The sequence below is a fragment of the Brassica rapa genome, chromosome A05 (assembly GCF_000309985.2).
Source record: "Brassica rapa cultivar Chiifu-401-42 chromosome A05, CAAS_Brap_v3.01, whole genome shotgun sequence".
Classification (NCBI taxonomy): domain Eukaryota; kingdom Viridiplantae; phylum Streptophyta; class Magnoliopsida; order Brassicales; family Brassicaceae; genus Brassica; species Brassica rapa.
In genome coordinates this window covers 14961717-15033805 of record NC_024799.2, presented here as the reverse complement: position 1 = coordinate 15033805, position 72089 = coordinate 14961717, and the positions used below count along the sequence as shown (strand labels likewise).

Genomic DNA, 72089 nt, shown 5'->3' with positions numbered 1-72089 from the left:
GTAAACGTGTTGTCATCGATCATGGAAGATGTAACAATGTCGATCGATATCGACTTGTTCTCGTCGGTCGATCTCATGGCAATCGTTTACTCGGATCCCTATTCTAAACAGCTAACTGACGTTGATATGAATGTCGACCAACACAGTTAAATGGCGATCGATACTCTTGATGCTCTATCGATCAACACAATTAAGTGGCAATCGATCGATGCTAGTAATGCTCTGTCGATCGATGTTAGCTAGCCATTGTCGATTTCTATGGAAACTCGTCTTCCTCGGATCTTTTCCTTGTACCTAACATAAATAAAATACTAACACTGGGTTTCCTCCAACTCAACGCTTATTTTCACTCACTAGCTTGACTTCTGGAGATCTGATTCAGTCCGGATGAGAATGAGAACTTGCTCCAAATCAAGTCTCAATGTCTACTCTTTGAAGCTTTATCATTCTTGTGTGAAAGCCTCCTCCATAGACCCTTCTCCTTTGTCTATCATCTCAACAATAAGGAGTGCTCTAAGTTTTGCATATGGATGTGAAAAGCAATTGCTGCGCACTCTTGATTTTCTGATACTATCTGAGAAGTAAGGAGTCAATGGTAATTGAGAACCTCCTTTGGTTCGTTTCCGCTTCTTCCAATTTCTCCCCTTCTTTCCCACAGGCTTGTGTAATCTCACTCTGGACTTCCTGGCATCATCTGAGAAGTGAGGAATCAATGATATCTGAGAACCTTCATTGATTCTCTTTTTCTTCTTCCAGTTCCTCCACTTCTTTCCCCCACACTTGTCAGAATACGTGGTGGTATCTCCATAAAAAATATTTCCGCACAATTCATACTCATTCTGCTCTGATTCGTGTCTGGTGTCGATCGATGGTATCTGATCGGTATCGATCGATGATGAAGTGTTAGTGTCGATCAATTCTGATTTGCTGATGTCGCTCGATGGTGCTCCTGCTGGGCCTTCATCTACTTCATCTGTAAATCGCAGCCCTCTCTGAGAAGCTTCTACATGATGTTGATCATTCAATACCTCAATGTAAGAACTCAGATACACAACTTTATCTGGTGGGATAAGAGATTCAACTTCAAACACCGCACATGGAACCATAATCTTCACAGGATCATGCATCCTCTTAACTCTTTTGCAAATCCCAACAGCTTCTTCTGCGCATATAGGTGGTCTTAGATGTTCGGGGACATCAATGTGTGATGTCTTAGACATGTGCATTATCTCCTCAATCGGTCCTGGTTCAATTGGGTATCCAAATAGTTCATCCAACCATGAGTATCGATCGATACAATTGGGCGGGTGTCGATCGATGCAGTCGGGTGTATGTAGATTCATGATGTGTGACGACTGTCGATCGATGGCATAGGGTGGGTGTTGATCGATTACGCAGGGAGTGTATCGATCGATCTCATCAGGTTGATGTCGATCGATGTCGTCAGCCTTTGGTGAAATTTTCAGACCTCGTCCCGAAGTGTGCTGATCATCAAACTTCTGCTTCGGGTTCTGGTCTAAATCCCCAAGCCATTCCTCCAGGTCCAAGAAGTCTTCCATAGTTACTTCTTCACTCGAATCCAAATCTCCAAGCTGTTGTCCATCCTCTAACTCCAAGAATTCTTCTAGTTCCAAGAAATCTTCCATGGTGATTTCTTTTTCTACTTTTTGGTTAGGATAACAACTTGATACATCGATGCTCTTCAGTGTCGAGTCTGCAATGTCATGAGGACAACTCGATTTTTTCAGGGATTTTGAGTGGTATCGATCGACAACAAAAGTTTGTGTCGATCGATGTTTGAAGGCTGGGGTCGATCGATGTTGAAAAGCTGGTATCGATCGATGTTACGGTTGGGATATCGATCGATGTTGAGGTCGTGTCACTAATATCAGCTAGTTCTACTGTTCTCAGCTTTCCAGACTCATGTTGCTCATCATCCTCTACCATATATTCCAGCATAGACCTTATCTCAATCTCTAGATTTACTACAGCATCATAGAGAAATTTGTTGAGGAAGGCGTATCTGATGTCATTCCAGGTAGTGAGAGATCCTGGTGGTAGCTTCTTCAACCAATGAGCTGCATCCCCAGCAAGAGAGTATGGAAATAGTTTGCAAAAGTAGTAGTCTTCAGAGACTCCATTGCATTTAATGGTCGAGGCTAGATCTACAAATGTCTCCAGGTGGCTAGTGGGATCTTCATGAGGAAAATCATGGAAAGAATGCTGACCCACAAGAGAGATATAAGCAGGGTGCAGCTCAAGGACAGTATTCTGAAGTGCTGAACGACGCAATGCAAACCTTTTAGCATAGGCGTCCTCAGGACTGTTATAGTCTCTAATTGCCTTCGGTCGTCTAGTCCTAGCATACACAGTGGTAGCATCAGGGATTGTAGAAGGTATCGATCGATGACAAATATCTGTACCGATCATTTTTGAAGTTAGGATATCGATCGATTCTGAGTTACTACTGTCGATCGATGCTGAAGTCGGATCTTTTGTATCAGCTTCTTCTACTTTGCTCTGCTCTCCTGATACATGATATTCATCATCCTCAACTGTATCATGGTTGACCGTCTTTTCTCTGTTCAGTTCGTCCTTCTGCTTACTCTCATCTGCATGGCGAACCTAAATGTTTGGCTGCTTGACATGAGTTGTCAGTTTTCCAATATCTCCATTCTGCTCGCTATAGGCAAAATCCATAATCTGACTAATACTAATCTGACTAAAGACTAGTGATTATTCTTTTCTCGTGATCGTCAATCATCTTGTCCACCATGTAATCAAACCTTATACTTCGAGTTGCTACAGCTTCGCTAAAAAATTTACCTAGGAAGGCGCCTTTGATGTCTGATATACCTTGGATTTGACCCATTTTTATCCATGGTATATTAGTATTTTACTATATATATATCTATGTTTTCTACTCTTCTAGGAATGTTTTCAGGTTCAGGTGCATTTCAGAGTAAAGCTATGACTTTGGAGCATTTTGGAGCATAAAGGATATTTCACCTGAGCTGACCACTTAGAGGTCGACGAGAGGAAGAATAATCGATCGATGCGCATCAGTGATGACGATCGATATCAGGAAATGCCTCTACAAATGAAGATTAATATCGATCGATGTACACAAGTACCATCGATCGATGTCGAGACACCAGACGCAACATTTTGGATTCAGCAGACTTAAAAACCAAGGCAAAGCTAAATTACCAAAATGCCCTGACGAGTTTTTAACCTAGTAGAATATATACTGCCTAAGTTTTTGACGGCAGGGAGAGCTTTTTACTTTCTAGACCCAGTTTTGTTACAAGTTTCATTTGGGAGAGAAGATCACTTGTGATTGGAACTCCTTGTTTCTATTTCTTTTCATCTATTCTATGAGTTTCTATTTATCTATTGATATGAATTGCTTTGCTATGTCTGAGTAGTTCAACTGTTAGATCCAGGGTTCAGATAGGTTTGTGGGATTAGCTCCAAACTATAGATCTGCCTTGTTTTGATATTCATAATAGATTTGTATTCATTGCTTGTTTTAGCCTTGCTAACTAGAACTTGATCATAGGATTGCATATTCAAGCACCCTTGTTATCCCATCCTCACATCTATCTATCATATTAGGATTGCTAGAGAGGGCTAACCGCCAATTTAGAATCTTAGTAGGGCATTTCATACTCGCGCATAGGCCTGGCTAGAACCCGTCGACCGATGTCCTCAACTGACAATCGATCGATGTTGGCAAAGGTGTATCGGTCGACGTCTTAATAGACTATCGATCGACACTCTCTTGTGTCTGCATCTAACCGGTGAAACACAAGATCTAGTCTGTTAACCAGTGGTACATGCGACAGCTGATCACTGAGTTAAGAGAATGAGCTCTAATATATCATGCATGCAACAGTTAGGCATTTATAGGTATTATAATCTCCAACACCTGAATAGTGGCCCTGCATCTAATATCATTTCCAACCTAGTTACATTTATTATTTACTCGCTTGTTACTATTGCTATTTCATTTAAAACATTTACAATCTTTACAATTAATAAACACTAGATTTAATTGTTTCCTAGCTCCTTGTGGATTCGATCCCTAAGTACTACATCTGAACCTCTTTTGATGAGAGTAACACTCCTTAGAGTAATTTGAGTGGTATCAAATTTGGCGCCGTTGCCGGGGAGCTTTGATCGCCATTAGATTTAGTTTTATTAATTCTTATTCTTTTCTTTACCCCTTTTCTAATAATCTTTTTCTTGTCTTTTCAGGTGCATGCCCAGCGGTACAAGAAGCGACAAGGAGAAAGACTTGCTGTTCTCAGACGATCCTGCTTATTTGGAACGCACCATCCGTAGAGGTCAACGTTCCACATCGCTCGACGCAACCACTTCGTCGTGGATCGATATGCACAACCAACCGTCGACCGACACCACACCATCATCGTCGATCGATCCCAATCGTTCGACAACGATCGATACTACACCGCGTACGTCGATCGATACCGTATCGTCAAAAATGGTAAACATTATTATTCTAACTCAGGATGAGAACGGAAACCTGTATGACCAGGCCGGTCATCTGCATAATGCAACAGGTCAGAAAATAGATGCTCAGGGAACTGTAATCCCTGATGCTGATGCTACAGGAGCTGCTCAACCTGTAGATGAGGACGCTCGATCGAAACCACTGGCCGACTACAATCGCCCAGATGAGTACTATTCCAACAGATCAGCTATTCGACTTCCGGAGATCCAGAAGCAGAATTTTGAGCTGAAGCCTCAATACTACACTCTCGTGTCGCAGATACCCTACTCTGGGTTACCGCACGAGCATCCTATGGACCATTTGGAACGGTTCGAGGATCTAATCGCTGCCATTCGGATGGAAGGAGTCGCCGAGGATTACCTGCTGTGCAAGCTCTTAAGATATACGCTGAATGGAGAAGCAATGCACTGGCTTATGCAGCAACCCACAGGATCTTTAACATCCTAGAGCGACATCAAGAATGCTTTCTTACGAAACTTCTTCGATGAGGCGCGCGCTGAAGAACTTCGGAACAAAATTTCCACATTCTCGCAGAAGGCTGGAGAGTCCTTCAAAGATGCGGGGATTAGATTTAGGTTCTTCCAGCGAGACTGTCCACACCACGGATTTAACGAAGTGCAGCTGCTAAGCACTTTCTTCCGAGGTCTCGCCTTACAGTATCTAATGGCCCTTGATACGGCGAGTGAAGGAAACTTCACTACTCGGAATCCGTTGGAAGCTGTGAGACTTATCGAAAACCTTGCTAACAGCAGCAGCACCAAAAACACTGACTCTGAATGGAAGAAGTCTGTAGCCTCTATCGAGAAGGAACAGATGGACGAAGTAAGAGCTAAGTTAGATGTGGTGCACGAGCTTCTTAGGAAGCAAGTCTGTTCAGCTGAAGGATAAGTAGCAGATACAGAAGGAGAAGAAGATGTGAACTACATCGGAGGTACCGGATTCCAAAAATTTGGAAACCAGGGCGGAAACAGAAACTTCTTTGGAAATGGCCAAAGAAGTAACCAAAATTCACAATTTCAAAAACCCTTCAACAACAGCAAGAGCTACTCAAACTCATACTACCAAAATCCACCACCCCAGACTCAGGAAAGCAAGATCGAAGAGATGCTTGATCGAGTACTGTTGGGACAACAACAAATCACTGTGGATTTCAACGGTAAGATAGACTCCGCCTACAACAATCTGAACACCAAAATTGAGACCTTAGTGACTCAGGTGAGAAAACTTGAATCCCAATTAATTCAGACGGGCGAGACAATAAAAAGGCAAGAAGCTTTCGCTAGAGAGATAGGAGCCGACAAAGGAAAACACCACGTAAATGCCATCATAGATGATGATTTCTGGCAAGTGGTGAGAAATGAAAAGCTTGAGGAAGGAGATTTCGAAATCGAAAACTCCATGAGTCTCGGCGGATCCCAATGGTGTCGACCGATGTCGATAAACTCGCATCGATCGGCAGACCATGATGAAGATCGATGGACGGATTACTCCAGTCATCTATCGATGTCATCTGCCAAATCGACTGAATGCAATGCGGTTAGTATTCTAACTCATGAAGAATTCGCAGCTAAGCATCCTCACCCACCCTCCCCTTTCTATGAAAAAATCGATCGATCGGTTGAGCCAACCATCGATCGACAGAGTGAGTCCGACGTCGATCATCAAAACACACCTCCCATCGATCGACAGGCACCTCTGACATACCGAGTGCGGTTACCCTGAATCGATAATGATTACATCAACGCACTCAGACCACCACCTAAACCATAAGCAAACCCACCCGAACCAAAACCCAACCCTTTAAATAGTTCACCAGAATCAGTTTAAGAAGAACAAGAATCTGAAGGGAGAAGGTTAAGGAAAAGAAGGGAGAAGATTCCTAAAAACCTTAAGAGGGAAGCTAACGATAAGGAGATGGATGGTTTCACTAAACGAGTCCTCAGAATCCCAATCGAAAAACCTTTTGATGAAGCGTACTTCACACACCGGTTGTGGATGTTCTTCAGAGAAACAAAGGTAACTAAAAAGGACATTAGGAGAATGTTTCATCAAGTCAGAGGGAAGATGAAACACAGGATCACATTGATGAAGAAGAGTGATCCTGGGAAGTTTGCAATACAATGCATAGTCAAGGATGTTGAATTTCCCCATTCGATGTGTGACACAGGAGCATCAGTTAGTATCCTCCATAGGATCATGGAAGACCAGCTTGGTTTGACCATTGAACCCTCAACGGAATCCTTCACCTTCGTGGATCTTTCAGAGAAATGATCAGGAGGTATTATAAGAGATCTGGAGGTACTGATTGGTAATGCCCTTGTCCCTGTAGATTTTCATGTCCTAGACATTGAGCTTAACTGGAACTCTTCACTTCTGCTTGGAAGATCTTTCCTAGCTACAGTAGGAGCCGTATGTGACATGAACAAAAACAAATTGTGTCTAACGCTCATAGACCCAAACATCCACTACGACCCCATCCGACCTAAGAGAAAGGTAATTAATTCTGTGGATTATGGGAAAGAACTTGGCTTCATTGGCGCATGCCATTGTGGAGCAGGGTATGAATCGGAGTACAAAACAGAGTACTCGGAATCGATCGACACCCCAACCTTTCCATCGATCGATTCCAATGTGTCAACGGTGACCGATAACCGCAACAACACGTCACTCGACGTAATACACCCAGTTGACCATTTCGCTTCACCTAGTCATTGTTACCAACACTTTTCCTTCCAACCTCCAAGCAAGAGAGGACATGATGATTATTCCATAGGAAGTTGGGCAGATAGTGGTTTCCATGAAAGTTTTGCAGTTGACACTGTAATTACTTCACCTAATGAGGAACATACGGAGGAATACGATGAGGATTATTGGAAAGAACGTGCAATAGAAATATCTTTTCAAGATGAAAGACTTGAAACACATAAGTAAAATTGCTTCATTTGCTTTTCAATTCCATTAACTCTTCTTTTTCATAATTCATATGCGTAAATTTCTTCTTTGAAGGGAACACCTTGAACCTGTCAACCTTTTAATTTTTTGAACTTCAGTTGAGGCTTGTTTGTTTTGTATATATACGTCATAGCAAGGATCTTCATCATAGTAGCTATAAGACATGAAATATTTATAGATCTCGCCATCAAGATCTTCCTCACGAGAACAAAACGGATTAGCTTGTTGATCATGATTTGGCATTTTTGTTGCACTTCTCATGAACCCATTCATGATTAAAAGCAATCAATGGCTCTTTTCCCATAGAATCACGTTGTAAAGTATTCTTCTCAAAACCCACTAATGCATAACCTTTCTTTTGATTGATGTTGCCAATGACTTGGAGATGAGCATTATCCTGTCCTAGGGACACGGCAACACTAGATGTTAGATTTATGTGAGTATTAATACCTGTTCTTTTAACACTGAAGCGGGAACACACTGTTTAGCCGTCGAGAAGGAACACCTCTCGGCTCTGATACCAGCCTGGCGCAGCATACAAACTAGATAATCAGCTCAACCAAGAGATTTGATAATCCTCCTTGGGACCTGCTTCGCTCAATCAAGGGATTCAAAGAATCGCTTGAGACCGGTTTCCTATTTTGATGAATTGAATCAAATCAAGAACAAGGGTTTCAGAGAAGCCTCTCTTTTATTAAAATATATCAAAAGCTGCCTCATAATAAAAGAATACAAAGAGTATAAATAAGACTTCTATCTAGGGTTTTCCTTGACATAAAATAAAAGGAAAATAACAGTTATATAGATATAAAAAATATTAAAAATAAACCAAAGACTAATCAGAATGTTTCGTTTCCTGCTGTCCAAGCATGATGACGCTGCATCACATAACCCTTGGTAAGATGTGATACCACTCAAATTACCCTAAGGAGTGTTACTATCATCAAAAGAGGTTCAGATGTAGTACTTAGGGATCGAATCCACAAGGAGCTAGGGAACAATTAAATCTAGTGTTTATTAATTCTAAAGGTTGTAATGTTTTAAATGAAATAGCAATAGTAACTAGCGAGTAAATGATAAATGTAACTTAGGTTGGAAATGATATTAGATGCAGGGCCACTATTCAGGTGTTGGAGATTATAATTCCTATAGATGCCTAACTGTTGCATCCATGATATATTAGAGCTCATTCGCTTAACTCAGTGATCAGCTGTCGCATGTACCACTGGTTAACAGACTAGATCTTGTGTCTCACCGGTTAGATGCAGACACAAGAGAGTGTCGATTGATAGTCTATTAAGACGTCGACCGATACACCTTTGCCAACATCGATCGATTGTCAGTTGAGGACATCGATCGACGGGTTCTAGACAGGCCTATGCGCGAGTATGAAAATGCTCTACTAAGATTCTAAATTGGCGGTTAGCCCTCTCTAGCAATCCTAATATGATAGATAGATGTCAGGATGGGATAACAAGGATGCTTGAATATGCGATCCTATGATCAAGTTCTAGTTAGCTAGGCTAAAACAAGCAATGAATACAAATCTATCATGAATATCACAACAAGGCAGATCTACAGTTTGGGCTAATCCCACAAACCTATCTGAACCTTGGATCTAACAGTTGAACTACTCAGACATAGCAAAGCAATTCATATCAATAGATAAATAGAAACTCATAGAATAGATGATAAGAAAATGAAACAAGGAGTTCCAATCACAAGTGATCTTCTCTCCAAATGAAACTTGTAACAAAACTAGGTCTAGAAAAGAAAAGCTCTCCCTGCCGTCAAAACACTTGCAGTATATATTCTACTAGGTTAAAAAACTCGTCAGGGCATTTTGGTTATTTAGCTTGGTCTTGGTTTTTAAGTCTGCTGAATCCAAAATGTCGCGTCTGGTGTCTCGACATCGAACGATGGTACTTGTGTACATCGATCGATATTAATCTTCATCTGTCGAGGCATTTCCTGATATCGATCGTCACCACTTATGCGCATCGATCGATTATTCTTCCTCTCGTTGACCTCTAAGTGGTCAGCTCGGGTGAAATGTCCTTTATGCTCCAAAATGCTCTAAAGTCATAGCTTTACTCCGAAATGCACCTGAACCTGAAAACATACCTAGAAGAATAGAAAACATAGATATATATATATAGTAAAATAATAATGTACCATGGATAAAAATGGGTCAAATTCAAGGTATATCAACTCCCCCAGACTTACCATTTTGCTTGTCCTCAAGCAAAACATACAGGCAGTCTCTCTGAAAGAGGTTTGAAAATATTTGGGAACTTAAGATTTTAAAAACATAGAAATCTTTCCTCAACAATTTTGCAACCACATTTAAAAAGTCCTAATCACAAAAGCACACTATGCAATATCCTAGCTTAGCAACCATTTCTAACATAACACAACTCATCAATTCACGTCTGACATCCCCTCTACTGATTTCATTTCTTAGCATAAATATAAAGTGAATGCTTTACCTTGGGAGTATCGATCACATGATGCAAGGATTTCAGACAGGTATCTGGAGCTGCAGGTAAAAGTTAGTTCCTAGTTTCTCTCTCTCTAAATTTCTCTCTTGAGTCAAAGTCTGCTTCCATTGCAGGATCAGTGACCAAGATTGGACAGGCTTCCATGAATCAAAACTTAATGGTGGTTGCCACCAAATTCTGTTCACTTCTTTTTGACCTATATCCAAGAGTTCTTTGCGAAAGCGAGCCTTGAAGATTGCCGCCCCCAAGTCCCGTTTCGAACTCTTTTATTTGAGTCTTTATGAATCAAGCCTCCATGGTTTTAGCCACCAAGTCCTATTCAGACTCATCCTAATTAAAAAATAGATCTTACTTACTTTTTTTTTTTAAATAGAAACTCTATAACTAATCTAGGGTCGAAATCTAGAGAGAGAAAATGTGATAAATAATCTAAACCAGGTGTTACCTTCCAGACCTATCTGAAGAATCCGATCCCATGTATACCAAGCCCCAAGACAAGCGGTTATGTCAGGTTTAGTGTTGAAAATCAGCTTTGGTTACTTCATACGGTTCAAGGCAAGTGTGTAATTGATAGGTTGATCTGCTTTAGCATCTTTAGTGCTATCTGCAATCAGTAAATCTAAAACGGTGCTAAAGATTGGTTAGATATTCATGTTTAAATCAATATAGGATTATAGTCCCTATTTTTTATAGCTAAGCATAATTTATTTGAAATTCCTTTTTACGTAAGAATAAAATTAATTGTATCAGTAAATCTCCCCCCAGACTTAAATTACACTGTCCCAGTGTAACTCAGCCGGAGTTATGATGAAAAGTGTATGATGTACGAAATGTAACAAGTAGGTAAGATACATCTGACCGGATTAAATATCGATCGATGTGTAAGTGGTACATCGATCGTCGTGTGGTTGCCTATGTCGAACGATGTCGACGTCTCGTCGTCGGTCGATATTCAAGTCCTCCTACTTGGTTCTCCTAAATCTGAAAGAGATAAAACGAAAGAAATCAAATGCTAGCTAATAAAATCGAAGTAAACTACCTAATAGTGGGTTGCCTCCCACTCAGCGCTTGGTTATAGTCATTTAGCTTGACTGTGGTGGTGATTGGCTATTGGGTGGAGAAGCAGCTGCTTGTTGGAAAGCAAGCATCCACGTCATCTCTGCGCATTCTGGACCAAGATGCAATGAAACTTCTTGTGGCCTCATCATTTCTTGTCCATTTGTCATCCATCTTCCCAAGTACATTGGAGATGTTCTGTAGCCTTTCTTGAATGTTGTCAATGCTGACCTGGTGCAAGCCTATGTTGTCATAGGCGTATGCTGAAAGATCTGTCAGTTCCTTTTGCATTGACTCTACTGTCTTGTGTATCAGCTGCTCGCCGATTGGTATAGACTCGGCGTCGATCGATGCGATTATGTGTTTGTTGGTCGATCTCGGTGAGTTGCCGTCGATCGATTTCGCTTTTGTCCTGTCGCTTGATGTTGATATCTGGTGTTGAGCTGCGAGTTGCCTCTGAATGGCTTTGACTTCTTTCTGTAGCCATTCTGTGTGGTTGTCTAGTCCACTGATTTTGTTGTCGAATGGAAAGTAGATGTCATCGCAGCGTTTGTCAAGTCGTTCCTCCATGGTGTCTAGAGCAGTGTAGATCTTGGATGTGATCTTGTCAACCTCTGCTGCTGTGTAAGGAAGTAACTCCACAGGTTTCTTGCCATCGATCCAGGGTCCTCGTAGCCTGTCGATCGATGCTGATGTTACCTGCAAAAAACTTTGATTAGTAATGTTCTCAATATCCTTTTGGGCATCAAGTAATTGACTAGACAATTTGTTTAAATCTATCATGACTGGTGATATAAAACAGTCATGCATATCCTCGTAAGTCCTCAGCCTCTCATTCATTGCTGAGACTTTGGCGTCGAGCGATGTGAAGGTGCACATGTCGATCGATGTGGCTGGATGTTGGTCCTTCTTGCGAATGGTGTCCGGATCTTGCTGTAGTAGCTCGATTTTAGTGCTTAGCCAGTCTACGTTGTTGTTGAGAGGGCAGTAAACGTCGTTTATCCTCGTGTCGATGTATGAGACTTCCCATTCATCCCTGTGTTGTGTTGAACATCGCGGTTCTGCAAGGATCTGAGCTGTAGGAAGACTGACGTCTATCGATGTTGCACGTGGTGCGTCGATCGATGCTGAGGTCGTAGCTTCCTTCTCAAGTTGCTGAAGTAAACTTTCAATTTCTGTCCTCATTTCTGCCATACATCTGAAAAGCTCATTGTAGCCTCTATCCGAAGGCTGATGTGTGTCATCCACCAATATTTTGAGCTCCTCTCCCAGTTTCTCCTGAGCTCCACAAATACCAAACACCATTTCATCGATTTCTTCTTTGGTGTAGAGTTCTGGTGTCAGTCTTGTGAGTGTGAAGGAAGTGGCATGTTCTGGAAGACAGATGTGGCTCTCCTCAAAAAGAGATGCTCTTTCCAGTATTTTCCTGATGTTTTCCTTTGTGACAGGTATCATCTCACCAGCTGCGCTTCATTGCATCTTGGTCCAGTATGTGCAAAGATAACATGGATGCTTGTTTTCCAACAAGCCACTGTTTCTCCACCAACTAGCCAATCACTACCACAGTCAAGCTAAATGACTATAACCAAGCGCTGAGTGGGAGGCAACCCACTATTAGGTATTTTATTTAGGTTTTATTAGCTAGCATTTATTTACTTTCGTTTTATTTCTTTCAGATTTAGGAGACCCAAGTAAGAGGACATTAATATCGACCGCCGACGAGACGTCAACATCGCTCGACATAGACAAACACACGAGGATCGATGTAACATGTTCCCATCGATCGATATCTAATCCGGTCAGATGTATCTTCCTCACTTGTTACATTTCGTACCTATGACTTATTCCATCGTAACTCCGGCTGAGTTACACTGGGACAGTGTAATTTAAGTCTGGTGGGAGATTTACTGATATAATTTATTTTATTCTTATATAAAAAGGAATTTTAATAAATTATGCTTAACTATTGAAAATAGGGACTATAATCTTATATCGATTTAAACTTGAATATCCAACCAATCTTTAGCACCATTTTAGATTTACTGATTGCAGATACCACTGTAGATGCTAAAGCAGATCAACCTATCAACTACACACTTGCCTTGAACGTATGAAGTAACCGAAGCTGATTCCCTACACTAAACCTGACATAACCGCTTGTCTTGGGGCTTGGTATACATGGGATCGGATTCTTATGACAGGTATGGAAGGTAACACCTTGTGTAGAATATTTATCACATTTTCTCTCTCTAAATTTTGACCCTAGAATAGTTAGTGATTTACATATAAAAAAAAAGAAGATCTATTGTACTTAGGATGAGTCTGAACAGGACTTGGTGGCTAAAACCATTAAGGCTTGATTCATAAAGACTCCAATATAAGAATTCGAAACGGGACTTGGAGGCGGCAATATTCAAGGCTCGCTTTCACAAAGAATTCTTGGATATAGGTCAAAAAGAAGTGAACAGAGCTTGGTGGCAACCACCATTAAGTTTTGATTCATGGAAGCCTGTCCAATCTTGGTCACTGATCCTGCAATGGAAGCAGACTTTGACTCAAGTGAGAAAATTAGAGAGAGAGAAATTATGAACTAACTTTTACCTGCAGCTCCAGATACTTGTCTAAAATCCTTGCATCCTATGATCGATACTCCCAAGGTAAAGCATTCACTTTATATTTATGCTAAGAAATGAAGTCAGTAGAGGGGATGTCAGACGTGAATTGCTGAGTTGTGTTATGTTAGAATTGGTTGCTAAGCTTGGATATTGCATAGTGTGCTTCTGTGATTAGGACTTTTTAGATGTGGTTGCAAAAATTGTTGAGGAAAGGATTTCTATGGTTTAAAATCTGTAAGTCCCTAATATTTTCAAACCTCTTTCAGAGAGACTGCCTGTATGTTTTGCTTGAGGACAAGTAGAAGGGTAAGTCTGGGGGAGTTGATATACCTTGGATTTGACCCGTTTTCATCCATGGTATATAGGTGTTTTACTATATATATATATATATATATATATCTATGTTTTCTACTCTTCTAGGTATATTTTCAGGTTCAGGTGCATTTTGGAGTAAAGCTATGACTTTGGAGCATTTTGGAGCTTAAAAGACATTTCACCCGAGCTGACTATGTAGAGGTCGACGAGAGGAAGCACAATCGATCGATGCACATCCAGTGCTGTCGATCGACACCATGAGATACCTCGACAAATGAAGATTAATATCGATCGATGTACACAAGTACCATCGATCGATGTCGAGACATTGGACATGCGACATTTTGGAACCAGTGGACTTAAAGCCCAAGGCCAAGCCAATTTACGAAAATGCCCTGACGAGTTTTTAACCTAGTAGATTATATACCGCCTTAATGTTTTTACGGCAGAGAGAGCTTTTTGTTACAGTTTCACTTTGGGAGAGAGAGAGAGTTTTGGAGAGAAGATCACTTGTGATTGAAAGTCCTTGTTTTCAATTCCTTTTCATCTATACTATGAATTTCCATTTCTTCATTGTCATGAATTGGTTTGCTATGTCTGAGTAGTTCATTTATTAGATCCAGGGTTCAGATAGGTTTGTGGGATTAGCCCCAAACTATAGATATGCCTTGTTGTGATATTCATGATAGATTTGTATTCATTGCTTGTTTTAGCCTTGCTAACTAGAACTTGATCATAGGATTGCATACTCAATCACCCTTGTTATCCCATCCTGACATCTATCTATCATATTAGGACTGCTAGAGAGCGCTAACCGCCAATTTAGTATCTTAATAGGGCATATCATACTCGCGCATAGGCCTGGCTAGAACCCGTCGATCGATGTCCTCAATTGACTATCGGTCGACGTAGGTAAAGGTGTATCGGTCGATGTCCCTATAGGACCATCGGTCGACACTCTCTCATTGTCAACATACTAACCGTTGAGACACGAGATCTAGCTTGTTAACCAGTGAAACATGCGACAGCTGATCACTGAGTTAAGCGGTTGATTTCTAACATATCATGCATGCAACAAATAGGCATCTATAGATATTATAATCTCCAACACCTAAATAGTGGCCCTGCATCTAATATCATTTCCAACCAAGTTACATTTACTATTTACTTCGCTTGTTACTATTGCTATTTCATTTAAACATTTACAACTCTTAGAATTAATAAACAATAGATTTAATTGTTCCCTAGCTCCTTGTGGATTCGATCCCTAAGTACTACATATGAACCTCTTTTGATGAGAGTAACACTCCTTAGGGTAATTTGATTGGTATCAAATTTGGCGCTGTTGCCGGGGAGCTTTGATCGCCATTAGATTTAGTTTTATTGATTCTTATTCTCTTCTCTACCCCCTTTCTAACATAATCTTTTTCTTGTCTTTTCAGACGCATGCCCAGCGGTACCAGAAGCAACAAGGAGAAAGACTTGTTGTTCTCAGACGATCCTGCTCATTTGGAATGCACCATCCGTAGAGGTCAACGTTCCACATCGCTCGACGCAACAACTTCGTCCTCGAACGATACTCACAACCAACCGTCGACCGACACCAAACCTTCATCGTCGATCGATTCTAATCGTTCGACAACGATCGATATTACACCGCGTACGTCGATCGATACTGTGTCATCAAAAATGGTAAACTTTATTATTCTAACACATGACGAGAACGGAAACCTGTATGACCAGGACGGTCATCTGCGTAATGCAACAGGTCAGAAAATAGACGCTCAGGGGACTGTAATCCCTGATGCTGATACTACAAGAGCTGCTCAACCTTTAGACGAGGACGCTCGATCGAAACCACTGGCCGACTACAATCGCCCAGATGAGTACTATTCCAACAGATCAGCTATTCGACTTCCGGAGATGCAGAAGCAGAATTTCGAACTGAAACTTCAATACTACACTCTCGTGTCGCAGATACCCTACTTTGGGTTACCGCACGAGCATCCTATGGACCATCTAGAACGGTTCGAGGATATAATCGCTGCTATTCGGATGGAAGGAGTCCCCGAAGATTTCCTGCTGTGCAAGCTCTTCAGATACACGCTGAATGGAGAAGCGGTGCACTGGCTTAGGCAGCTACCCACAGGATCCTTAACATCCTGGGCCGACATCAAAAATGCTTTCTTACGAAACTTCTTCGATGAGGCGCGCACTGAAGAACTTCGAAACAAAATTTCCACATTCTCGCAGAAGGCTGGAGAGTCCTTCAAAGATGCGTGGATTAGATTTAGGTTCTTCCAGCGAGACTGTCCACACCACGGATTTAACGAAGTGCAGCTGCTAAGCACTTTCTTCCGAGGTCTCGCCTTACAGTATCAAATGGCTCTTGATACGGAGAGTGAATGAAACTTCACTACTCGGAATCCGTTAGAAGCTGTGAGACTTATCGAAAACCTTGCTAACAGCAGCAGCACCAAGAACACTGACTCTAAACGGAAGAAGTCTGTAGCCTATATCGGGAAGGAACAGATGGACGAAGTAAGAGCTAAGTTAGATGTGGTTCACGAGTTTCTTAGGAAGCAAGTTTGTTTAGCTGAAGGAGAAGTAGCAGATACGGAAGGAGAAGAAAATGTGAACTACATCGGAGGTACCGGATTCCAGAAATTTGGAAACCAGGGCGGAAACAGAAACTTCTTTGGAAATGTTTAAAGAAGTAACCAGAGTTCACAATTTCAAAAACCCTTCAACAACAGCAAAAGCTACTCGAACTCCTACTACCAGAATCCACCATCCCAAACTCAGGAAAGCAAGATCGAAGAAATGCTTGATCGAGTACTGTTGGGACAACAACAAATCACCGTGGATTTCAACGGTAAAATAGACTCCGGCTACAACAATCTGAACACCAAAATCGAGACCTTAGGGACTCAGGTGAGAAAACTTGAAACGCAAGTGATTCAGACAGGCGAAACTATAAAGAGGCAAGAAGCTTTCGCTAGAGAGGCAGAAGCTGACAAGGGAAAACACCACGTAAATGTCATCATAGATGATGATTTCTGGCAAGTGGTAAAACATGAAAAGCTCGAGAGAGAAGACTTTGAAATCGAAAGCTCCATGAGTCTCGGTGGATCCCAATGGTGTCGACCGATGTCGATGAAATTGTATCGATCGACAGACCATGACGAAGATCGATGGACGGATAACTCTAGTCATCGATCGACGTCGTCCGCTAAATCGACTGAATGCAATGCAGTTCGAATTATAACTCATGAGGAATTCGCAGCTAAGCATCCTCACCCACCCTCCCCTTTCTATGATAAAATCGATCGATCGGTTGAGCCAACCATCGATCGACAGAGTGAGTCCAACGTCGATCGTCACAACACACCTCCCATCGATCGATAGGCACCTCTGACATACCGAGTGCGGTTACCCTCAATCAATAATGATTATATCAATGCACTCAAACCACCACCGAAACCATTAGCTAACGCACCCAAACCAAAACCCAACCCTTTAAATAGTTCACCAGAACCAGTTCAAGAAGATCAGGAAACTGAAGGGAGAAGGTTAAAGAAAAGAAATGAGAAAATTCCTAAGAACCTTTTAGAGGGAATCTAACGATAAGGAGATGGATGGTTTCACTAAAAGAGTCCTCAGAATCCCAATCGAAAAAGCTTTTGATGAAGCTTACTTCACACACCGGTTGTGGATGTTCTTCAGAGAAACAAAAGTAACTGAGGAGGACGTTAGGAGAATGTTTCATCAAGTCAGAGAGAAGATGAGACAAAGGATCACATTGACGAAGAAGAGTGATCCTGGGAAGTTTGCAATACCATGCGTAGTCAACGGTGTTGAATTTCCCCATTCAATGTGTGACACAGGAGCATCAGTTAGTATCCTCCCTAGGATCATGGCAGACCAGCTTGGTTTGACCATTGAACCTTCAACAGAATCCTTCACCTTCGTGGATCTTTCAGAGAAACGATCAGGAGGTATCATAAGAGATCTGGAGGTACAGATTGGTAATGCCTTTGTCGCTGATAGACCCCAACATCCACTACGACCCTATCCAACCTAAGAGAAAGGTTATTAATTATGTGGATTACGGGAAAGAACTTGGCTTCATTGGTGCATGCCATTGTGGAGCAGAGTACTCGGAATCGATCGACACCCCAACTTTTCCATCGATCGATTCCAATGAGTCAACGGTGACCGATGACCGCAACAACACGTCGCTCGACGTAAAGCAATCGGTTGATCATTCTGCTATACCAAATCATTGTTACCCAGACTTTGCCTTCCAACCTCCAAGCAAGAGAGTATGTGATGATTATTCCATAGGCAGTTGGGCAGACAGTGGTTTGCATGAAAGTTTTGCAGTTGACACTGTACTTACTTCACCTAACGAGGAGCATACAGAGGCATACGATGAGGATTATTGGAAGGAACGTGCAATAGAAATATCTTTGCAGGATGAAAGATTTGAAACACATAAGTTCACCAACACGTTTCCAACATCGCTCGACGATGTGCACTCCACATCGGTCGATACCCACCCTCGTCCAGCAAAACAACCGCTCACACCGATCGACACCCATACAGGTACATCGATCGATATTTGCGCCGCAGCGAAAATCAAGGAGCAGGAGAATATTCCCTCTCCAACTAGGTTTATAGATACCTATTTAAAACGTGTTGCACCCCTGAAACCACCTCCACACACCAGAACAGACACACAAGCAGAAAAGATGAACACTCTTCTGTCTACATCAACAGGAAAATCCATGAAGAGCAATCATCTCAAGAACACAAGTTCTGCAGAAATTATTCTGCCCTCGATCGATGCATTTGTATCAACATCGATCGATACTACTCTTAAACCTAATCTTTCTATTTCTAAATTGAATGATAATGCAAACATTGATTACGGTTTCTAACACCTGATGAATTTGGTATTTTCAGGGACCCAAATGGCAACGCACGTGCAATAGATGGAAGGATCTTACAAGTGTCCAGAGAGGACATAGCAGTTATCCTTCAAGTGGCCAATGGACCTGACAACCTATTCTCACAGCAACGTGGCACTCCAGACGTTATTCACACCGATCCAAACAAACACTTAGGAGTCGCCGCAACAGAAATCAACCCAGATCTATCACGCCAACCAAAAGGCCAAGCATCGATCAACGGGACAACTCAGACATCGATCGACAGGGTAACACCAACGTCGATCGATAAGGATGACCCGACGTCGATCGATAGATGTTACGAATTTGGACACTGCGCTTTTGACATATACGGAGCCAGAAAGTTCACTAGGGAACGAATGGACGAATATGAAGTCTATAGAGATGAGTGTGGACATGCACGAGGCGTAGCTGGTGAGATGATACCTGTCACAAAGGACGACATCAGGAAATTACTGGAAAGAGCATCTCGTTTTGAAGAGAGCCACATCTGTCATCCAGAACACGCCACTTCCTTCACACTCACAAGACTGGCACCAGAACTCTACACCAAAGATGAAATCAACGAGATGGTGACTGGTATTTGTGGAGCTCAGGAAAAACTGGGAGAGGAGCTCAAATCATTGGTAGAAGATACACATCAACCTTTAGATAGAGGCTACAATGAGCTTTTCAGAAGTATGGTAGAAATGAGAACAAAAATTGAGAGCTTACGACAGCAACTTGAGAAGGAAGCCACGACCTCAGCATCGATCGACGCACCACATGCACCATCGATCGACGTCAGTCTTCCGACAGCCCAGATCCCTGCAGAACCGCAATGTTCAGCAGAACACAAGGATGAATGGGAAGTCTCATACATCAACACGAGGATAAAAGACGTGTACTACCCTCTCAACAACAACGTGGACTGGTTGAACACTAAAATCGAGCTACTACAGCAAGATCTGGACACCATTCGCAAGAAGGACCAAACACCAGCCACATCGATCGATGTGTGTACCATCACATCGCTCGACGTTAAGATCTCAGCCATGGATAATAGGCTACAGACTTACGAAATCATGCATGACCGCTTCGTATCACCAGTCATGCTAGATTTAAACAAATTGTCTAGTCAAATACTTCATGCCCAAAGGGATATTGATGAAATTACTAATCAAAATTTCTTGCACGCAAACTCATTTTCGATCGACAGGCTACGATGGCCATGGATCGATGGCAAGAATTCTGTGGAGTTACTTCCCTACACAGCAGCAGAGGTTGACAAGATCACTTCCAAGATCTACACTGCTATAGACACCATGGAAGAACGACTTGACAAACGTTGCGATGACATCTACTTTCCATTCGACAACAGAATCAGTGGACTAGACAGCCACGCAGAATGGCTACAGAAAGAAGTCAAAGCCATTCAAAGGCAACTCGCAGCCCAACACCAGATATCAGCATCGATCGACAGGAAGCGAGCGAAATCGCTCGATGGTAAGTCGCCGAGATAGACCGACGAACACATAATCGCATCGATTGACGCCGAGTCTACACCAGCCGGCGAGCAGCTGATACACAAAACAATAAAGTCAATGCACGAGGAACTGACAGAACTTTCAGCATACGCCTATAACAACATAGGCTGGCACCAGGTCAGCATTGACAACGTTCAAGATAGGCTACAGAACATCTCCAATGTACTTGAGAAGATGGATGACAAATGGACAAGAAATGATGAGGCCATAAAAAGTTTCATTGCATCTTGGTCCAGTATGTGCAGAGATGACGTGGACGCTTGTTTTCCGACAAGCAGCTGTTTCTCCACCAAATAGTCAATCACTACCACAGTTAAGCTAAATGACTATAACCAAGCGCTGAATGGGAGGCAACCCACTATTAGGTATTTTATTTTGGTTTTATTAGCTAGCATTTTTTTTCTTTCGTTTTATTTCTTTCAGATTTAGGAGACCCAAGTAGGAGGACCTTAATATCGACCGCCGACGAAACGTCGACATCGCTTGACATAGACAACCACACGATGATCGATGTAACATTTTTCCATCGATCGATATCTAATCCGGTCAGATGTATCTTCCTTACTTGTTACATTTCATACCTATGAATTATTCCATCGTAACTCTGGCTGAGTTACACTGGGACAGTGTAGTTTAAGTCTGGGGGGAGATTTACTGATATAATATATTTTATTCTTATATAAAAAGAATTTTAATAAATTATGCTTAGCTATTGAAAATAGGGACTATAATCTTATATTGATTTAAACTTGAATATCCAACCAATCTTTAGAACCATTTTAGATTTACTGATTGCAGATAGTACTATAGATGGTAAAGCAGATCAACCTATCAACTACACACTTGCTTTGACCGTATGAAGTAACCAAAGCTGATTTCCAACACCAAACCTGACATAACCGCTTGTCTTGGGGCTTGGTATACATGGGATCGGATTCTTCAGACAGGTCTGGAAGGTAACGCCTTGTGTAGATTATTTATCACATTTTCTCTCTCTAAATTTCGACCCTAGAATAGTTAGAGAATTTCCACTAAAAATATATATATATATATAAAATAAGATCTATTGTTTACTTAGGATGAGTCTGAACAGGACTTGGTAGTTAAAACCATTAGCTTGATTCATAAAGACTCCAATAAAAGAGTTCGAAACGGGACTTGGAGGCGGCAATCTTCAAGGCTCGCTTTTACAAAGAATTCTTGGATATAGGTCAAAAAGAAGTGAACAGAGCTTGGTGGCAACCACCATTAAGTTTTGATTCATGGAAGCCTGTCCAATCTTGGTCACTGATCCTGCAATGGAAGCATACTTTGACTCAAGAGAGAAAATTAGAGAGAGAGAAAATTAGGAACTAACTTTTACCTGCAGCTCCAGATACTTGTCTGAAATCTTTGCATCCTATGATCGATACCCCCAAGGTAAAGCATTCACTTTATATTTATGAAGAAATGAAGTCAGTAGAGGGGATGTCCGACGTGAATTGCTGAGTTGTGTTATGTTAGAAATGGTTGCTAAGCTAGGATATTGCATAGTGTGCTTCTCTGATTAGGACTTTTTAGATGTGGTTGCAAAACTGTTGAGGAAAAGATTTCTATGGTTTAAAATCTGTAAGTCCCTAATATTTTCAAATATCTTTCAGATAGACTGCCTGTATGTTTTGCTTGATGACAAGCAAAAGGGTGTCTGGGGGAGTTGATATACCTTAGATTTGACCTGTTTTCATCCATGGTATATAGGTATTTTACTATATATATATCTATGTTTTCTACTCTTCTAGGTATGTTTTCAGGTTCGGGTGCATTTCGGAGTAAAGCTATGACTTTTGAGCATTTTGGAGCTTAAAGAACATTTCACCCGAGCTGACCATGTAGAGGTCGACGAGAGGAAGAATAATCGATCGATGCACATCCAGTGCTGTCGATCGACACCATGAGATGCCTCGACAAATGAAGATTTATATCGATCGATGTACACAAGTACCATCGATCGATGTCGAGACATTGGACATGCGACATTTTGGATCCAGCGGACATGAAGCCCAAGTCCAAGCCAAATTACAAAAATTCCTTGACGAGTTTTTAACCTAGTAGATTATATACTGCCTAAATGTTTTGACGGAAGAGAGAGCTTTTTGTTACAGTTTTACTTTGAGAGAGAGAGAGAGAGAGTTTTGGAGAGAAGATCACTTGTGATTGGAACTCCTTGTTTTCATTTCCTTTCATCTATACTATGAATTTCCATTTCTTCATTGTCATGAATTGCTTTGCTATGTCTGAGTAGTTCATTTATTAGATCCAGAGTTCAGATAGGTTTGTGGGATTAGCCCCAAACTATAGATCTGCCTTGTTGTGATATTCATGATAGATTTGTATTCATTGCTTGTTTTAGCCTTGCTAACTAGAACTTGATCATAGGATTGCATACTCAAGCACCCTTGTTATCCCTTCCTGACATCTATCTATCATATTAGGACTGCTAGAGAGGGCTAACCGCCAATTTAGTATCTTCATAGGGCATATCATACTCGCGCATAGGCCTGGCTAGAACCCGTCGATCGATGTCCTCACCTGACTATCGGTCGACGTAGGTAAAAGTGTATCGGTTGACGTCCCTATAGGACCATCGATCGACACTTTCTTGTTGTCAACATACTAACCGTTGAGACACGAGATCTAGCATGTTAACCAGTGAAACATGCGACAGCTGATCACTGAGTTAAGCGGTTGAGCTCTAACATATCATGGATGCAACAAATAGGCATCTATAGATATTATAATCTCCAACACCTGAATAGTGGTCCTGCATCTAATATCATTTCCAACCAAGTTACATTTACTATTTACTTCGCTTGTTACTATTGTTATTTCATTTTAACATTTACAACTCTTAGAATTAATAAACACTAGATTTAATTGTTCCCTAGCTTCTTGTGGATTTGATCCCTAAGTACTACATCTGAACCTCTTTTGATGAGAGTAACACTCCTTAGGGTAATTTGAGTGGTATCAATCGCGAAAAAAAACTGGGTTCATTACTGATCGCGGAAGTTATTGCTACAAGGTAATGCCCTTCAGCCTCAAAAACGCTGGCGCAACTTACCAACGACTTGTGAACCGTATGTTCTCCGAACAACTCGGTACAACGATGGAGGTCTATATCTACGACATGCTCGTCAAATCCCTCCAGGCAAAAGATCACGTATCACATCTCGTGGAATGTTTCGCACAACTAAATTCCCATAACATGAAGCTTAACAAGGCAAAATGCAGATTCGCCGTAGCATTGGGAGAGTTCCTCGGTTACCTAGTGACATACTGCGGTATCGAAGCTAATCCAAAGAAATCAATGCATTGATCGAGATGGCTTCACCCAAGAATAAGCGGGAAGTCCAGAGGTTGACCGGTAGAGTCGCAGCACTTAACCGATTTATTTCACGGTCAACAGACAAGTGTTTGCCTTTCTACAATATCCTACGGGGAAATAAAAAATTTGAATGGTCGGAAGAGTGCGAAAACGCTTTCCAACAGCTGAAACGATACTTAGCTACTCCTCCAGTCCTCGCAAAACCCGTGGAAGGGGAACCTTTGTTCTTATACATCTCACTATCGGCAACGGCTGTGAGCGGTGTCCTGATCACGGAAGAGCGCGGCAAACAAAAACATATTTTCTATATAAGAAAAACCTTGCTGGATGATGAATCCAGGTTTCCGCTAACGGAAAAATTAGCATGCGCAGTCGTAACATCGGCGCGGAAGCTAATACCGAATTTCCAATCCCACACGATCGTCATCCTCACGACCTTCCCCCTACGGACAATTCTGCATAACCCGAGTCAGTCGGGCCGACTGATGTGCCGCAGTCCACGGATCAGTACATGGAACCAGCTCAGCATGGAGTTCAGGACGTTCTGAACATTTCAACAGAGGTTCATGTTTTTCACCGTGCCAGACTTGACGTGGATCATGCAAGACTTGACTTGGATCATGCCAGACTTGACAAGGATCATGTCAGACTTGACTTGGATCATGCCAGACTTGACTTGGATCATGAGGTTTCACAAAATGATCGAGACTTCTCTCTTTTGGCTTGATTGGCTCGTACCGTATGTACCGACGACCGTGCTGATAATCTCTCTACCTTGTTCGATCCAATCATGGACTTTTCCTTTGGAAATTTCTCTAAGGCAAGGATCCTTAAGCTATCAGAAGACTTGGACTTTGTTGGAACGCAACTTGTCCGATCAGAACGTCCCGCAGCCCTTGCTGATTGTCCCGCCTATGTGCTGATCCTTACCGCTTTGGACCTAGCCGGTTCGGATGCATCTGGACAAAAGCCGAACAGTCACATTGTCTAGTCTTATCTCTTTATTTTTGTATTAAAGACTAGATCTATATCTAGTTTTCTATTTAATTCCTAGATCTACAAAACTCTATAAGTATGAAACTCTTTCATTTAAATAAAGCAGAAATCGATTTTGTCTAAAGTTTGAGTTAAACTCTTTCTTCTTCGTTTAAGAACTTGTCTTGTTTCTTGGTGAGTCATATCAAGTAAACACTTCCTTAAATCGTTGGTCTTGTGAGTCATATCAAGCAATGACGAGAGATCCTTCACTTGGTGGTCTTGTGAGTCATATCAAGCACCATTTGGAGTCGGGAATATTGAAGGCCTTTGCGCAACCTTCGTGCGACCCTTCAATCCATCCAGTTCTCCATCAGGAGTTCATATCCAAATCTGATCCATTCGAGTGAGCCGATCTTAGTGTCCTTCAAGTGGTATCAGAGCCGCTCGTTTGGTATCTTCTAAATCATTCATCTTTCTCATCTTCCATTTCTTCATAAACACTCTCCATCTATCTATCTTGAATCCGGGCCCCTCATTACCATCCTAAATCTATCAAAGAAAAAAAAAAGATCTATCAAAAAAAAAAATTTTCGAAAAGTTTTTCATTTGGGGATTGGTGGTGGAAGAGAAAGCATGATGGCTGAGGAGAAATTCAGCCTTTGAGGTGGTTAAAACGGATTCCAAATCAAAAAAAAAAATCTATTATCTTTCTCTCTTAAGAAATTCCTTTTGTGCTTGCTTAGATTTGCCCATTGGGATTCTTTGATTTGCTCTCTTAGAACATTTAGTAGAAACTTGTGTGTCATCACCTAAATCTGGGAGAAACACTTGAGTGGGTGAGATTAAACACTTGAGAGTATGAGGTTTTATTTCCTAACTTTTGTGTTGAGATTTTCAGCTTATGATGTTTGGTCTTCAAAGGAAAAGTAGCAACGAGAAATCCCCACAACAAACTATCTCTCAATCTTCATTTAAATATTCTTTGAATAATTTTGATGAGTTTGTTAGTGTGCAAGATAGGCCAAACAGGAGGTGCAATGAACCTTTCAAGTCATCCCAAGGTGAAGCTGATCCAAAGAGGCGTTTGCTTCAGTTTGATGTCCAAGAGTTTTGTGATAACTTTGTGGAGGAAGTGGTGAAAACCCTTAAGGACGTCAACCAGACCCATAAGAAGAGCACATCCACACGTGCACCTGTAGCTGAGCCATCCTTATTCATCAGCAAAAAATCCAAAGGTAAATCTGAAACCCATGTTGAGGAGTTGAAAGATTTTTCAGATTCTTTACCCATCTATGATGAATCTGATGAAGAGCCAATTGAAAGCTTGTTTTCTTGTGAGAAAAATTGTGATCTTCCTTCTCTTGAACTTGAGTTTGTAACTGATATTGAACATGCTATTGTAGAACTAATCATTTTGCAACCGGAGCATTCGAGTAGTCTTGTTTTCTCTCCATAGGTTTTGAAGGAAGAGCCACTAGATTTACCAAATCAAAGACCATGTCTTGACACTAGGATATCTTTTGATGAAGATCTAGATCCTATCTTTGAGGAGGAGGACGAACCTTGTCCACTCTTTGATGAAGAAGCAACAAACATCACATCCATCGCTATGGAGAGCCATCTTTCCTTTGATCCTGGCACAACTCCTGCCCCTTTGTCTTTTGAACTTCAAGCGCACTGTGAGCAATCTGATTTGCTTAATTCTCAGCCTGATATGTTAGTAAAGATCAGTTCTCAGGATGTGATTTTTTTTGGTCTTGACAAGATGAAAGATTTTTGTGTTTCAAAATCTGTTTTTGAAAACATGATTAATTCTTTAAAATTGCTTAAACCTGAGAAACTTCTTGATCAAAAATGTTTTCAAAAAGGAAATGGCATCAAGTCTGAACTTAGTTTGAGTTTTGATCAGTTCTTAAAGCATAGCAAAGGCTTTGATCGTTTTGAAAAATATCTTGAGCTTGATTTGAAACAAACTGATTTTTGTGATCTTGATTTTTGCGATTCTGTTTTGCAGCCTGATCTTGGATGTTTTGAAACTAATAGAACTTGGCATTTTCTGAGATCATTTCGTGATAATTGTGTTGTTTTGAGTTTTAATGACATCTTGGTCTTCAACAACTTCTTTGACAATCGTCTAGATCCATTTGATAGAAGTTGTTTAAACTGAACTTACTCTTTTGTGTTCAGATGTTGAGAAGGATAGGCATGTTCTGAAAATGAGTAATATTGTAGCATGCTTTGACATCATTCTGGTCTGCAATGTTTACTTTGATGTGTCTTGAAAGGCTGAAATGTGTGCTACTTGTTCTTGGAAAAGAGATCTTGATTTTTGAATTGAACAAGTACTTGTCTTGCACATATGATCCTGGTCTTTTAGTGTTTGTTTTGAGTATCCAGGAAAGACAGGTTCAGCCTCTGAGAAATGAAAGCATTGACCGTGCCCAACAGCCTGAGATTTGGAGAAGCTTTGTTGTCCAAACCGGCTACCTTGGAGATGCCAGCGACATGGGTTCAGTACAAAACGGATATCTCAACATTCAGAAGGTCTTTTGTCATGAATCCAATTTCCCTGGAAAGCCAGCTCACAAAGGATTCACTGAGGCTTGTAATCACTTAAAAATCTTCACGGAGGAAGGAGATATGAATTTTACAAACCGGAGGTTCTCCAGTCCGTCTATCCGCGACTACCAGACTTCTAAAGGAGATTCAGGCCCAAGAAAGAAGCGGCCTGAGCCAAAACCGATCCTCAACGAACCAAAGGTGTTTCCTCAGTCAACCTCCTGTCCAAACCAAAAGCACTGTAAGGATCATGGGTTGATTGTCTATGCTCATCATGAAAACGTTTTGAATCCGAGAATTTCCAATAGAAAACACATCTTCACTTGGTTGAAAAACGTTTTGCTTAAACATTTTCATGAGGTGTTTTCATTGAGCTGTGCATTGAAAGAAATTTGGTGTAGAAAAAAGCATGAAGCGAAATTGCTTAAGCCAAAGAATCATTTTGATTTCGTTCATTATTTTCCTAACAGTTTCACAGTTTGGCCTGATTTTGAGATTGATAAACCAATTTTTGGCAATCATTTTACTTGTTTGATGTTTGTCCACATGCTTGATGATTATCCTAAGAGCTTGGATCATGTTTTTGATGACTTAAGGTTAGAGAAACCCTTTGATTATTTCTTTCGCAGATTTGATGTGGTTTTTCTAGTTGTTTTGAAAGTGCAGGATATAAGGGATCAGTTTCAGATGGAAGCAAGCAGAGGAGGACGACACAACACTTGTGCTCTTGGAACATGGAACTGGAAATAGTTGAGGAAAACAAGTTCAAAACTCCAAGGAAGTTTCTCTCCAAATTTATCCTTCAATAAATTTTACTTGTTTTTAAAATTCTTTTTGTCTGATTCATTTTCTTTTGATTCATGTACAATGGATAAGAGGACAAATCCATTTGAAGAGGGAGGGAATGATGTGTCGCAGTCCACGGATCAGTACATGGAACCAGCTCAGCATGGAGTTCATGACGTTCTGAACATTTCAACCGAGGTTCATGTTTTTCACCGTGCCAGACTTGACTTGGATCATGCCAGACTTGACTTGGATCATGAGGTTTCACAAAATGATCGAGACTTCTCTCTTTTGGCTTGATTGGCTCGTACCGCATATACCGACGACCGTGCTGATGATCTCTCTACCTTATTCGATCTGATCATGAACTTTTCCTTTGGAAATGTCTCTAAGGCAAGGATCCTTAAGCTATCATAAGACTTGGGCTTTGTTGGAATGCAACTTGTCCGATCAGAACGTCCCGCAGCCCTTGCTGATTGTCCCACCTATGTGCTGATCCTTACCGCTTTGGACTTAGCCGGTTCGGATGCATCTTGACAGAAGCCGAACAGTCACCTTGTCTAGTCTTATCTCATTATTTTTGTATTAAAGACTAGATCAAGATCAAGATCTACTTTTCTATTTAATTTCTAGATCTACAAAACTCTATAAGTATGAAACTCTTTCATTTTAATAAAGCAGAAATCGATTTTGTCTAAAGTTTGAGTTAAACTCTTTGTTCTTCGTTTAAGACCTTGTCTTGTTTCTTGGTGAGTCATATCCAAGTAAACACTTCCTCAAATCGTTGGTCTTATGAGTCATATCAAGCAACGACGAGAGATCCTTCACTTGGTGGTCTTGTGAGTCATATCAAGCACCATTTGGAGTCGGGAATATCGAAGGCCTTTCCGCAACCTTCGTGCGACCCTTCAATCCATCCAGTTCTCCATCCGGAGTTTATATCCAAATGTGATCCATTCGAGTGAGCGATCTTAGGGTCCTTCACCGACTAGCCAAATGGGCAATTGAGTTGAGCTAGTACGATATCGAGTACCAGATAAGAACGAGTGCAAAATCACAAGTGCTCGCAAACTTCTTAGTCGAACTACCAACGAGGACCGTAACCAATGAGGAACCAAATTCCACCTGGCTCCTTCACATCGACAGATCCTCATCCAAGCAAGGATCGGGCATCGGAATCCGCCTCACATCTCTGACCAATGAGATCTTGGAACAATCGTTCAAGCTGGAATTTCACGCCTCCAACTACAAGGCCGAGTACGAAGCACTCATCGCAGGGCTGCGTTTAGCTCACGGCTTGAAGATACACAACAACCACACCTACTATGATTCCCAGCTAGTTGCAAGTCAATATAGTGGAGAATATGAAGCACAGGACGAAACAATGGACGCGTATCTCAAACTGGTCCAAAATCTAGCCCAAGAATTTGACTGCTTCGCTCTTACACGAATCCCCCATTCCAAAAACGTCCAGGTCGATGCTCTCGCGGCCCTGGCGTCAAGTTTCGACCCAAGTTTTAAAAGAGTAATTCCGGTCGAATTCATCGAACACCCAAGTATCAGACCACCAATCTTCGCAACCTCATCGGGGATCAAGACGACAAGGAAGAGGAAATCGCAATACGGCCGGAACCGGAGCAATCTGATTACAGCTAAGATACCCCGTGGCTGCAAACGATTCGAGCCTACATCACCGACAGAAAACTACTTCCTGAAAAATGGGCGGCCTGCAAAATCCGAACGTAGGCCGCGCGCTACGTAACGGTCGACGGCGACATTTACAAATGGAGATTCTCCGGACCACTCATGACGTATCTGGAAGGAGAGAGGGCGAGAAAAGTTATGGAGGAAGTTCATTATGGGTCTTGCGGAAACCATTCCGGTGGAAGGTCACTAGCAGTGAAAATCAAACGCCATGGATATTATTGACCAACAATGATCGGAGATTGCGAGAAATGCGCACGAAAATGCGAAAAATGCCAAAGGCATGCTCCAACCATCCGATTTAAACACACTAAATATACAGTTTATGTGATGATGACCGCTAATAAATTATAATTAACCATAAATCTTCATCACATTAATTGTCAACAGAATTTTGGGACTTTATACAACTATCAACATTAATTATACTCTAATATTAAGTGCATACGAAACCCTACGTTATTAACTATAACTAGATTTTTTAACCGCGCTACGCGCGGATAAGATATTATATGTATTTCTTAATTTTAAAAAAAATAATGTATAATATTGTATTACATTATTTAAAGAATATAAAATAAGACTATATAACATAAATATATTTTTTAAATTTTCTTTGTGGAAATCATTATGTTGTTTGATTGTTCTACTTGATTCACATATTTGCATAGTTATTTGTGATAGATGAATAACTATATTTTTATTATCAGTAAATAATATATATTTATTATATAATATAAGAAATAAAATTATTTACTTTTAAAACAAACTTGTCTCATGTTGGGGATTCGGTTATAGACATATCATATTCGAATGAGGCATTTTTAGTTATCAATCTTCTTAACAGTCAAGAAACAAATCTGAATATCAAAACAATATCTCATACGATCTCTTTGTGGAATAATTGCTCTGAAGAAATTGAATTTATGCATCAAAAAGGACTGGAAATGGATGTGCAGATGTGTTAAATAAGTCAGCTTTACAAAGTACTATTCATAGTTCATATATCATTTATCTCCATCCTATTTTTTTGTCCATCCTTTCTTAAACATCTTGAAATAACTGATGCTAATTAATAATAAACTATGGCTGGCAAAAAAATCAAATTTGTCTAATTATCGCTTAATTTGTCTAACTGATATATATGTATTTCTCAATTCTAAAAAAAATAATGTATAATATTGTATTACATTATTTAAAGAATATAAAATAAGACTACATAACATAAATATATTTTTTAAATTTTCTTTGTGAAAATCATTATGTTGTTTGATTGTTCTACTTGATTCACATATTTGCATTGATATTTGTGATAGATGAATAACTATATTTTATTATCAGTAAATAATATATATTTATTATATAATATAAAAAAATTAAATTATTTACTTTTAAAACAAAGTTGTCTCATGTTGGGGACTCGGTTATAGACATATAATATTCGAAGGAGACATTTTTACACTTATCAATCTTCTTAACAGTCAAGAAACAAATCTGAATATCAAAACAATATCTCATAAGATCTCTTTGTGGAATAACTGCTCTGAAGAAATTGAATTTAGGCATCAAAAAGGACTGAAAATGATGTGCAGATGTGTTATCTAAGTCAGCTTTACAAAGTACTACTATTCATAATTCATATATCATTTAATTCTATCATTTCTTAAACATCTTGAAATAACTGATCCTAATTAATAATAAACTTTTGGCTGGCAAAAAAAATCAAATTTGTCTAATTATCGCTTAAATATTTTATTAATATTGTCTAAGAAGCTTTCAATTGATATCGTAGTTTAATTTTTATTTGTTTTTTTATTATTTTCAGAGTTTTTTTGTATTTAAGATTTTTTCCATATTAAGCTTATATTTCTTTCACATAATATATATATATGTCATAAACATTATCATCAAATCAGTTTTACTTATTTATTATTTTATTTTTAATGAAAATACACTTTTTAAATAATTTAATTTAAAATAAAATTATATAGAAATTTGTTGTATTCTAACAATTTGATTGATTTAATTAATGTGCTTTAGTGGATAACTTAAAAAGTTTTCATATGAATCGGGGAAAGCAAGCTTATGTTGTTATATTATATTTATTTGTGTATATGGAATCTATATATAATGCTAGTGTAATAAAGAAAAAACTTTATTTTTTTGTAACTTCAAAAAGATACATTATTACAATTTGAAATTAATCAAAATTGAATAAAATGGTAATTAAATAAATCTAATTGTTTTTTATCTTGTTTAGTTGAATTCTCATGAAAAGAAATCGATAGGTTAAACAAATGTTTCAAAATTTGTTGTGTTATTGTTTTGTCTATAAATTACAAAATTTATTGAATTGATATATTTAATTATTGCACCCTTAAATAATATTTTATTAAGACATTAAAGAACTATGTTTTAAGTTGTTTTGTCAAAATTGTACAAATATCTATGCTTTTTCATATTTGTCACGAAAATTTATCTGTTATACTTACTTTTACAAAATTGTTAACTTTGTCACGAAAATAAAAATCTATGCTTTTTCATATTTGTCAATGTTCTCACACTTTCAAAGAATATATTAGCTTAGTCACTTACTTTTTTTTTTTATAAAACAAAGTATCAGAGCCTTGAAAGTTGAATCCATATTATTGTAAATGTACATAAGAGTGTGATTACATATTTAGTGATTCTTGTATATGTGTCCAAGAAAGTTTCAATGGCTTAGTGGTATCTGCCATATATTTATGTCATACTAACCCGGGTTTGATCCTTACCTTTGCATTGTTTTTTCATTTTTACAAAAAATAAATGTGATGACGTGGCAACTTCGGAATTTCTGATTGGACGATTTTTTGTGCCTACGTGGACACTCTAAGGGGAGCTTATATCCCCCTTTTATCGCTTAAATATTTTATTAATATTGTCTAAGAAGCTTTCAATTGATATCGTAGTTTAATTTTTATTAGTTTTTTTGTTAATTTCAGAGTTTTTTTGTATTTAAGATTTTTTTCCATATTAAGCTTATATTTCTTTCACATAATATATATATATATATATATGTCATAAAAATTATCATCAAATCAGTTTTACTTATTTATTATTTTTGTTTAATGAAAATACACTTTTTAAATAATTTAATTTAAAATAAAATTATATATAAATTTGTTGTATTCTAACAATTTGATTGATTTAATTAATGTGCTTTGGTGGATAACTTAAAAAGTATTCATATGAATCGGGGAAAGCAAGCTTATGTTGTTATATTATATTTATTTGTGTATATGGAATCTATATATAATGCTAGTGTAATAAAGAAAAAACTTTATTTTTTTGTAACTTCAAAAAGATACATTATTACAATTTGAAATTAATCAAAATTGAATAAAATTGTAATTAAATAAATCTAATTGTTTTTTATCTTGTTTAGTTGAATTCTCATGAAAAGAAATCGATAGGTTAAACAAATGTTTCAAAATTTGTTGTGTTATTGTTTTGTCTATAAATTACAAAATTTATTGAATTGATATATTTAATTATTGCACCCTTAAATAATATTTTATTAAGACATTAAAGAACTATGTTTTAAGTTGTTTTGTCAAAATTGTACAAAAATCTATGCTTTTTCATATTTGTCACGAAAATTTATCTGTTATACTTACTTTTACAAAATTGTTAACTTTGTCACGAAAATAAAAATCTATGATTTTTCATATTTGTCAATGTTCTCACACTTTCAAAGAATATATTAGCTTAGTCACTTACTTTTTTTTTTTATAAAAGAAAGCATCGGAGTCTTGAAAGTTGAATCCATATTATTGTAAATGTACATAAGAGTGTGATTACATATTTAGTGATTCTTGTATATGTGTCCAAGAAAGTTTCAATGGCTTAGTGGTATCTGCCATATATTTATGTCATACTAACCCGGGTTTGATCCTTACCTTTGCATTGTTTTTTCATTTTTACAAAAAATAAATGTGATGACGTGGCAACTTCGGACTTTCTGATTGGACGATTTTTTGTGCCTACGTGGACACTCTAAGGAGAGCTTATATCCCCCTTTTATCGCTTAAATATTTTATTAATATTGTCTAAGAAGCTTTCAATTGATATCGTAGTTTAATTTTTATTAGTTTTTTTGTTAATTTCAGAGTTTTTTTGTATTTAAGATTTTTTTCCATATTAAGCTTATATTTCTTTCACATAATATATATATATATATATATATGTCATAAAAATTATCATCAAATCAGTTTTACTTATTTATTATTTTTGTTTAATGAAAATACACTTTTTAAATAATTTAATTTAAAATAAAATTATATATAAATTTGTTGTATTCTAACAATTTGATTGATTTAATTAATGTGCTTTGGTGGATAACTTAAAAAGTATTCATATGAATCGGGGAAAGCAAGCTTATGTTGTTATATTATATTTATTTGTGTATATGGAATCTATATATAATGCTAGTGTAATAAAGAAAATACTTTATTTTTTTGTAACTTCAAAAAGATACATTATTACAATTTGAAATTAATCAAAATTGAATAAAATGGTAATTAAATAAATCTAATTGTTTTTTATCTTGTTTAGTTGAATTCTCATGAAAAGAAATCGATAGGTTAAACAAATGTTTCAAAATTTGTTGTGTTATTGTTTTGTCTATAAATTACAAAATTTATTGAATTGATATATTTAATTATTGCACCCTTAAATAATATTTTATTAAGACATTAAAGAACTATGTTTTAAGTTGTTTTGTCAAAATTGTACAAAAATCTATGCTTTTTCATATTTGTCACGAAAATTTATCTGTTATACTTACTTTTACAAAATTGTTAACTTTGTCACGAAAATAAAAAACTACGATTTTTCATATTTGTCAATGTTCTCACACTTTCAAAGAATATATTAGCTTAGTCACTTACTTTTTTTTTTTATAAAACAAAGCATCGGAGTCTTGAAAGTTGAATCCATATTATTGTAAATGTACATAAGAGTGTGATTACATATTTAGTGATTCTTGTATATGTGTCCAAGAAAGTTTCAATGGCTTAGTGGTATCTGCCATATATTTATGTCATACTAACCCGGGTTTGATCCTTACCTTTGCATTGTTTTTTCATTTTTACAAAAAATAAATGTGATGACGTGGCAACTTCGGACTTTTTGATTGGACGATTTTTTGTGCCTACGTGGACACTCTAAGGAGAGCTTATATCCCCCTTTTATCGCTTAAATATTTTATTAATATTGTCTAAGAAGCTTTCAATTGATATCGTAGTTTAATTTTTATTAGTTTTTTTGTTAATTTCAGAGTTTTTTTGTATTTAAGATTTTTTTCCATATTAAGCTTATATTTCTTTCACATAATATATATATATATATATATATATGTCATAAAAATTATCATCAAATCAGTTTTACTTATTTATTATTTTTGTTTAATGAAAATACACTTTTTAAATAATTTAATTTAAAATAAAATTATATATAAATTAGTTGTATTCTAACAATTTGATTGATTTAATTAATGTGCTTTGGTGGATAACTTAAAAAGTATTCATATGAATCGGGGAAAGCAAGCTTATGTTGTTATATTATATTTATTTGTGTATATGGAATCTATATATAATGCTAGTGTAATAAAGAAAATACTTTATTTTTTTGTAACTTCAAAAAGATACATTATTACAATTTGAAATTAATCAAAATTGAATAAAATGGTAATTAAATAAATCTAATTGTTTTTTATCTTGTTTAGTTGAATTCTCATGAAAAGAAATCGATAGGTTAAACAAATGTTTCAAAATTTGTTGTGTTATTGTTTTGTCTATAAATTACAAAATTTATTGAATTGACATATTTAATTATTGCACCCTTAAATAATATTTTATTAAGACATTAAAGAACTATGTTTTAAGTTGTTTTGTCAAAATTGTACAAAAATCTATGCTTTTTCATATTTGTCACGAAAATTTATCTGTTATACTTACTTTTACAAAATTGTTAACTTTGTCACGAAAATAAAAATCTATGTTTTTTCATATTTGTCAATGTTCTCACACTTTCAAAGAATATATTAGCTTAGTCACTTACTTTTTTTTTTTATAAAACAAAGCATCGGAGTCTTGAAAGTTGAATCCATATTATTGTAAATGTACATAAGAGTGTGGTTACATATTTAGTGATTCTTGTATATGTGTCCAAGAAAGTTTCAATGGCTTAGTGGTATCTGCCATATATTTATGTCATACTAACCCGGGTTTGATCCTTACCTTTGCATTGTTTTTTCATTTTTACAAAAAATAAATGTGATGACGTGGCAACTTCGGACTTTTTGATTGGACGATTTTTTGTGCCTACGTGGACACTCTAAGGAGAGCTTATATCCCCCTTTTATCGCTTAAATATTTTATTAATATTGTCTAAGAAGCTTTCAATTGATATCGTAGTTTAATTTTTATTAGTTTTTTTGTTAATTTCAGAGTTTTTTTGTATTTAAGATTTTTTTCCTTATTAAGCTTATATTTTTTCACATAATATATATATATATATATGTCATAAAAATTATCATCAAATCAGTTTTACTTATTTATTATTTTTGTTTAATGAAAATACACTTTTTAAATAATTTAATTTAAAATAAAATTATATATAAATTAGTTGTATTCTAACAATTTGATTGATTTAATTAATGTGCTTTGGTGGATAACTTAAAAAGTATTCATATGAATCGGGGAAAGCAAGCTTATGTTGTTATATTATATTTATTTGTGTATATGGAATCTATATATAATGCTAGTGTAATAAAGAAAATACTTTATTTTTTTGTAACTTCAAAAAGATACATTATTACAATTTGAAATTAATCAAAATTGAATAAAATGGTAATTAAATAAATCTAATTGTTTTTTATCTTGTTTAGTTGAATTCTCATGAAAAGAAATCGATAGGTTAAACAAATGTTTCAAAATTTGTTGTGTTATTGTTTTGTCTATAAATTACAAAATTTATTGAATTGACATATTTAATTATTGCACCCTTAAATAATATTTTATTAAGACATTAAAGAACTATGTTTTAAGTTGTTTTGTCAAAATTGTACAAAAATCTATGCTTTTTCATATTTGTCACGAAAATTTATCTGTTATACTTACTTTTACAAAATTGTTAACTTTGTCACGAAAATAAAAATCTATGTTTTTTCATATTTGTCAATGTTCTCACACTTTCAAAGAATATATTAGCTTAGTCACTTACTTTTTTTTTTATAAAACAAAGTATCGGAGTCTTGAAAGTTGAATCCATATTATTGTAAATGTACATAAGAGTGTGATTACATATTTAGTGATTCTTGTATATGTGTCCAAGAAAGTTTCAATGGCTTAGTGGTATCTGCCATATATTTATGTCATACTAACCTGGGTTCGATCCTTACATTTGCATTGTTTTTTCATTTTTACAAAAAATAAATGTGATGACGTGGCAACTTCGGACTTTCTGATTGGACGATTTTTTGTGCCTACGTGGACACTCTAAGGGGAGCTTATATCCCCCTTTTATCGCTTAAATATTTTATTAATATTGTCTAAGAAGCTTTCAATTGATATCGTAGTTTAATTTTTATTAGTTTTTTTGTTAATTTCAGAGTTTTTTTGTATTTAAGATTTTTTTCCATATTAAGCTTATATTTCTTTCACATAATATATATATATATATATATATATGTCATAAAAATTATCATCAAATCAGTTTTACTTATTTATTATTTTTGTTTAATGAAAATACACTTTTTAAATAATTTAATTTAAAATAAAATTATATATAAATTTGTTGTATTCTAACAATTTGATTGATTTAATTAATGTGCTTTGGTGGATAACTTAAAAAGTATTCATATGAATCGGGGAAAGCAAGTTTATGTTGTTATATTATATTTATTTGTGTATATGGAATCTATATATAATGCTAGTGTAATAAAGAAAAAACTTTATTTTTTTGTAACTTCAAAAAGATACATTATTACAATTTGAAATTAATCAAAATTGAATAAAATGGTAATTAAATAAATCTAATTGTTTTTTATCTTGTTTAGTTCAATTCTCATGAAAAGAAATCGATAGGTTAAACAAATGTTTCAAAATTTGTTGTGTTATTGTTTTGTCTATAAATTACAAAATTTATTGAATTGATATATTTAATTATTGCACCCTTAAATAATATTTTATTAAGACATTAAAGAACTATGTTTTAAGTTGTTTTGTCAAAATTGTACAAAAATCTATGCTTTTTCATATTTGTCACGAAAATTTATCTGTTATACTTACTTTTACAAAATTGTTAACTTTGTCACGAAAATAAAAATCTATGCTTTTTCATATTTGTCAATGTTCTCACACTTTCAAAGAATATATTAGCTTAGTCACTTACTTTTTTTTTTTTACAAAACAAAGTATCGGAGTCTTGAAAGTTGAATCCATATTATTGTAAATGTACATAAGAGTGTGATTACATATTTAGTGATTCTTGTATATGTGTCCAAGAAAGTTTCAATGGCTTAGTGGTATCTGCCATATATTTATGTCATACTAACCCGGGTTCGATCCTTACTTTTGCATTGTTTTTTCATTTTTTCAAAAAATAAATGTGATGACGTGGCAACTTCGGGCTTTCTGATTGGACGATTTTTTGTGCCTACGTAGACACTCTAAGGTGAGCTTATATCCCCCTTTTAGTATAGTATAGATAATATACTAGAGTTGTTGGACCCGCGCGGGTTTCATTTTTTTTTTGAAAAATGAGTAGTTTATATGTATTTTAATCTTATAGATAGATAACATTTACAATATTACATATTTATTTTACATTACATGTCTGCACATAATGTTTTTATTTTTTATATTTCTAATTTGTTGTTCAGATTATTCAGTTCCATTAGTTGTTTGAATGTATTTGTACTTTGTAAAATTTTGGAATATAAATTATTTACATGTTTATACAAATATGACTGTATTTGTACGTTTTAAAAAAATTGGAATATATGTTATTTACTACTTTATACAAAAACATATATCTATATTAGTGCAGCAACTTAATTACAATCATACCAAAATTAATTACAATCATACAAAAACATCTATTAAATGGTAAATGTAATTTGGACCATAGTAACTGGTGAGAAACAAAAATTGTAATATGGGTCATATCATTCCATTATTTAAAAGAAATCAGCCCATTAAAACTCTGTTTGTTTTTTTTACGGGAAACCAACAACCGTTTCTTGTTCTTTTTATCGAAAAAGGACTTTTGTGTTTCATTATAAACAGAGCTCATATCTGTCGTCGAATCCTCACCAAAAATCCCGACATAGAGACTGAACACTTATGTATCGAAATCTAAACCGAAGCAATTTAAAGATCGGCAGTGAGTAACATTGATAACAAAGGTTAGGAGTTTGATTAGTATTTATATTATAATCGATTTCTATTGATAGAGTAGGGTTTGGTTTTGTTACTGAGATATTGGTAGATTTGATCTAAATCGTGTAGAGCAGCGCTAGTTTTGAGGATACATACTGGAATGGGAGAAGATAAAAGTAATCTCTAGATTTGGGTGATTAGACATGAAACACAATCAATGGTTGAAAAAAGCTTCTGGAGCTTCTATCATGAACATCTGTTCTATAAAGCCTAACCTCCTAACAGAAGTTGAAGGGAGAAGACGAACATAACAACATATATGAGTTGATATATTCATATCAGAATCGACATACAAAGGTACTTTTATTTAACGATCTTCTTTCTTGTAGCGATAACCCTAAATTAACTTATAACTGACGGTTTAGATTGAACGTCCAATTATAGGAGCTTCGGCAACGATCATAAACAATTATTAATTAGAGAAGTCGGGTTGACTTAATTGTAGAGGCTCTGTTTAATGAGAGAGCCACCTAGTAGACTGTTCAGAAGTCACGGAATCAACATTGCACTTGTGAGTTAGAGTCAACTTTGTTATATCTTTTCTTTCAGGCTTGAAGTATTAGTAGTACCGACCAACTCCTCTTTCTAGAGAAACCGAGGGAAGGGAGATGGACACAAAGTTGTCGAAAAATAATAGTGAACTTACAACGACATGGTAAGACATTGTTAAACCTTTGGCCTTTTTAAAATCTTCTATAACATAGAATTTGTCAATCGTTTGATAGATGATATTATGCCTTTTTAATTTGCCCCATGGTTTGGGTTGGAAGTTTTGAGACCCGAGTTCAAGTAATCCAGATGCAAAAGGAAGACAACAACCTTCACGAACAACAGACTTATAATACGGTTAGTAATTACTTATCTATCATAAGTAAATCATAAGATGAATGCAATGTAGGACCATCTAGAATAGGTTGTCAGTATGAAAGAACCATGGATTAAGAATAGATGTTTGGTTTTTACTTATCTGAGTGATGCATGCCGTGCTGGTTTTTGTTAATGATACTCTTGTATAACACCAAAATTTAAAACAAAAAAAGCTTCAAATTACCAAAGAAAATACTTTATTTGTTCAAAACTCAAGAATAAGAATTTTTTTTAAATGGATGTGTGATTAAAGAAATTGGAAGCAAAGGTTGGTTGTTTGCATAAACTAAAACAATTTTTCTAAACCAGCAAGCATTCTTCCACCTGAGAGGAACTTGTGACCGACTCAAACCTGGAAAGAGCAAAAGTGGACATTCATTTCAATTCATTGTCTTCGTTGTACATAGAAGAAAACACGCATACAAATATTTTTTTTAATAAGAACACATCTGAACATAAAACACTAGTAAACATTTAAGATTAAACTGACATACCTTATGGCTCCAACTGTTCAAGGTTGTCGAAAACTTCTTTAAATACAACATTCATAGTTTTTTTCTGAGGTTTGCACCATGTCTTTAGAAAGGTAAGTTACCCATTGGTCTGCTCAAACCATCTCGAAGCTATCTCCAAAAGATGGGTTTTGCTTCCATGAATGTAAGCTTTGAACAAGCCAATTGGATTTATAATATCTGAGTTTTGAGATTGGAGTAAACATTCTTAGGTTGTTCTGCGTGATGTGATATGTTTTTCAAGTTTTGAAGATGAGATATATATAGTTGGCAAATTGAAAGGATAGGTTAGAAAGGATATACGCATAAAATATTTGGTTGGTTGTGATTTTGAGGCATTGAAAAACGAACATACGATTCTGATTTATTTAATACACATTCCTTTTACATTAAATTATAGCAATAACCAGAATATTCTTTTTTTTTTAAATTAGGCATACATGATTAGCAAGATTTGAATATAAGATGGACATTGTGTTAATTGATTGATATCATTGCTTCGAAATAGGAATTTGTTTTAGAACGTAATTTTGTTTGTGAAATATAATAAATGTTATGTTTTGATTCTGTGCAGCGTAAAATCTATTAATACTAACTTTCAAAAATCTTAGGATATCAACTAAGCCGAACACATCATAATCTGGTCTATTAATTAGGCTGGTCTAGACAACATGGGTAACAGACCATGATACCAAACCGAGAAACCAAAAATATGTTACTTAATATTGATCATAATAGATATCATGATACAAACCATGATACCCAACCAAAAAACAAATAGATAGATGAAAACAATTTTAAGATGAGTGATAGACCATGAATTTTACCCACTTTTAACAATGTTCTATAAGTGTTTTAATATAAATTTACTATTATATAGAGTCTATTTAGAGTATTTACAGGTTTAAGTACGTTCTGGAGAAATATGGTGATTTTGAAGTCTTTTGGGGTGCAGAACTGCACATACGTGTCAGATGTCTAGCTGTGTATGAAGATCTTCCGACCATTAGATTGAGCTCATCTTTTGACACAAGATATAGATGTGAGTTAGATTTCCAATACCACCGGTTTGAGGTCAATCACCATCCTGTAGCAGAAGTTATGCCCGTTTTACTGAAGAGTGGTCAGTCTGCCTCACGAGAGGAAGATGTCGAGAAGAGGAACGCATGTCGATCGATGCAGAACTCTTGACATCGATCGATATGGATGCCATAATGCGGGCCGAGCATATTTTATGACCGACTGAAGCCCAGGAGCAATCCCAAATTACCAGAATACCCTTGGACGACCAGAAACCCTATTTATGTTATTTCTTAACCATTGTTGACGGCTACACGGTATCTATGCATTATTTTATTGATTGTTCTTAGTTAGGAGAGAAGGGAGGAACTCCTTGAGAGTCCTCTTGGAACTCCATTGGTTTTATCGTTGATTTCTATTATATTATTATTCAGACTATGATTTCTATTATTGCTTCCATGTCTGAGTAATTCTCTTGTTAGGTTTAGGGATTTCATGAGTTTAATCTAAAACTGATAATCAATTAGGATTGCTAGATTATCTATAGATCTCTTTACCAGGGTGATTTGTAATACTAGGATTTGGAATCGTTAGAATAGCACGACAGTGTGACTATTTGTTTGAACCTAGAATCATAGGATAATTGAGAGGCACGAAAGTACTATCAATTAACAGAACCCGAGCTCTGTTGGATTAGATACCTAGGCGCATACGATAGTTGGTCTAGGAATCTAGTTGAACATAATCGATTAGGTCATTAATGCTTGTCTGAGGTAGTATCGATCGACGCTCAGGCCATAGCATCGATCGATGCTCACTCCTTGTTCGCGTGCGACAGCCGGGACAAAGACTTAGGCATCTGATTAGTAATTGCATACGAAAGTGAGATTCTTACTTATTAAAATTGAGTTCTAGAATTGAATCTATAAACCTTTAGCATCATTGAATTGTAGTTTTGAATCTTTTGATTGATAAATCCCTAGATCTAGCTATTTCTCTTTACTGTTAACAACTCTCTGCCAAGCTGAACAATTATCTTGTTCATCTTGTTTACTGCTTTATTTACTTATTTATTTACTGCTTTAAAACTATTAGCCTAGTTTAATCATAAACTATTAGATCTAATTGGTTTCCTAGCTCATTGTGGATTCGATTCCTAAGTACTACGATTGAACCTCTTATTTGAGAGAGTAAAGTCACTCTTTAGGGTAATTGAGTTATATCAATGAGAAACAGTAATTTAATAATTCCATGCTTTCTTAATCCTGATATTTAATGGATTAGGATTATGTGGCTAAGTATTGAATTTTGTATCTATCAAATAAATTGATTTTGATTTTGCAGACCAACATTAACCGAGGAATATTTCGTATGTAAGCATATCAGGGGATCTAAATGTTATACAACTGAGGTATTTTTACTATCTTAGGTTTCGTTAGTTTTGTTTCAAGTTATATAAGGTGGTCAATTTTAATTAATTAGATGGTCTAGCGGGATTAGTTTAGTGAATTTATGAGCAAGCAAAGTTGTGGGTTAGCAAATCTATAAAACGACTGTGTTTTGGTCAAAGGCATAAAATTGTAATTTTTTAAAAAAACTCAAGGTTAATTACTATTTGTAATAGTTTTAATAGTTTAGATAATCTATTAATGTCACATAACAGAACATCACAACTTTTCTTAAACTTATCTACTTCTACTAATCCCTTATATATTAATTGAGAAACACTCCAACACTGTTTTGTAGCCACGTGTTAGCATGAGAATAAATTCAGAATTCTTACAGAAATAAGTTGGTCCATCTTAACTTATATTATACTTTTTATTAAACTAACTATTAAATTAATAAATAGTGTACAAAAGAATATTTTTGCACTTTCCTTAAATAAAATCTACAGAATTGCCTAATATAATTAACGTATATATGACAATCAATAATTATGAATAATAAATATTTGATAATGATTTTTGTATCTTAGCTCTTTTTTGTTTAATTTTATATTATTAAAAGATATTAAACAACCACATTAATCATATAATAAAAAAAATTAAAAAATTTCTTATATGTTATATTTTGAATTTTTAAAACGACTATAAATTACTAAAAACATTAAATGTCTCACACTAAAATTTTGTGATCAGTGGTTTAACTTTTTTTGGTAATAACAAGATACAAATAATCATAAATTGTATAAATATGAAGTCTCATTTACTAGACATTCATATTATATATTAATATAGTTTAAAATGAAACTATATAACATAGAAAAATACTTAAATATGATAATTTCTAAATTTTTATAGAAAAAGTATTAAAACCTTAATATTTTATTTTTGGAATTTGCATTAAAAAATTGCACATTAGAAACTGTGTGTTTATCATATGAGTATGAATTCTCAATAATTAATATTTATATTAAAATGTACTATATACTAGGTTAAGACCCGCGCCTTGCACGGGATGTACATTATATATAAAAATTATTTTATATATTATATGTTTATAACATATTATGAAATAATAAATATATATTGAATAATTAAAAAGTCATTATCTACTACTTATATAATTAATTTGGTGCCAACATATAAATAAATTTTATAAATCAAAAAAATATTTTTCTATTTGATATGATATATAATTAAATATAAATTATAGTAACATATATATGGTATATTTTAATATTAATATTTATTAGATGATGCTTTTTGCTCATATTTTTTTTATCATTTGTATTTGTTATAGCAAAAAGTCTAAATTAGTGATAACAAAATTTTCACTGTGGGATTAATGGTTTAAGTCATTTATAATATTTTAAAAAATTAAGTTGTCAATACTTTTTCAAATTTTTTATCAAAAAAATGTTCAAAATAAATTTCAAAATTAATATATTTATGTATTTTTATATGGCATATAGTTTAATTTAAAATGATACATATATTTATTCTTATTAAATGATACTTTCAACTTATATTATTTTTAATTATTTGTATATGTCATAACAGAAGTTTTAAATCGTAGATCACAAAATTTGAATGTGAAACTTTTAACAGTTTTAGTAATTTATACTCCTTTTTAAAAATTCAAAATATAATATATAAATTTTTTTTAATTTTTAATTATATGGTTACTATGATTGTTATTTATTTTAATAGATTAAAATTAAAAATATATAATTATAATACAAACTTATTTTTATCAAATCTTTATTATTCAAAATCATTAATTGTCATATATACTTTAGCCACATTAGGCAATTACGTAATGTTATTTAAGGAAATAATAAAGCACATTAATAATGCATTTATTGTGGTTTAATAAAAAGCTTATTATATATTTAGATGGACTAATCTATTTCTCTAAAGATTCTAAAATCATTCTAGTGATGACATGTCGCTACAAAAAAATGTTGTAATGCTTCTCAAATAATATATAGGGGATATGTCTATATCATTGAAATTTAGTTATATACCATATAAAATAAATAAAATGATTGTTTCGATTTATTTACTAAAAAAATATTGTAAATAATCAAGATGTATTATTTTGATTTATGTCTTTACTCTAATTTAATTATATACATAATAAGTAAATGAATACACATAAATAATAATAGATTTTATAGATAACATTCATTCTGCGCAATTGCGCTGGTCTTAAACTAGTTTTTCTTATAAAGTTTGGACAGACCCATCAACAAACAAAATATTTAGTCATTAAAAATTGAACAGAGTGTTCAGTTTGGGCTAAAAATATTTTGTATGCTCAAATATAAAATTTATATTGCAATACAATATGTTTTAATTTTTTTTTAACTTTAATATTCTTTAATAGTGTCCGTATAAACACACCCTAGACAAAGCGTATGTCTGGTCCTTGATTTAAAACTCAAACAGTTGTAACCTTCAAAAGATGAGTACTGCTTTGAATCTGCAAATTCCGTAGTTGACAATTACCACCACCAGATCTCCTCTTCCACAGATTCTCTGCTGCTTTATGTCCAGCGCCACCGCCACCATCGTTATCCAGCTTAATCACTGGCAAAGGCGGATCCATATCAGCGACATCGATTACATTAGTTTTTTTGTTATCGAACTCCTCCTTTTTGATTCTTCCTCGAATACTCTTAATAGTCGTAGTGGTGGGAGCGGAGAAAGTGAGATTCTTGCCGGAGAAAAGGCGTTTGAGCTTAAAGTAATGGTGTTGAGCGGCGGGAGTTACCGAGGAGGAAGTGGTGGTGGGAAGGCCGACGATCTTTTTGCTGCGTTTGACCTGACCAATGCAGCTAATTTTGGGAGACAAAGGATCAGTTTGTTGATCTTCTTGATTCAATTTAGCCGTACGGGTCACGTTCTTGATTGAAGGTCTGGAACATAACAATGGTAAAAAAGTGGCTCTGTGGAAGTGAACATCGTTCTGTCTCGTCTCCATCTTCTTCAACCAATTGGAATTGTAAGAGACATGAGAGATTTAAACTTGTTTATATTTGATCAGTTGACAAAATTGGACTTAGCTTCTCATGTGAGAGAGAGGAGAGTTGGATTTATGGTAGTTTGGAGAGTAGCAAAGCTTTGATGATTTAATATAAGAAGAGAGCTGTGACAAAAAAAATATATAAGAAGAGAGAGAGAGCGAGAAGAGACTTTGGTCAAAATGGCTTTATTAGTAGAGAATACATTCATTATTTGAGTTTCACATGCACCACCAGATTTCTCCCCCAGCAAATTGGCCTCTTCCCAAACCGGTAAAGTATCTTTATTCTCTATAATTGTAAATCTAATTACTTTTTGAATAATTGAGATTTTGGCTTCTATAGCCGTATAAATAGAAACTGTTACAGTTGTATTATTGCCATTTTGACAAAATACTATTTAATAAAAATTATAAACTTATACATTATTTACCCATTTTTAAAAGTTTCAATATAATTTATGATTAAATTTGTTATGCTACTTAGTTTAATTCTATTTAGATGGTGTTATTTTAGGTTGTGAGAAGAATATTAATCTGAGATATGGATTTTTTTTTTGGGAATTTGCGAAAACTAACCCACAACTTGATTTTAACCCTAAACCTAAATCCAAACTTGAATAAAATGCAAAACTAACCTAAAAGCCTTGTGAAATTACAGTACAGCCCCTTGTGACCAAACAAAAAAATAGAAGCCATTGTTACGAATATAGCCCTAGTAAGTCGTCTGAGATGTTAGAAGTCGTCTGGACGACTTCTAAGTAAGTCTTCTGGTGTAGCTGATCTTAAAAATAATTTATAAATTTCTTAAAAAATATTTTGATAGACAAAAAATTAAAATCATGTAATTATAAACACTTTTAAGTGATAAAATTAAAATATAACAAAATTGAATTGTTTTCAATATAGATGAGTGTAGGTAGTGAATCATAGTATTCTTTGGTCTAGGGTTTGACAACATATTTTGTAGTATTGTATGTATTCTTAGGGTTAGATTTTGGAAAGCTTGAATGTTTTTTTGAAAAATTAATTTTTTACCTATACGTGTTTATTTTTGTGTATAGTAAACACTTTTGAAGTTTAATTTGATTTTATGAAGTGTCTAGTTAGTTAATTAAGTTTAGGGGTTATGTTTAGGGTCTAGACGACTTACATTTCAGTCGTCTGGTGAAGAAATTAAAAAAGACGACTTATAAGTCGTCCAAATATTCCCGCCTAAAATTTAAAAAAAATTATTTTCCCGCTTAAATAATTTAAACCAGACGACTTACGTGTAAGTCGTCTCGGAAGTCTTCTATTTTAGTTTCCCGCTAAAAAAATATTTTAATTTCCCGCTAAAAATATTAAAGTCTTCTGGACACGTCTAAGAAGTCGTCTGAATCAAAAATATTTAACCTAATTGGATTTTTTGTCTCCTTATATAAAGAAAAATTTACACATTCTCTCTCCTCCTCTCAAATGGCTGCAACAAAAATATAATGTTCATCATTCTAAAACTCTTCAAACCTCTCTCTAATCTCTTTGACTTAAAAACACCAAACATTATATGAATTTTTCAGTTTTGTCTCATGTCTTTCTTACTAATCTATCTTTTTTTGCAAGTTTTTAATGAGATGGTACTCATCTTTCACTCATTTAAAGGTAGATCTATTAATTTTAGATATGTATTTTTGTGTGTTCTATAAAGGTAAATTATCTAATATTCCACTCATTTTCTCTGTTTTTAAGTCATTTGAACGTTTTTGGATATGCAGGTTTTTCAGATCTGGATTTGATATGCAGGCTTTTCAGATCTGGTAGACTTGTGGGACGACTTACATGTTAGTCGTCTAAAATATAATGCACTAGACGACTTCTAGGAAGTCTTCCAGACGAGTTCCAGGAAGTCTTCCAGACGACTTCCATTTCAGTCGTCTCGACTTCCTGGAAGTCGTCTGGACTTCCTGTGGAAGTCGCCTGGACTTCATGGAAGCCTTCTGCCAAAGTCTCCTTTTCATAATAGATCTGAGCGTTTTGGTAAGTTTTTATGTCTGATTTTTCTTCATTTGGTAACTTCTTGTTGTATAAAGTTCTTACTTTTTTTCCCAAACTAAAACTCTCCAAACCCACTCTAATCTCTTTGACTTGAAAACACCAAACTTTAGATGAATTTTTCAGTTTTGTCTCATGTCTTTCTTACTAATCTATCTTTTTTGCAGGTTTTTAATCAGATGGTACTCATCTTCCACTCATTTAAAGGTAGATCTATTAATTTTAGATATATATTTTTGTGTGTTCTATAAAGGTAGATTTATCTAATCTTCCACTCATTTTTCTGTTTTCAAGCCATTTGAACGTTTTTGGATATGCAGATTTTTCAGATCTGGATTTGATATGCAGGTTTTCCACGGAAGTCTTTTCGGATCAGTTAGAAACTTCAATTAACGTAAATGTTGGTATGAAATATAAGTCGTCTAGGTTCTTTGGAGATTTTTTTGTAACCAAACAAAAGCAGACGACTTAACTTCCAGTCATCTAAAAAAACAGATTTCAAAGTCAATTGCAAAAATAACCTCTGCGTTGACCAGATGATTTCCAGGTAAGTCGTCTACAGCCAGACAACTTACAGGTATGTTGTCTGGACGAACATATCTGGAAAAAAACTCGATTTCATACCTTAAATTGGTGAGATAACTTCCTTAGCACACATAAGGCTTCTCCAAGAACACAAAATCTCAGACGAAAGTGACCCACCCAGAATCGTTAGCTTCTTTGACTCTATGAACCATAAAAAATGTATAATCAAAATCTTGGGTTTCTTTAGCTTAATGTGGAGAGAAAGTGAGAGAAATGTTGTGTTTAGTTCATAAAAATGGAAAAAGAAGAAGGGTAAATCGATTTTGGGAGCATTAAGAGCTTCAAATTAGTTGTTCATGGTGGTTAGGGTATTGATGACAATGACAATCTTGTAATTACTTGAAGATAATGAGGGTGAGAGAGTAAAAATGTCATTTTCGAAAAAAAAAAAATTGATGGCATTTTCGTGAATTATATAAACTTGTGGGGTGAATAGGGCAAAACTAATTTCTAAAAAAAAAAAGGTTAGTTTTGTGTTTGACTTTGAGTTGTAGGTCAATTTTGCAAAAAGCCTTTTTTTTTTTAGAAAATTAGAATTGTCATTTTGAGTTTTGTAATAGATGTTTTAATTTACTTTTTTCTTAAACCTAAAATTTATGAATAAAAACATAAAACTTGATTTGACATGGAAAATATATTTAGTGTTTAAGTTTGTGATATTTAATTTCAATACAAACTAAAATATATATATATTTGTTATATAAAATTTAACCAGTGATAAATTGAAAAATTAAAATTTAGGAAGAAAATATTTAAATAAAATAACTAAATTCAGATAGTCTTCTGTGGATTGTAAATATTTTAATGTATACAAACTAACATATGTTCATATATAAAGTTTTCTATGATAAAAATATAATTTTATATTAATATAATTATATGAAGATTAAATGGTACTAAATGGTAATTGTCAATTTAACCCATCTTGTATTAATATTAATTTTATTTTAATACTAGTGGTTGGTTCACGCCGCGCGATGGATATGCCATATTTGTTATTAACTTACTTGAGTAAAATTAAATTTAAAGTTCTTGTTGGAATTTTTTTAGGTTTGGATTTCGAAGTGATGTGTGTGAAATGTTTTTTTTTAACGATGATTTTCGTGAGGAGGTGATTCTCGTAAATCAAGTGGAAGTCGGTATAATAACACTACTATTTGAATATTTATATTTGTTTTTTTTCTTAAGTTATTAAATAAATCAAACCATCCAAAATAATTAGGACTTTATTAAAACAAATATTATTATTTAGTTTTCATGATATAATTAGTGATTACATTGTTTAATTTCAATTACTTTTTGTAAATAATTTTTTACATTAATTTTATTATACATAGTTATTGCTATTATTTAGTTAAGTCTCATGAACCTACAGTTCAGTAAGTAGTTCACTAAGGCCCTGTTCGTTTGTACATCTGGAAGATGCATCCAGATGGTCCATCTAGATGTCTTATCCAGATGCTTCATCTAGGTGTTGTTCGTTTTTTCATTTCGTCCATGCATCCAGATGAATCATCTGTATGCAGCTATGTTCGTTTTTTTAACTTGCATCTTCATCCGGGTGGACTATTTATTAATGAAATGACTAAAATATTTTTTTTTTCTTTCGGCGAAAAAATAGCATTTTTACGGTTTTGGTGGAAAATACGTTTTTATAGGTTTGGCGGAAAATACGTTTTTGCGGTTTTGGAAGGAAAAGTACGTTTTTCCGATTTTGGTGAGAAAATACGTTTTTCCGGTTTTGGAGGAAAATGCGTTTTTCGGTTTTGGCTGAAAAAGCGTTTTTTCTCGTTTCGGCGGGAAAATGTGTTTTTCCGGTTTCGCCGGGAAAAACGCATTTTTTCCGGTTTAGGCGGGAAAATGCGTTTTTTCCGGTTTCGGCGGGAAAATGCGTTTTTCCGGGTTCGACGGGAAAATGCATTTTTTCGAGTTCGGCGGAAAAATACGTTTTTCCGAGTTTAGTGGGAAAATGCGTTTTTAGGGTTTTGACGGAAAAATGTGGTTTCAAAACGGAAAAAATGCGTTTTTTTAGTTTCGACGGGAAAATGTGTTTTTTCGGGTTCGGCGGGAAAATGCGTTTTTCCAGGTCCTGATGTGCCCCGGTTCGTGGATCAGTCTATTGCAGCCAACCAGCGTGAAAATCAGGACGTTCTGAGCAATTTGACCGAGGTTCGTTCATCTGACCGTATCAGACACACTGATCGAGCCGTCCCGCGTGCGTCCTGATTGGAGTTTTGGCTGGAGCCACGACCAGACGACCTATTTCCCCGTACTAAAGCTCATCTTCCCCAACCAACTCAACATTCTAAGACCCACGGTCGAGCCACACTTAGCTTGGGTAATGAAGAAACCGAAGATGGACATGCATTCTCATCCAGCGGACCATCCGGACAGTCCCGCAAGCGTCCTTATCTTTACCCCGTGCATCCATCTGGTTCGGATGAACCTGGACATCTTGACTGGTCTTCTCCATTTTCCGTGCCTTGACCAGATCTAGTCTTCTCCATTTTCCGTGCCTTGACCAGATCTAGTCTTCTCCATTTTTCGTGCCTTGACTAGATCTAATCAAATTTGTATTTTCTATTCATTGTTTTCCCACATTTTCTTTAATTGTCTTTGACTACAAAACACTATAAATATGTAGTCCAATTGATGAATAAAATCAGTTCATTTTGGTTGTTTATTTTTATTCTTCTTTTCTCTGAGTGAGAGAGAGAGTTTTTAGCTTGTTCATTGGTTTGAACCGGCTTGTTGATTTGGTGGTCAGCCAATCATCTTTGTGTGTTGTTTGGTGGTTAGCCAACACACTACATTCGTTCTTATGTGGTTAGCCTTAGAACGTGGGTATATGATACCACTCAAATTACCCTAAGGAGTGTTATTCTCATCAAAAGAGGTTCAGATGTAGTACTTAGGGATCGAATCCACAAGGAGCTAGGGAACAATTAAATCTAGTGTTTATTAATTCTAAGAGTTGTAAATATTTAAATGGAATAGCAATAGTAACAAGCGAAGTAAATAATAAATGTAACTTGGCTTGAAATGATATTAGATGCAGGGCCACTATTCAGGTGTTGGAGATTATAATACCTATAGATGCATATTTGTTGCATGTATGATATGTTAGAGCTCAATCGCTTAACTCAGTGATCAGCTGTCGCATGTTTCACTGGTTAACATACTAGATCTCGTGTCTCAACGGTTAGTATGTCGACAACGAGAGAGTGTCGATCGATGGTCCTATTGGGACGTCGACCGATACACCTTTGCCAACGTCGATCGATAGTCAGTTGAGGACATCGATCGACGGGTTCTAGCCAGGCCTATGCGCGAGTATGATATGCCCTATTAAGATACTAAATTGGCAGTTAGCCCTCTCTAGCAGTCCTAATATGATAGATAGATGTCAGGATGGGATAACAAGGGTGCTTGAGTATGCAATCCTATGATCAAGTTCTAGTTAGCAAGGCTAAAACAAGCAATGAATACAAATCTATCATGAATATCACAACAAGGCAGATCTATAGTTTGGGGCTAATCCCACAAACCTATCTGAACCCTGGATCTAATAATTGAACTACTCAGACATAGCAAAGCAATTCATAACTATAAAGAAATAGAAACTCATAGTATAGATGAAAAGAAATGAAAACAAGGAGTTCCAATCACAAGTGATCTTCTCTCCAAAACTCTCTTCTCTCTCTCTCAAAATGAAACTTGTAACAAAAAAGGTCTCTCTGCCGTCAAAACACTTAGGCAGTATATAATCTACTAGGTTAAAAAGTCGTCAGGGCATTTTGGTAATTTGGCTTGGCCTTGGGTTTTAAGTCTGCTGGATCCAAAATGTCGCGTGTCTGATGTCTCGACATCGATCGATGGTACTTGTGTACATCGATCGATATTAATCTTCCTCTTTCGAGGCATCTCCTGGTATCAATCGACAGCACTGATGCGCATCGATCGATTGTTCTTCCTCTCGTCGACCTCTACGTGGCCAGCTCGGGTGAAATGTCCTTTAAGCTGCAAAATGCTCCAAAATCATAGCTTTACTCCGAAATGCACCTGAACCTGAAAACATATCTAGAAGAGTAGAAAATATAGATATATAAATAGTAAAATACTTATATACCATGGATGAAACGGGTCAAATCCAAGGTATATCAGTATATCAAGAGCCATTCCGCATCTCTTGACGATCCTTTCAATCCATCTCAGTTCCAGAAGTGCCGTTTGCCTTCTCAGATCATATCCAACATCCAGCTAAAGTGATCCTTCCCGATTTAGGGAGTATCAAGTGGTATCAGAGCCACTTTGGCTGGTTTGTTTTCTTTCATCTTCTCATCTCTCCACGTTTTTCTTTTCTTATTTCTTTTTGGATCCGGACTGTTCCTTTACTCCCTTGTGATCGCCTATTATAAAAAAAACAAAAAAAAATCGATAAAAAGAAAATAAAATGTTTTGGTTTGCATCACTTCTGAAGAGAAATCCAGGGGGAGTGGTGAAAGAGAAACCTTGCTAGTTGAAGAGAAATGTGGGAACCGAAATTCGCACTGTCGATTTCCGTTTAAATAAGGAAACTAAGAAAACCCTAGTTTCCCAGAGGACCCGGATATCTGTTAATTACCACACGTCAAGCAATCAGAACACGAGAATAACAACGATAAAAATAAGAAATCGAAAAGAGAGCAAAATAGATCTTATTCCGAATCTGCGTATGAGCGTTACAACAAGGTATAAGCCTGGGCTCGAGAGCTGTCGGCGAGATTCCTAGTTCTAGCAACCCTAAGACGGCTAAACCTAATTGAGTCGCAGCTCGAAATAACAAAAACGGAAAGTTGCCTAAATCGCTCTAAGTGCTAAGTTTGCTCTGAAAAAGTTCTCTTCTTGCTCCTCGCCTAGGACTCCTTATATACTAGCTCCAAGGTCGGTTTACGCTTTTACTCTTCTGCCCTTAAGCCGTCATAGCATAAAAATGGAGATATTCCATTTTTCCCGATCTTCACAATTATCTTCAAAACTTCCGTATTTATCCGCGGAAACTTGACATTTATCCTTCCTCGCGGGCCAAGCGCGAACCATGCTGTGGTTCACGGGCTTTTGGTTAGGAAAAATCGTAGGATGGGCCTCGAGTCGTGTTTTAGGTCCCTTTGGGCCGTCTTCCGACTTGACACGTTTACTACGAGTTTTCCGCGGTTTCTAATCCGCGACGTTTGATCGATGAATTTAGAATGGCGGGAAACATAGACTGAGCTTGCTACGGTCTTCGGGAGATAGCATTCGAAGGTTTGACGAGAATGCAAGGACTGGTGTCGTATCGATGTTCGGAAAGGTTCAATCGCTACACAGCGACCGAACTTTGGCTCGAGCCCGGTCGCTATGTAGCGACCGAGCGAAACGAGTGCTCGGTCGCTACGTAGCGACCGAGCTTCGGCTTGAGCTCGGTCGCTACGTAGCGACCGAGCGGGACGATCGCTCGGTCGCTACGTAGCGACCGAGCTTTGGCTCGAGCTCGGTCGCTACGTAGCGACCGAGCGGGACGATCGCTCGGTCGCTACGTAGCGACCGAGCTTGGCTGAGCTCGGTCGCTACGTAGCGACCGAGCGGGACGATCGCTCGGTCGCTACGTAGCGACCGAGCTTTGGCTCGAGCTCGGTCGCTACGTAGCGACCGAGCGGGACGATCGCTCGGTCGCTACGTAGCGACCGAGCGGGACGATCGCTCGGTCGCTACGTAGCGACCGAGCTTTGGCTCGAGCTCGGTCGCTACGTAGCGACCGAGCGGGACGATCGCTCGGTCGCTACGTAGCGACCGAGCTTGGCTGAGCTCGGTCGCTACGTAGCGACCGAGCGGGACGATCGCTCGGTCGCTACGTAGCGACCGAGCTTTGGCTCGAGCTCGGTCGCTACGTAGCGACCGAGCGGGACGATCGCTCGGTCGCTACGTAGCGACCGAGCTTGGCTGAGCTCGGTCGCTACGTAGCGACCGAGCGGGACGATCGCTCGGTCGCTACGTAGCGACCGAGCTTTGGCTCGAGCTCGGTCGCTACGTAGCGACCGAGCGGGACGATCGCTCGGTCGCTACGTAGCGACCGAGCTTTGGCTCGAGCGCTCGGTCGCTACGTAGCGACCGAGCGGGACGGACGTTCAGTCGCTGCGTAACGACCTGTTTCGAGCTTTCGTCGGACGTCTCGATTCTTTCTTCCGCCAAGCTTTTTCGTAAGGAAGAATCTATTTCGAAAAGTACTCTTCGGAGAAACTCTTATTTTCTTCTTCGAACGTTTTGAATGTTTAAATTTGTCGTAACCGTTTTTGACCCCAACAGTTAGCCCCCCAGCCCGTTAGAGTTGTGACTCTAGCGGGCGGATAGATGACTTTGACAAGGTTAAGTGTATTGGACGAAATTTACAGTTAAAACTCCGCGGAAAAAAGTTGTCGAGGCGACATTCCGAACCCATACTTCTATAAGTAGTGAGCTCTTGTCATTCATTCTCTTCACACCTTTCCTCCTTCATTTTCTTCAAAACCTCTCTAGTTTCATAACTTTCCTTTCAACATGTCTTCCTCCCAAGGTGATAAGAAGGATTCCGACGTCGAGATGGGTGAGGCCACCTCTCTGGCTCCGGTTCCAACTTCTCCGGCGGAAGTGCCGGCTTGTGTTGCCGGTCATCTTTCTTTCCGAGAGAAACTAGTTCGTCGCCAAGCCGAGAAAGAATTGGCTCAGACTGGCTCCGAGTTCCCGTCTTCCTCCGCAGGTCGTTGCCCCGTGTCACGGGACCGGCTTCGCGGCTCTTTCCCCGCAAGTCCTACCTGCGGGATCTTCCACGACTCCGATCCTCGTCGAGGACAAAGAGAAGGCCGCTGACTCTATGCCTCCGCCTCCAGCCAGAAAAGAAATCGTTCTGGCATTGCGTGCTCCTAGCGCTGTCCAGGCTACTCAGCCTAAGAGTCGGAAGAGGAAACTGGCCAAGAACGGTGACGGGGAGACTTCGCAGCGAGGTGGGTCGAGCCTAGCGTCGGGACTTCGCGGAAAGGTTTGTTTCTTGTTTGAATTCTCGATCGTCTGTCGTGCATTCTTTTCATGGACTTAGTCTTAAGAATTTTTTTTGTTCGCAGTTCATATCGTTGATCGATGGGATGATCAGCGAATGTGGTTCTGAGACCAGTCGTCTTTCCGGGGAGTTGGTGGAGCTTCAGGGCAGATGGTCCGAAACCGAGGCTATGTTGACGGCTGTCGAGGACTCTCACTCTGCGAAAGTGTCGAAGCTCGAGGTTGCGATAGGAGAGCTTGAGAGGGACCTCGGGAAGACGGCGAGTTCCTTGCTTAAGGAAAAGAAAACCAGGAAGGCCAAATCCTCGGAGGTGCGTCGACTCCAGCGTCAGATCGAGAGTGACGCTGGACTAGCGCGCCGCGGGATCCAAGAGGCTACGGATGCCCTTCGTGCGGAGTTTCAGGCTCGCTTGGCGAAGATTTCTGCTTCCCTGGGTTCCCTTGAGCGTATCCGGTGCAGGGATTTCGCTTTGGCGACGATCGAGGGCGGGATGGCCGTGGTTCGGTCGCTCCAAAGTGAGACTCCCCCGACCTTGGAGGCCGAAGAGGCCCGACTGTCCGGCTGCAAGGGAGATATGGCGGCCGAGGATGGCGATTTCGATCTCATCCTGGCCGACCTAAAATCCGCTTGCTTCCTTCCGACGTGTCCAGAAGACCCAGAGGGGAAAGATCCGATGGTCGGAGAGAACGGAAGCGACGTGGCTCCAGGCTCGGACGAGGCGGCGGGTGAAGAGGGAGCGTAAGTTCTGAGGGTGACTTGGGTTAGATCTCTTGCGAGAGATTTGTTTTTTTTTTTTTTTGTCTTTATGCTTCGGCCTTGAACGGCCTTGTTTGTATTTCGGGACTGGCCGTGTGTGGCTTTGAATCCCTGCCGCTCCGCGGCTTTATGGTATGATAATCGGATAACGTTTTTATGAATTTGTGAATAGTGGGGAGGAAGGTGATGAGTTGTCGTCTCATATCCTTCTTCGATTGTGAAATGTTTTATTCGAGACCTGTTTCGAGAGTTCTTCCGCGAGATGTGAACTCTGCGGGGGCGCTGAAGGTATCGAACGTAAACATAGAGGCGTGGTTTAAGAATCTCTTATCTTTTGATATCATGCCTTTGAGATGTTAGAGACCAGTGCGCTGGGTTTAGGGCAAGACCTAGGTTTACTTTCGGTTTAAGGATTGTGCGGTGACTAACCGGCTATCGTTTTTCCTGTCGCGATTTCTTCCTGATTCGTATCGATGTAAAGTCCGCGAAAAGTTCTCGGCTTATACGACTTGTTTGATACGAATCGAGCATCTCTCCGGAGACCGGAAGTGCTAGACCAAAATTTCGGATTTCTTTTATAGCGCTATTATCCTTGTGTCGGATGTAAGAGAGTCATCTCCATGAGATGGCTATGTCTGTTTAGGACGTTTGTGAGTTCGATGTGATCAGCATCGGACTTGGTGGCGTGTGCCGTTGTTTTGATTAATTTGCGCAAAATAAATGTTAATGTGTGCATATATGTGTCTTTTTGCGGAGATTTCGTTTGCTCGGAAGAAATCAATTTTGAGGCATCTTTTGCGACGTCTCGCGATGCTAAAGGTTCGATTCTCCCAAGCGGCCGACCAATTTCCGAAGACCTCGTTGCGATTTCGCGGGTGAGGATGTTTTGATAAGTCGAAAACACCAAAAGTGCGGTAAGAAGTTTTTCGATTTTTTGGGAGTATACGAGTATACGTACCCACTCCCCCCTTTTTAATAAGGGAGGACAGCTGAATTTGCCTTTCGGCAAACTGCCTACGTACTCCTTGCGGAGATCAAGCCGTCTCGTAGTTCAGTGATTGCGAGTTGGTTCGTTTAGTGATAGTATTTTTTGAGATGCATCGCATTCCAGGTTCTAGGGATTTTTATGCCCTGCATGTTGGCTATTTCGTAAGAACCTGGTCGGACGACTTTTTCGATTTTATAGGGACCTTCCCAGTTTGCTCCGAGTTTTCCCGCGTTTCGTTCAGCGGTGTTTTGGAAGACTTTGCGAAGGACCAGATCTCCCTGATTGAACCTTCGGTTCCGTACGTTGGAGTTATAGTATCTTGCAGCGGCGTGCTGGTAGTTTTGAATTCGGATGAGCGCTCGATCCCGGCGTTCGTTAATGAGGTCGAGATCGTCCAAGAGCATAGCATTGTTGAGTTCCTCTCGTTCGGGTAAGAACCTTCTTCGAACACCGGGAAATTCTACTTCTGCGGGAATCATGCACTCCGTGCCGTATACCAAGGCGAAGGGAGTTTCTCCCGTTGCTCGCCTTGGGGTGGTACGGTGAGACCAGAGGACTCCCTCGAGTTCGTCGGCCCATCTACCTTTTTTGGCCTCCAAGCGTTTCTTCAGTCCGTCGAGAATGGTCTTGTTGATTGTTTCAGCCTGTCCGTTGCACTGCGGATATCTGGGAGTTGACTTGTTGAGTCGTATCTTCCACTTTTCGCAGAATGCCTCGAATCGGGTGGAAATAAATTGAGACCCGTTATCGGTTACGATTTCGTAAGGAACTCCATGCCTACAGATGATGTTTTTCCATACGAAATTCTCGACTTGGACGTCTTTTATACTTGCGTACGAGTCCGCCTCTACCCATTTTGAGAAGAAATCGGTAAGGACTAGAAGGAAACGCTTTTGCTTTGAATTATGCAGAGGTCCGACAATATCCATGGCCCAGCGCATAAAGGGATAAGGCGACGTGATGGAGGAAAGAACTTCGGCGGGTTGTCGGATAGTTGGCGCATGCCTTTGGCATTTTTCGCATTTTCGTGCGAATTTTTCGCAATCTCCGATCATTGTTGGCCAATAGTACCCGTGGCGTTTAATTTTCACGGCTAGTGATCTTCCGCCGGAATGGTTGCCGCATGAGCCGGAATGTATTTCCTCCATTACTTTCCTCGCCTTTTCCCCTTCCAGGCACGTCAGGAGCGGTCCGGAGAATCTCCACTTGTAGATTTCGCCGTCTACTGTTACGTAGCGTGCGGCCTGTGTTCGGATCTTGCGAGCTGACCATTTTTCGGCGGGCAGTTGCCCGTCGATAATGTAGTCTCGAATCGTCTGAAGCCATGGGGTATCACAACCGTAATCGGATTGCTCTGATGGTGGTGGAATCGTAATCTCTTCCTCGTCGTCTTGACCCTCTATGAGATTGACAATGACTGGGGGTCCGATACTCGGATGTTCGATGAACTCGACCGGAATTACTCTTTTGAGTCCTGGATCGGAACTTGATGCTAAGGCCGCGAGGGCGTCCGCCTGGACGTTCTCGGAGCGGGGGATCCGGGTAAGGGCGAAACAGTCGAAGTCTTGAGCTAGACCTTGGACCAGTTTGAGGTACGCGTCCATCCGTTCGTCTCTGGCTTCATATTCTCCGCTGAATTGACTGGCCACTAATGGGAGTCGCAGTAAGCGTGGAGATTGCGTATTTTTAAGCCGCGAGCCAAACGTAGACCTGCGATCAATGCTTCGTATTCGGCCTCGTTGTTTGAGGCATGGAATTCCAGTCTGAACGATTGTTCCAGGATCTCGCTTGTTGGAGATGTGAGACGGATCCCGATACCCGATCCTTGCTTGGATGAAGATCCGTCGACGTGGAGGAGCCAGGTGGAATTTGGTTCCTCGTTGGTTATTGCTCCTGTTGGAAGTTCGACCAAAAAGTCCGCGAGCACCTGTGATTTTGCGCTCGTCCTTGGTCGGTATTCGATGTCATACTCGCTCAATCGACCGCCCACTTCGCCAATCGGCCTGATTGACTTGGGCTATGCAAAATTGTCCGTAAGGGAAAAGTCGTGAGGATAACAATCGTGTGGGATTGGAAATATGGTCGTAGTTTTCGGGCCGATGTCGACCGCGCATGCCAATTTTTCCATCAACGGATACCTAGATTCGGCATCCAGCAAGGTTTTGCTTATGTAAAAAATAGGTTTCTGCTCCCCGCGTTCTTCCCTGATCAGGACTCCGCTTACGGCTGTTGCCGATACCGCGATGTACAAGAACAAAGGCTCTCCTTCCACGGGTTTTGCGAGGACTGGAGGAGTAGCTAAATAACGCTTCAGCTGTTGGAAGGCGTTTTCGCACTCTTCCGTCCACTCGAATTTTTTATTTCCTCGCAGGACGTCGTAGAAGGGCAGGCACTTATCTGTTGATCGTGAGATAAATCGGTTAAGTGCTGCGATTCTGCCGGTCAGTCTTTGGACTTCCCGTTTATTCTTTGGCGAAGCCATCTCGATTAGAGCGTTGATCTGTTTTGGATTTGCTTCGATACCGCGGTTGGTGACCAAGTAGCCGAGGAATTCTCCTGATGCCACGGCGAATCTGCATTTCGTCGGGTTGAGCTTCATGTTATGGGAATTTAGTTGTGCGAAACATTCTTCGAGATGTGACACGTGATCCCTTGCTTTGAGGGATTTGACAAGCATGTCGTCGATATAAACTTCCATCGTTTTTCCGAGTTGTTTGGAGAACATTCGGTTCACGAGTCGTTGGTAAGTTGCTCCAGCGTTTTTGAGGCCGAAGGGCATTACCTCATAGCAATAGGTTCCGCGATCGGTAATGAACGCAGTCTTCTCACGATCGTCGGGATTCATCCTAATTTGATTATAGCCTGAGAAAGCGTCCATGAAGGATAGGAGTTCGTTGCCCGCCGTCGCTTCTACCAGTCGATCGATATGTGGTAGAGGGAAGCTATCCTTTGGACATGCCTTGTTTAGGTCGGTAAAATCTACGCAAACTCGCCACTTCCCGTTTTTCTTTTTAACTACTACGGGGTTGGCGAGCCAGTCGGGGTACCTTACTTCCGTTATCGATCCAACTTTAAGCAGTTTTTCGACCTCATCGTTTACTGCGGTAGCACGTTCGGGTCCCAGCTTCCGTCTTTTCTGTTTGACGGGTTTGAATGTTGGGTCGATGTTCAGCTCGTGACATGTTATGTTAATGTCAATTCCTGGCATATCTTCCGCAGCCCACGCGAAAGTATTAAGGTTCTTTTTAAGACAGGTTATGAGTTCTGTCTTTAAAGGCTCGTGGAGATTGGCTCCGATCTCGACGCAGCGCTCTGGGAAGGCTTCGTCGAGACAGATCGTTACCACGGGTTCACAAGTTGGCTCGCGTTTTTCGTCTAGAGCTGCGAAGATACGAGATTGCCAGAAGAATTCCGCTGAGTCCTGACTTCGCGTATCTTTGCTGGAGGTCTCTTTCTCCGCTTTCTTAGGAGTAATTTCGAGGATCGGTCTCTTTCGTTTTAGTTCCGCGGCGAAACAGACCTGAGAAACTCTTGGATTTCCCCAGATTACCTCGACTCCGTTAGGGGTCGGGAACTTGAGGCAAAGATGGTAGGTTGATGGGATTGCGCGCATGGTGTTCAGCCATGGCGTCCCCATGATAACGTTGTAAGATGCGGGGCGGTCGACGACTAGAAACTCTGTGATGTTTGTCACGGTTCCGGCTTTGACAGCGAGTCTAATCGATCCGTAGGCCATGGTCGTTTCCCCCGAAAGCCCTAGCAGTGGGCTTGGGCATTTTGCGATCTCGGATTGACTGATCCCCATCTTTTCAAGAGTGTCTTTGAAGATGATATCGGCCGAGCTTCCGGTATCGATTAGTACTCTAGCGACGTCGATATCTCGAATTGTCAACTCGATAACAAGGAGATCGTTCCGAGGTTTGGCTCGATCGACTGTTTCTCCCCCCCTGAATGAGATGACATTCGCGCACGTCGAACCTCGCATGTCGTTCCTGATCGTTGAGTGGTTTTTGCGGGTTAGATTGATCCGTAAGTCCCCCTCCTTCTAGCGCCAAACTGTGGGAACCGAAATTCGCACTGTCGATTTCCGTTTAAATAAGGAAACTAAGAAAACCCTAGTTTCCCAGAGGACCCGGATATCTGTTAATTACCACACGTCAAGCAATCAGAACACGAGAATAACAACGATAAAAATAAGAAATCGAAAAGAGAGCAAAATAGATCTTATTCCGAATCTGCGTATGAGCGTTACAACAAGGTATAAGCCTGGGCTCGAGAGCTGTCGGCGAGATTCCTAGTTCTAGCAACCCTAAGACGGCTAAACCTAATTGAGTCGCAGCTCGAAATAACAAAAACGGAAAGTTGCCTAAATCGCTCTAAGTGCTAAGTTTGCTCTGAAAAAGTTCTCTTCTTGCTCCTCGCCTAGGACTCCTTATATACTAGCTCCAAGGTCGGTTTACGCTTTTACTCTTCTGCCCTTAAGCCGTCATAGCATAAAAATGGAGATATTCCATTTTTCCCGATCTTCACAATTATCTTCAAAACTTCCGTATTTATCCGCGGAAACTTGACATTTATCCTTCCTCGCGGGCCAAGCGCGAACCATGCTGTGGTTCACGGGCTTTTGGTTAGGAAAAATCGTAGGATGGGCCTCGAGTCGTGTTTTAGGTCCCTTTGGGCCGTCTTCCGACTCGACACGTTTACTACGAGTTTTCCGCGGTTTCTAATCCGCGACGTTTGATCGATGAATTTAGAATGGCGGGAAACATAGACTGAGCTTGCTACGGTCTTCGGGAGATAGCATTCGAAGGTTTGACGAGAATGCAAGGACTGGTGTCGTATCGATGTTCGGAAAGGTTCAATCGCTACACAGCGACCGAACTTTGGCTCGAGCCCGGTCGCTATGTAGCGACCGAGCGAAACGAGTGCTCGGTCGCTACGTAGCGACCGAGCTTCGGCTTGAGCTCGGTCGCTACGTAGCGACCGAGCGGGACGATCGCTCGGTCGCTACGTAGCGACCGAGCTTTGGCTCGAGCTCGGTCGCTACGTAGCGACCGAGCGGGACGATCGCTCGGTCGCTACGTAGCGACCGAGCTTGGCTGAGCTCGGTCGCTACGTAGCGACCGAGCGGGACGATCGCTCGGTCGCTACGTAGCGACCGAGCTTTGGCTCGAGCTCGGTCGCTACGTAGCGACCGAGCGGGACGATCGCTCGGTCGCTACGTAGCGACCGAGCTTGGCCGAGCTCGGTCGCTACGTAGCGACCGAGCGGGACGATCGCTCGGTCGCTACGTAGCGACCGAGCTTTGGCTCGAGCTCGGTCGCTACGTAGCGACCGAGCGGGACGATCGCTCGGTCGCTACGTAGCGACCGAGCTTGGCTGAGCTCGGTCGCTACGTAGCGACCGAGCGGGACGATCGCTCGGTCGCTACGTAGCGACCGAGCTTTGGCTCGAGCTCGGTCGCTACGTAGCGACCGAGCGGGACGATCGCTCGGTCGCTACGTAGCGACCGAGCTTGGCTGAGCTCGGTCGCTACGTAGCGACCGAGCGGGACGATCGCTCGGTCGCTACGTAGCGACCGAGCTTTGGCTCGAGCTCGGTCGCTACGTAGCGACCGAGCGGGACGATCGCTCGGTCGCTACGTAGCGACCGAGCTTTGGCTCGAGCGCTCGGTCGCTACGTAGCGACCGAGCGGGACGGACGTTCAGTCGCTGCGTAACGACCTGTTTCGAGCTTTCGTCGGACGTCTCGATTCTTTCTTCCGCCAAGCTTTTTCGTAAGGAAGAACCTATTTCGAAAAGTACTCTTCGGAGAAACTCTTATTTTCTTCTTCGAACGTTTTGAATGTTTAAATTTGTCGTAACCGTTTTTGACCCCAACAAGAAACCCAGCCTTAGAACAGTTAAGGCGGATCCACACAAAAATCTCTTCATTTTTCTTTCTCTTTTCTTTTTCCCACAAAGTTTGTTTTGGGTTTTGACTGCTGATTTTTTACTGCCTATCATCCTTTGAACCAGTGAAAGAACTTTGAGTGACCATCTAAAAATCGTGAGCTAAACACTTGAGAGTGTGAGAATTTTTATTTGCTAACTTTGTTAAGTGTTTTCAGGATGTTTGGACTTCTCAAGAAATCAAAACCACAGCAAGACGTCTACTTTCCTTTTAAAACTGTTTTTGAAAAGGAGCAATTAATTTTTGATAAGAAACAGTTTTCTTCTAATGGGTTTGACTTTGTGCAGAAACAAAGGAAGAGACAAAACAGGTGCGATGATGAAAAGTGGGTCAGAAGTGGTGATCGTCCCTTCACCAAAGCTAAGAGAAGCAACCGTGATGTGCCTGATCAGAACGAGCTTCAGACTTATGCCAGCTGGAAAAAGTTGTTGCATAAGGCGATTCATGTTGTCCGGCAACTCAAAAAAAGGGAAACACCAACACTTCTTCTGCACCAAAACAGCAAAGTAACTCTTCTTCTCTTTCAGTTCATTTTGGTTGTTTATTTCTGATTCTTCTTTTCTCTGAGTGAGAGAGAGAGAGTTCTTAGCTATTTCATCGGTTTGAACCGGCTTGTCGATTTGGTGGTCAGCCAATCATCTTTGTGTGTCGTTTGGTGGTTAGCCAGACACACAGACCGAGGTTCGTTCAGGACGTTCTGAGTAATTTGACCGAGGTTCGTTCTGATTATGATTCCTTTGCTTATAACACTTTTCCTTTTAATGTTTCAGATTTGAGGACAAATCTTTTTGAAGAGGGAGGGAATGATGCGCTCTTGAGTAGCGCACCGGGCAAAACAAACATGCATGGCTTGATCATGGAAAATAGTACTGATATATGTTCATTGTTTGACTCATATCTTTCAAAACACGAGTCCTCTACGCATGAAATCACTTGGAGAATATTTTCAACTCAATTACGGAGCTCCTCAAAGAAGAATCAGACGAAACGGAGTTCACATGTGAGAGTTATACAATTTGCAAATCAGGAGATCTTCAGTTCTCGCGAATTTGGGCCATACGGATCGTCCAACCCACATCTTGATCTTTACCGCGAAGGAACCACTTGGTTCAGATGCACCTGGACGTTAGCCGAAGAGTCTCTTTGACCAGATCTGAGATCCAAGAATTTTAATGCATTGTTTTTAAATTTCTCATCTAGATTCGATTTACTAAGTTTGTCTTTAATACATTCTTAAGTCTTTTTCTATTCCTCAAGTAGTATAAATATGTTAACACTTCTCATAATAAAAGCAGTCTAAGTTTGAGTTATATTTTTGTTTCTTCTTTTCTCTTAGTGAGAGAGAGAGAGTTCTTTAGCTAGTTCATTGGTGTGAACCGGCTTGTTGATTTGGTGGTCAGCCAATTCATCTTTGTGTGTTGTTTGGTGGTTAGCCAATATACTACATTCTTTCTTGGGTGGTGATACCAGTCAAATTACCCTAAGGAGTGTTACTCTCATCAAAAGAGGTTCAGATGTAGTACTTAGGGATCGAATCCACAAGGAGCTAGGGAACAATTAAATCTAGTGTTTATTAATTCTAAGAGTTGTAAATATTTAAATGAAATAGCAATAGTAACAAGCGAAGTAAATAGTAAATGTAACTTGATTATAAATGATATTAGATGCAGGGCCACTATTCAGGAGTTGGAGGTTATAATATCTATAGGTGCCTATTAGTTGCATGCATAATATGTTAGAGCTCAACCGCTTAACTCAGTGATCAGCTGTCGCATGTTTCACTGGTTAACAAGCTAGATCTCGTGTCTCAACGGTTAGTATGTTGACAACAAGAGAGTGTCGATCGATGGTCCTATAGGGACATCGACCGATACACCTTTACCTACGTCGACCGATAGTCAGTTGAGGACATCGATCGACGGGTTCTAGCCAGGCCTATGCGCGAGTATGATATGCCCTATTAAGATACTAAATTGGCGGTTAGCCCTCTCTAGCAGTCCTAATATGATAGATAGATGTCAGGATGGGATAACAAGGGTGCTTGAGTATGCAATCCTATGATCAAGTTCTAGTTAGAAAGGCTAAAACAAGCAATGAATACAAATCTATCATGAATATCAAAACAAGGCAGATCTATAGTTTGGGGCTAATCTCACAAACCTATCTGAACCCTGGATCTAATAAATGAACTACTCAGACATAGCAAAGTAATTCATGACATAAAGAAATGGAAATTCATAGTATAGATGAAAAGAATTGAAAACAAGGAATTCCAATCACAAGTGATCTTCTCTCCAAACTCTCTCTCTCTCTCTCTCAAAGTAAAACTGTAACAAAAAGCTCTCTCTGCCGTCAAAACATTTAGGCAGTATATAATCTACTAGGTTAAAAACTCGTCAGGGTATTTTTGTAATTTGGCTTGGACTAGGGCTTCAAGTCCGCTGGATCCAAAATGTCGCATGTCCAATGTCTCGACATCGATCGATGGTACTTGTGTACATCGATCGATATTAATCTTCATTTGTCGAGGCATCTCCTGGTGTCGATCGACACCACTGGATGTGCATCGATCGATTGTTCTTCCTCTCGTCGACCTCTACATGGTCAGCTCGGGTGAAATGTCTTTTAAGCTCCAAAATGCTCCAAAGTCATAGCTTTACTCCGAAATGGACCTGAACCTGAAAACATACCTAGAAGAGTAGAAAACATAGATATATATATAGTAAAACACCTATATACCATGGATGAAACCGGGTCAAATCCAAGGTATATCAACTCCCCCAGACTTACCCTTTTGCTTGTCCTCAAGCAAAACATACAAGCAGTCTCTCTGAAAGAGGTTTGAAAATATTAGGGACTTACAGATTTTAAACCATAGAAATCCTTTCCTCAACGATTTTGCAACCATATCTAAAAAGTCCTAATCACAGAAGCAAACTATGCATAATCCTAGCTTAGCAACCATTTCTAACATAACACAACTCAGCAATTCACGTCTGACATCCCCTCTACTGACTTCATTTCTTAGCATAAATATAAAGTGAATGCTTTACCTTGGGAGTATCGATCATAGGATGCAAGGATTTCAGACAAGTATCTGGAGCAGCAGGTAAAAGTTAGTTCCTAATTTCTCTCTCTCTAATTTTCTCTCTTGACTCAAAGTCTGCTTCCATTGCAGGATCAGTGACCAAGATTGGACACGCTTCCATGAATCAAAACTCAATGGTGGTTGCCACCAAGCTCTGTTCACTTCTTTTTGACCTATATCCAAGAATTCTTTTTGAAAGCGAGCCTTGAAGATTGCCGCCTCCAAGTCCCGTTTCGAATTCTTTTATTGGAGTCTTTATGAATCAAGCCTTAATGGTTTTAGCCACCAAGTCCTGTTCAGACACATCCTAAGTAAGCAATAGATCTTTTTTTTTTTTTTTGAAATGGATAGAACTAACTATTCTAGGGTCGAAATTTAGAGAGAGAAAATGTGATAAATAATCTACACAAGGCGTTACCTTCCAGACCTGTCTGAAGAATCCGATCCCATGTATACCAAACCCCAAGACAAGCGGTTATGTCAGGTTTAGTGTTGGAAATCAGATTTGGTTACTTCATACGTTCAAGGCAAGTGTGTAGTTGATAGGTTGATCTGGTTTAGCATCTATAGTGGTATCTGCAATCAGTAAATCTAAAATAGTGCTAAAGATTGGTTGGATATTCAAGTTTAAATCGATATAAGATTACAGTCCCTATTTTCAATAGCTAAGCATAATTTATTAAAATTCCTTTTATATAAGAATAAAATAAATTATATCAGTAAATCTCCCCCCAAACTTAAATTACACTGTGCCAGTGTAACTCAGCCGGAGTTATGATGGAATAATTCATAGGTACGAAATGTAACAAGTGAGGAAGATACATCTGACCGGATTAGATATCGATCGATGGGAAAATGTTGCATCGATCGTCGTGTGGTTGTCTATGTCGAGCGATGTCGATGTCTCGTCGGCGGTCGATATTAAGGTCCTCCTACTTGGGTCTCCTAAATCTGAAAGAAATAAAACGAAAGTAAATAACTGCTAGCTAATAAAACCAAAATAAAATACCTAATAGTGGGTTGCCTCCCACTCAGCGCTTGGTTATAGTCATTTAGCTTGACTGTGGTAGTGATTGGCTATTTGGTGGAGAAACAACTGCTTGTTGGAAAACAAGCATCCACATCATCTCTGCACATTCTGGACCAAGATGCAATGAAACTTCTTGTGGCCTCATCATTTCTTGTCAATTTGTCATCCATCTTCTCAAGTACAATGGAGATGTGCTGTAGCCTATCTTGAACGTTGTCAATGCTGACCTGGTGCCAGCCTACGTTGTTATAGGCATATGCTGAAAGTTCTGTCAGTTCCTCGTGCATTGACTCTATCGTTTTGTGTATCAGCTGCTCGCCGGCTGGTGTAGACTCGGCGTCGATCGATGCGATTAAGAGTTCGTCGGTCGATATCGGCGACTTACCATCGAGCGATTTCGCTTCCTTCTTGTCGATCGATGCTGATATCTGGTGTTGGGCTGCGAGTTGCCTCTGAATAGCTTTGACTTCTTTCTGTAGCCATTCTGCGTGGCTGTCTACTCCACTGATCTGTTGTCGAATGGAAAGTAGATGTCATCGCAGCGTTTGTCAAGTCGTTCCTCCATGGTGTCTATAGCAGTGTAGATCTTGGATGTGATCTTGTCAACCTCTGCTGCTGTGTAAGGAAGTAACTCCACAGGATTCATACCATCGATCCATGGCCCTCGTAGCCTGTCGATCGAAAATGAGTTTGCCTGCAAAAATTTTGGATTAGTAATTTTATCAATATCCCTTTGGGCATGAAGTATTTGACTAGAAAATTTGTTTAAATCTAGCATGACTGGTGATACGAAGCGGTCATGCATGATTTCGTAAGTCTGCAGCCTAGTATCCATGGCTGAGATCTTAGCGTCAAGCGATGTCATGGTACACACGTCGATCGATGTGGCTGGTTGTTGGTCCTTCTTGCGAATGGTGTCCAGATCTTGCTGTAGTAGCTTGATTTTAGTGTTCAGCCAGTCCACGTTGTTGTTGAGAGGGTAGTACACGTCGTTTACCCTCGTGTTGATGTATGAGACTTCCCATTCATCCTTGTGTTCTGCTGAACATTGCGGTTCTGCAGGGATCTGGGCTGTCGGAAGACTGACGTCGATCGATGGTGCATGTGGTGCGTCGATCGATGCTGAGGTCGTGGCTTCCTTCCCAAGTTGCTGTCGTAAACTCTCAATTTTTGTCCTCATTTCTACCATACTTCTGAAAAGCTCATTGTAGCCTCTATCCAAAGGTTGATGTGTATCTTCTACCAATGATTTGAGCTCCACTCCCAGTTTTTCCTGAGCTCCACAAATACCAGTCACAATCTCGTTGATTTCATCTTTGGTGTAGAGTTCTGGTGCTAGTCTCGTGAGTGTGAAGGAAGTGGCGTGTTCTGGAAGACAGATGTGTCTCTCTTCAAAAAGAGATGCTCTTTCCAGTAATTTCCTGATGTCGTCCTTTGTGACATGTATCATCTCACCAGCTATGCCTCGTGCGTGTCCAAACTCATCTCTGTAGACTCCATACTCGTCCCTTCGTTCCCAAATGAACTTTCTGGCTCCATACATGTCTAAAGCGCGGTGTCCAAATTCGTAACGTCTGTCGATCGACGTCGGGTCATCCTTATCGATTGACGTTGGTGTTACCCAGTCGATCGATGTCTGAGTTGTCCCGTCGATCGATGCATGGCCTTTTGGTTGGCGTGATAGATATGGGTTGATTTCTGTTGCAGCTACTCCTACATGTCTGTTAGGATCAGTTTGAATGACGTCTGGAGTGCCACGTTGCTGTGAGAATAGGTTGTCAGGTCCATTGGTTACTTGAAGGATATCTGCTATGTTCTCTCTGGACACTTGTAAGATCCTTCCATCCATTGCACATGCGTTGCCATCTGGGTCCCTGAAAATACCAAATTCATCAGGTGTTAGAAAACCGTAATCAATGTTTGCATTATCATTCAATTTAGAAATAGAAATATTAGGTTTAAGAGTAGTATCGATCGATGTTGATACAGATGCATCGATCGAGGGCAGAATAACTTTTGCAGAACTTGTGTTCTTGAGATGATTGCTCTTCATGGATTTTCCTGTTGATGTAGACGGAAGAGTGTTCATCTTTTCTACTTGTGTGTCTGCTCTGGTGTGTGGAGGTGGTTTCAGGGGTGCAAAACGTTTAAAATAGGTATCTATAAACCTAGTTGGAGAGAGAATATTCTCCTGCTCCTTGATTTTCGCTGCGGCGCGAATATCGATCGATGTTCCTGTATGGGTGTCGATCGATGTGAGCGGTTGTTTTGCTGGACGAGGGTGGGTATCGACCGATGTGAAGTGCACATCGTCGAGCGATGTTGGAAACGTGTTGGTGAACTTATCCGTTTCAAATTTTTCATCCTGCAAAGACATTTCTATTGCACGTTCAATAATCATCATCGTATTCCTCTGTATGCTCCTCGTTAGGTGAAGTAATTACAGTGTCAACTGCAAAACTTTCATGGAAACCACTGTCTGCCCAACTGCCTATGGAATAATCATCACATCCTCTCTTGCTTGGAGGTTGGAAGGCTAAGTGTGGGTAACAATGATTTGGTAGAGCGGAATGGTCAACCGGCTGATCAACGTCGAGCGACGTGTTGTTGCGGTCATCGGTCACCGTTGACTCATTGGAATCGATCGATGGAAAAGTGGGAGTGTCGATCGATTCCGAGTTCTCTATTTTGTACTCCGATTCGTACACTGCTCCACAATGGCATGCGCCAATGAAGCCAAGTTCTTTCCCGTAATCCACAGAATTAATAACCTTTCTCTTAGGTTGGATAGGGTCGTAATGGATGTTGGGTTCAATCAGCGTCATACACAATTTATTTTTGTTCATGTCACATACAGCTCCTACTGTAGCTAGGAAAGATCTTCCAAGCAGAAGTGAAGAGTTCCAGTTAAGCTTGATATCCATGACATGAAAATCTACCGGGACAAGGGCATTACGAATCTGTACCTCCAGATCTCTTATGATACCTCCTGATCGTTTTTTCTGAAAGATCCACGAAGGTGAAGGATTCTGTTGAAGGTTCGATGGTCAAACCAAGCTGGTCTGCCATGATCCTAGGGAGGATACTAACTGATGCTCCTGTGTCACACATTGAATGGGGAAATTCAACACCCTTGACTACGCATGGTATAGCAAACTTCCCAGGATCACTCTTTGATACCACTCAAATTATCCTAAGGAGTGTTACTCTCATCAAAAGAGGTTCAGATGAAGTACTTAGGGATCGAATCCAGAAGGAGCTAGGGAACAATTAAATCTAGTGTTTATTAATTCTAAGAGTTGTAAATGTTTAAATGGAATAGCAATAGTAACATGCAAAGTAAATAGTAAATGTAACTTGGTTGGAAATGATATTAGATGCATGGCCACTATTCAGGTGTTGGAGATTATAATATCTATAGATGCCTATTTGTTGCATGCATGATATGTTAGAGCTCAACCGCTTAACTTAGTGATCAGCTGTCGCATGTTTCACTAGTTAATAGGCTAGATCTCGTGTCTCAACGGTTAGTATGTTGACAACGAGAGAGTGTCGATCAATGGTCCTATTGGGACGTCGACCGATACACCTTTGCCTACGTCGACCGATAGTCAGTTGAGGACATCGATCGACGGGTTCTAGCCAGGCCTATGCGCGAGTATGATATGCCCTATTAAGATGCTAAATTGGCGGTTAGCCCTCTCTAGCAGTCCTAATATGATAGATAGATGTCAGGATGGGATAAGAAGGGTGCTTGAGTATGCAATCCTATGATCAAGTTCTAGTTAGCAAGGCTAAAATAAGCAATGAATACAAATCTATCATGAATATCACAACAAGGCAGATCTATAGTTTGGGGCTAATCCCACAAACCTATCAGAACCTTGGATCTAATAAATGAACTACTCAGACATAGCAAAGCAATTCATGACAATAAAGAAATGGAAATTCATAGTATAGATGAAAAGAATTGAAAACAAGGAGTTCCAATCACAAGTGATCTTCTCTCCAAACTCTCTCTCTCTCTCTCAAAGTAAAACTGTAACAAAAAGCTCTCTCTGCTGTCAAAACATCTAGGCAGTATATAATCTACTAGGTTAAAAGCTTGTCAGGACATTTTTGTAATTTGGCTTGGACTACGACTTCAAGTCCGCTGGATCCAAAATGTCGCATGTCCAATGTCTCAACATCGATCGATGGTACTTGTGTACATCGATCGATATTAATCTTCATTTGTCGTGGCATCTCCTGGTGTCGATCGATAGCACTGATGCGCATCGATCGATTGTTCTTCCTCTCGTTGACCTCTACATGGTCAGCTCGGGTGAAATGTCCTTTAAGTTCCAAAATGCTCCAAAGTCATAGATTTACTCTGAAATGCACCTGAACCT

The 72089-nt window shown here is 38.7% G+C and overlaps 1 protein-coding gene, 2 long non-coding RNA genes and 2 other non-coding genes across 7 annotated transcripts; 1 reads left to right on the top strand and 4 right to left on the bottom strand.

The window, feature by feature from the left end:
* Positions 1-5039: 5039 nt before the first annotated feature.
* Positions 5040-5145, bottom strand: LOC117134492. Its single transcript, XR_004458677.1, has one exon. It is a non-coding gene; the product is annotated as a small nucleolar RNA R71 (small nucleolar RNA).
* Positions 5146-16196: 11051 nt separating this feature from the next.
* LOC117134476 lies at positions 16197-16303 on the bottom strand. Its single transcript, XR_004458661.1, has one exon. It is a non-coding gene; the product is annotated as a small nucleolar RNA R71 (small nucleolar RNA).
* A 22119-nt stretch (positions 16304-38422) lies between these two features.
* Positions 38423-43761, top strand: LOC103849608. Of its 3 annotated transcripts, XR_004458528.1 has the most exons (5): positions 38423-39648; positions 39736-39862; positions 39901-40006; positions 40122-40197; positions 43095-43761. It is a non-coding gene; the product is annotated as an uncharacterized LOC103849608 (long non-coding RNA). The 3 variants fall into 3 exon arrangements; XR_004458527.1 differs by lacking the exon at positions 43095-43761 and having other exon boundaries at positions 40122-41504; XR_004458526.1 differs by lacking the exon at positions 43095-43761 and having other exon boundaries at positions 39901-41504.
* Positions 38686-43101, bottom strand: LOC103849607. Its single transcript, XR_629495.2, has 2 exons — positions 40713-43101; positions 38686-40570 (listed from the first exon to the last, which is right to left on the bottom strand). It is a non-coding gene; the product is annotated as an uncharacterized LOC103849607 (long non-coding RNA).
* A 1490-nt stretch (positions 43762-45251) lies between the features above and the next one.
* Positions 45252-46958, bottom strand: LOC103849610. Its single transcript, XM_018656077.2, has 2 exons — positions 45638-46958; positions 45252-45602 (listed from the first exon to the last, which is right to left on the bottom strand). Exon 1 carries the CDS (start codon positions 46179-46181, stop codon positions 45639-45641), a length of 543 nt encoding a protein of 180 aa, XP_018511593.1. The 5' UTR covers positions 46182-46958; the 3' UTR covers positions 45252-45602; position 45638.
* Between the last annotated feature and the right edge of the window lie 25131 nt (positions 46959-72089).

Bases quoted from the DNA above. Each gene is read 5' to 3' on its own strand.
- LOC103849610 (XM_018656077.2), bottom strand. From the start codon at position 46,181: ATGGAGACGAGACAGAACGATGTTCACTTCCACAGAGCCACTTTTTTA.